Source organism: Pygocentrus nattereri, chromosome 17, assembly GCF_015220715.1.
Source record: "Pygocentrus nattereri isolate fPygNat1 chromosome 17, fPygNat1.pri, whole genome shotgun sequence".
NCBI lineage: Eukaryota > Metazoa > Chordata > Actinopteri > Characiformes > Serrasalmidae > Pygocentrus > Pygocentrus nattereri.
Window position 1 is genome coordinate 8,738,617 of NC_051227.1, and position 72,089 is coordinate 8,810,705.

At 40.0% G+C, this 72,089-nt stretch overlaps 1 protein-coding gene across 5 annotated transcripts; it reads right to left on the minus strand.

The window, feature by feature from the left end:
• Nucleotides 1-1,551: 1,551 nt before the first annotated feature.
• LOC108434373 (uncharacterized G-patch domain protein DDB_G0278987-like) lies at nt 1,552-36,503 on the minus strand. Of its 5 annotated transcripts, none has more exons than XM_037546406.1 (19): nt 36,432-36,503; nt 31,710-31,849; nt 30,683-30,790; nt 29,009-29,062; nt 27,306-27,366; nt 17,732-17,817; nt 16,815-16,901; nt 16,630-16,728; nt 16,420-16,533; nt 16,263-16,334; nt 15,143-15,187; nt 12,976-13,036; nt 12,789-12,877; nt 11,510-11,656; nt 9,486-9,605; nt 8,780-8,899; nt 6,736-6,837; nt 5,622-5,681; nt 1,553-3,466 (listed from the first exon to the last, which is right to left on the minus strand). In XM_037546406.1, the coding sequence occupies exons 1-19, from the start codon at nt 36,451-36,453 to the stop codon at nt 3,215-3,217; spliced, it is 1,839 nt and encodes a 612-aa protein (XP_037402303.1). In that variant the 5' UTR covers nt 36,454-36,503; the 3' UTR covers nt 1,553-3,214. The 5 variants fall into 5 exon arrangements, with proteins under 5 accessions (XP_037402301.1, XP_037402303.1, XP_037402300.1 ...); XM_037546403.1 differs by having other exon boundaries at nt 16,815-16,976; XM_037546405.1 differs by having other exon boundaries at nt 1,554-3,466; nt 16,815-16,904.
• Nucleotides 36,504-72,089: the final 35,586 nt, after the last annotated feature.

A 72,089-nucleotide genomic window follows, 5' to 3' on the forward strand; every position in this document is an offset into this window, starting at 1 on the left:
TGTAGTCCACTAGGAGGCGCTGTAACACTAAGCTAATGTGTCTGCCGGTTTCAAATGCCCACATACAGTCCAAGTGTTCACTAGAGGTGAGGTTTTAGGGAGGAGTCATCATCTGGCAGTCTTTCTGGCCTTATTAGAGTTTCAGTCAACCTGAGAGCTTTAACGTGACGTTCAAGTGCTCCTCAAAAAGACGAGGAGTTTCTGCTTATGTTCACTTTGACCGACTTCCCACAGGTCACATATGCCCGTGCGTGTATGGGATTCATTGCTGTCGTGTAAAAACCTTGCATCTCCGTTTTTGTGTAATTTGAAAGGTCCAGTTACTCTTTATATGGTGTTCAAATGTCATGATGAAAAGACCAACAGTCTCATTAATGTCCAATAAAAGTTAGGAATATTATTTTTTCCTCCTGTTGTTTTTCTTCCACCTGAAAAAAAGCTGTTTATCTGGTCAGAAAAACAATTAAAAAGGGTTAGAAAAAATAAGCAGTGATTTTATATGTGCTTTTTTTTTAATGTAGTTAACCAGCCCAGAATTGCTTCATGTTGTTATGTACACACACACACACACACTATATGGACAGAAGTATTGGGACACCTACACATCACACCTACAGGAGCTTTTATGAACCCCACTCTAAATCCATGCGCCTTAATATGGAGTTGGTCCCCCTTTGCAGCTCGAACAGCTTCCACTCTTCTGCAGAGCTTCCCACAGATTCCGGAGAGTGTCTGTGGGAATTTGCGCCGTTCATCCAGAAGAGCATCTGTGGGGTCAGACACTGATGTTGGTCGAGAGGTCCTGGCTCACCGTCTCCGTTGTAGTTCATCTCAAAGGTGTTTGATGGGGTTGAGGCCAGGGCTCTGTGATGGCCAGTCAAGCTCTTCCACACCAAATTCACCCAGTCAGGCCTTTATGGAGCTGCTTTTGTCACTGGGGCTCAGTCATGCTGGAACAGAAAAGGTTTGTCTTCAAACTGTTCCCACAAAGTTGGAAGTGTATAATTGTCCAGAATGTATTGATCTTCTGAAGCGTTAAGATTCCCTTCACTGGAACAAAGGGTTTTAGACCAACCCCTGAAAAACAGCCCAGAATCATTATCCCTCCTCAGCCAAACTTTACAGCTGGCACAGTGCAGTCAGGCAGGGAACGTTCTCCTGGCATTTGCCAAACTCAGACCTGTCCATCAGACTGACAGATAGAGACGTGTGATTTGTCACTCCACATAATTACTTTCCACTGCTCCAGAGTCCAGTAGTGCTGCTTTGCACTGTATCCAAGGCTTTGCATTGAGCTTGGTGATGTAAGGCTTGCATGCAGCTGCTCGGCCATGGGAACCCACACTGATCTCCCCATAGTCCAGGCCTCAACATCACTTAAAGTGTTCGGGATTGTTTGGATCATGAGAGGCAGGAAATGTAACCAGCTTCTCAGACTGAACTTTGGAGGTGTGGAAAAACAATATCCCTGCAGACGTTTGTGCAGTACTGCATAATGTATGTTATTTATGTATTTTAACATGTTAAACATGAATATATTCATATTTATATTATTTATCGCATGTTAAGCACCCAGCTCATTACACTGCCCAATGCCTTTCACTGCGTCTCTGTTCTAAACCTACTTTGAAAAACTCTGCTGCAAAATTTAGCTGCATGTACAAAAGGCAAACTGAAAAGCTCACAGCCTTGTAATTATAATTGTGACAGATGACGTCTGTATAAACAGCAACACAGATACAGAATCAATCCTGCATGACTCATTTTTATTCAGATGCTGAAATGTGAAATTTGAACTGTTTGAAAGCAAATTGAAGGCTGTCATGCAATCCAGCAAAACAGAAATGAACAAGCTGTGCAAGTTCAAACTGACAGACGCCTACAATGACTGGCATCTCTCCAATGATAAACACTATAACAGTCTTTAGATGCAAAGGTGCCAGTTTGCAATTTCATCAAACCAGTGTGTATTTTCTAGGCTAATGTGTGTACATTCATTACTTTCACTCAAAGTGACAACGTCTCTTCACCCACTGTCAGACCAGTTATGATATTCCACTGAAAAACAAGAAAAATATCATCCCAAAAGGTGTAGTATTACCCCATTTCATTCCATTTACATTATTTCAGGTAATTTCAGATCACGAAAATCACTATAATCGTTGAAATAGTGGTTGAAATTGCTGGCAAAAGCCAAAGAAACATTGCAAAGACGATTTATTTCCATGTTGATTAAGTCATTTCACAAAATTTCGATCACATCTCACAAAATTTAGATCACATGATTGCTAGAATGTTTAAAAGTGAGTCAAAAAAGTGGAAAAAACTAAAACTTTAGGTACAAAATTTCAGTCATACTGTCTTTAACATGCCCTCGTCTGTTTCGCTTCAGAATCGGGGAAGGAGCAGCCAACACCGGCTTTCCAATGGGAACACATGCCTGTAGCTCGCTGATTAGCTTGCTAAAGAAACTTTGTAACTTTTCTTGAAATGTTTGGGTGAAATTTACTAAAACCTTGTGAATAATTACGTTAGCTGGCTTCAGCTCCTGGTTTAGAAAGAGAACCCACCATTTCCATTGATGCTAATTGCTTCGCTTTAAGGTTTCTGAGAAGCTAGCTAGCATATTTTTTGAAGCTGCGTTTTTAGTCATGTATAATAAATGTCTGTTGCTTAGTATGTTCATAGCACTTTGATTGGATGTTAGCTTTGTGACTCTTGTTTATAGGCACTTTCCAGCCTTAATCTAGCATTTAGCATTTAGCATTTGATTGGTTTGACCGAATCCATGATTTTGTAATGTTTTCGTCTTTTCATCTATGAGGGTTCCTCTCACTACAGTACCCAGCATGCATTATGCAAATGCATCACCCAACTAATTGGAATCAAGTAGACTGCTAGCCATTTGTTTAGAGGCTAATACAGCAGTGGTGCTAGCTGGCGTTAGAGATACAATCAAGCAGTCCGACTCCGAGTAAAGACCCCATGTTTTGTTGGTGGTATAGATATTTTGACCCCTGGTTCCTTGCCCACCCAAGGGATCATCTAACAAACTTCTCTTAAGCTAGGAAAGGAATGGAACGACCTTCAGGGATTGCCCCCAAGGGGAAACAGTGAGGGGGCTAGTCGACAAAGGCATGTTAAAAACATTGAAATGAAGAGCTTATATCTCCTGATTGGCCGAGACCATAACACCATTAACGAATCTGGTGGATCACAATTCGTGCTCGTTCAGTATTTGGTATGGAGACTCTTCCCTGGTTCCAGGTGTTGACTCAGCATCCAGATTGGTAGACGGATAAGCTCCATCCCTCCAGGTGAACCCACCGTTGCCTCTAGGCCCAGACCACCCCGCACCTTCTACCAGGCCATCCTGCCCTGGGTCACCTGGGAAGGGCTCATACGGCTCTCCTTTGTTTTCCGATGCCTTGTGCCCTCCATTCTGCTGCTGTTCTCCAGCTGTCTCCTTTACGGTGCAGGAAACAGGGATATTGTTTCATTATATACTGTTTATGTGCTACAAATTAGCCTGAATAAACAAGTGGGGCACTGCTTTATTATCAAGCAGTTAACACCCTACTCTGCTCTGTGACATATAAAAATATTGACAGGTCCTGGTTAACTTTGCATTTGGACCAAGATGGCTAGACGAAAGCATCTAGAGGGTTCATCATTGGCAGGAGCTTCAGTCACAAAGACTGCTCAACTGGCTAGAGCATCAACAGGAACGGTGGCTAAAGTTATATCTGGATTTGGATCTATTTAGGTTGGAAATTGTGGTGAAAAGCAAGTAACGGAAGCGTATTGGTGGGACAACAGTGCTCAAACTTTTAGAGTCACCACAAAAATGCAATTGTCACCTGTTTTTTTCGAGCAGCTCCAAACATATTTCCATGTGTACGATTTACAAAACTGGAAGCTGGATTTTCATCTTCATAGGCAGGAGTTCTTCAACCTGCCCAGGGGCCCTGGGGCGACAGGTGGTCCTGGACCTTTTGGGTGTAGTTACACAGTACCCGAAAAGTCAAAGCCTTTGTTTTAAATGAATGTGCACAGCTTCATTGACTCCCAGTGCTCCCATCGATCATCTTTCCATTAGTGCACGAAGTTAAACAAAGCCAAAGTTCACTTCTTATCCACCAGGTTATTTATCAGATTTTCCATTCCACCTCAAATGGTGCCACAGTTGCACTGTGACACCTGTGACTGTTAAGTTTTATTACGTTTTATTAAGAAGCCGGCAAAACGGAAGCCTCACCAAATTCACACCCGGAACTGAACCACTAGTTGGCCAAAGTTTGAAATTTGCTCTGAACATGAGATGATCTTTAACTTGAGCTTGCATGTGCTGGCTGTTCTCCATTCAATCTGTCACACAATGCTTCTCCAGCAGCTTGTGGTACAGTTTACTCTGTAAAACCTTCAACATCACCAAAACAACCAAGGTGCACGATGAGCTATAGTCTATTGTCTGATTCTAACTGATTCAACTTGGTAGACACAATTTCCAAATGTCTGGACCTGGAGAAGGTTACAAGAGATGAAATCACATGTGATGTGCAAAGATGAGGAAAAACAACGCAGCAAACTTAAAAACCTAAACCTAATCATCATACGTAAGACATATGGTCATGGTGGGCATAAAATGTTGATGGTCCACTCTTGTCCTGTCTTTGATGCACTGTCACATTAAACGCTGGTGTTTGCGATTTCAGAAAGCACTTTCCAGCCATTGCATTAAAACAGCATTGCAAGTGACATTGACAAAGGTAAAAAAACGACACATTCGAGGGGATGGAATCTCATAATTAACTGTCCACAGTTACAACGTTTACCCGAGCTTCAGATTCATACACTGGTGGACTGAAAGCTAACTGAGCTTGAAGTGATGGTGGATAGCGACGGTGGATAGCAGAATGTGGAGGAGAGCGTCATCATTTGATTGGCTATAACACAGTGGCAAATCAAGCTTCATTATCTTAAAAAGTCAGCTTAATAAACTTCTTGCGTTTGACTGGGTAGAAACAAATGAATTGCTTGGGGTGCCTGGGCTTCAGCTCAAGTAAGCAGATGTATTAAATCACCCCGTTTGTAGGCAAGCAAACAAGTCATGATTTGAGAAAGTGCTTTCATCCTGTTTAAGTGTTATTTATTTATTATGTCAGGTGTACAGGATTGTTGGACATGAAGAAAGTGGCGGTTGGTGTCAGTACTGGTGCGGCCGTCTTAGTGGAGAGGTCTGAATAGTTTTTCACAGCAGGGGGTTCTCAGCCCCCCCTTTCATTGCTCATTGCTCACTAGCAGCTCAACAACATTTCACACACAGAGAGCCAACAGTGTCCGAGTTCAGAGAAATCTTTTGTATCTGCTTTCCTGTTGAATTTAGCTAACATGCCGCCCGTCCCCTCACCTAACCCAGTCCCATCCGATTCAACCAATCAGGAACTTCTTCAGAAGTTAGTACTTGGTGTGGTGGACTGTGCTTGGAACTAGACTCCACAGGAAGGCAGATCTCCCTGACCAGGGTTGGTGACCACTGTTGCACAGCTTCAGAAACCAGATAAGCAAGTCTATGGCCTGCGACTCTGATGGCATTTTCCCAGTTGCAATTCAACACGTACCTTCTCTTGCTCTTTGTTCTTATTTTCGTCATTGCCGAAAGGAAAACTGGAGCTAGAATCCTTTCATAAACAGAAAAGAAAGTATTTCATTTTCTGTAAAGAAAGCTGACACATGCATGTTAAAAAACCCATACCCCAAATTTTTGTTTTGTTTTTATTTTTCAATACGCTGTTGTTGGAAGAAAACCTCGTATCTCCATTTTTGACATTTTTCAGTTTTTGACATCATTTGAAAACACTTGTTGCCCTTTACAAGGTCTGTAAATTTCATGATGCATGGACTAAAAGAAATGGCCCAAAATGACTTGGAAAAATCTCTGGTTCCATTGACTCACATTAAAAATAAAGCATGTTTTTTCCTTCTCTTGTAAAGTCGGCATTTTGGAGATACGAGCGATATACTAACAAAAAACTCAGGCCAAAATGACTTCACATGGGACCAAGTACGTTAACTACTTTTATTCACCCTAAATAAATACTGATGAACCATTGCATTAATTAAAGTATTTACTTACGTTGAATAAAATTAGTCCCAGTGCAATTAACCATATTATACATTTACATTCCCGCCCATTTTGGCAGATGCTTTCATCCAGAGTTACCTGGAATTTGATTGTTTTACATAGGTAGGCAAAGGTAGTGTTAGGAGTCTTGCCCAAGGACTCTTTATTCTTTAGATTTAAACATGTTTTTTTGTTTGTTTGTTCCTGTGCAAAGCGTTAATGGGCGTGGCTAAACTGCTGAACACTGAATGGGTGGGTGTATATGCTTTTGTCATGTCACATCAAAGCAGGCTTAGATTTTGTACATGAGGGGTGAATGGGATGTTTTGAAATGTTAGCAATGTTTAGATCCAAAAGAACCAAGAAGAAATTATGATATGGGTCATGTCAATATCTAAGGATTTCCATGTCTGCTAAAATGCCGTCCTTCCTCCTTCTCAGAGGTCTCTATGAGGATGGTCGACATTTACCATGAGAGAAATTAGAACAGAGCTCCTATTCCTTGTGGTAAGGTGGCTGGAAAATGACACTACATACATCATGCAAGTCGATTTTATATGAAGTATTATGTTAAGAATTGTGTTTAGATATTGGTAAAGAACTTTGCTCACTTTCTTCTTCTTAGTCATACGTTTCTTCTTCCTGGCCTTTTTCTTCCTCTTCCTCCTCTCCTTCTCATCCTCACTGTCAGAAGAAGATGAGGAGCTGGAATCCTATCAAACAAACAGAGAAGACTGTTTTCTACTTTGACTCAACATGCATTAAAGAATATTTTTGGAAAGAAAATGCTGACATGTAACAGTGAGAACCAACCCTCTGGCTGGAGATCAATATTCCAGTAGAGCTTATAGGAAAAGACTGTGGTTGGAACAAAATTCAGAGACATTTAATTTCCAGTCAAAACAGCCATTAAGTACAGTATAAGCCCAATAATGTTCACATACACTGTATTTCCAAAAGTATTCGCTCGTCTGGCTTCACATGCATATGAACTTGAGTGATGTCCCATTCTTAATCCATAGGGTTTAATATGATTTTGGCCCACCCTTTGAAGCTATAAGAGTTTCAACTCTTCTGGGAAGGCTTTCTACAAGGGTTAGGAGCGTGTTTATGTGCATTAGTGAGGTGAGACACTGATGCTGGACGAGAAGGCCTGGCTCACAGTCTCCGCTCTAATTCATCCCAAAGGTGTTCTTTGGGGCTGAGGTCAGGACTCTATGCAGGCCAGTCAAGTTCTTCCACACCAAACTTGCTCATCCATGTCTTTATGGACCTGCTTTGTGCACTAGTGCGCAGTCATGTTGGAGCAGGAAGGGGTCATCCCCAAACTGTTCCCACAAAGTTGGGAGCATGAAATTGTCCAAAATCTCTTGGGGAATCATTAAGAGTTCCTTTCACTGGAACTAAGGGGCCGAGCCCAATTCCTGAAAAACAACCCCACACCATAATCCCCCCTCCACCAAACTTTACACTTGGCACAATGCAGTCAGACAAGTACCGTTCTCCTGGCAACCGACAAACCCAGACTCATCCATCAGATTCCCAGACAGAGAAGTGTGATTGGTCAGTCCAGAGAACACGTCTCCACTGCTCTAGAGTCCATTGGCAGCGCTTTACACCACTGCACTCCATGCTTTGCATTGCGCTTGGTGATGTAAGGCTTGGAAACCCATTCCATGAAGCTCTCTACGCTGTTCTTGAGCTGATCTGAAGGCCACATGAAGTTTGGAGATCTGTAGTGATTGACTCTGCAGAAAGTCAGTGACCTCTGTGCACTATGCGCCTCAGCATCTGCTGACCCCGCTCATTTTACATGGCCAAACCACTTTGTGGCTGAGTTGCTGTCATTCCCAATCGCTTCCACTTTGTTTTAATACCACTGACAGTTGACCATGGAATATTTAGTGGAGAGGAAATTTCATGACTGGACTTGTTGCACAGGAGGCGCCCGATCACGGTACCACACTGGAATTCACTGAGCTCCTGAGAGCGACCCATTCATTCACTAATGTCTGTAGAAGCAGTCTGCAGGCCTAGGGGCTTGGCTTTATACACCTGTGGCCATGGAAGTGATTGGAACAGCTCAATTCAATGATTTGGATGGGCGAGTGAAAACCTTTGACAATATAGTGTACGTTAAAAAAATTGAGGTAACTCATTGCCCTAAAAAAAACTTAAGCAATGGTGAACAAACCAGCAAGTCAGTTCACTGTCATTTAGATACTAAACACTGCATGTTAGAAGAACTAAAAGTTTGTGGAACTCCAGTTTTGGAAAGTCTTGTTTCCATTGACATTCTCTGTCCTTGCGCAATTGATTGCATGGATTGTCTTGTATCAAATCTTCTCAGTCATATCTCCTGGAAAATGTATGTCTGCTGTAGCTGGAAATCTAATAAATGAAGGTTGGTCTCTGATTTCACACAGTACTGTGGATCTCCAGGAACAAGGTTTTGACCCCTGTTGTAGAAGAAGCACATTAGATTCCCTAAAGGACTTTGCGAAGGATGGGAAGTTTTTTGTAAATTACATGTGCAAGTGTAAAAAACCTCAATATAAAGGCTTCTTCTGTACATCTGAGCCAAGAACCTTTTAGGAACCTTAGAGTTTAAGTAGAGATGTAAGACAATGGCTGGGCTGTAATGGAGAATCTTACCATTTTCGCCTTCCTCTTCTTCTTCTTTTTCTTCTTCTTCTTCTTCTTCTTTTTCTTCTTCTTCCTCTTGTCATCACCACTGTCTGATGAAGACCAGTCTGATGATGATGAGCTGGAATCCTGTGGACAAATTACCTCTACATTTTAAAATTGTTGAATTTGTTTTAACTTTAATCAAATATTCTTCATTATGTAAAGCACCTGCATCAATTAAAGCAACTCCATTAGATTAAATGGACTATTTTGTGCAGTAATGAATAAATGGCTTAGATAAGATTCGAATCATTCATTTCTAAGGATTAGATTAAAGCATGTTTAATTCATTCTCTTAGTGTCCATGGCTCCAGCCTGAACTGATAATCCTGAACACAATACATGTAAAATGGACCCAAACATGTAAACAAGCTACGACACAAAAATGACATTTTGCAAAGAGAATTATATTTACAGATTAGATAAAATAAAAGTTAACTACTCTGTAAAAAAAACTGCTGTAAAATAGCAGCCAGTTTTCTATGGTATTATCCTGTTTTACACAAAAAACAGCCTTTTACTGTAAAACGAATTGCAGCTGTAAATTTACAGTCACTTTTTATGGCATTATCACAATATCCTTAAAAGCTTTAAACGATAAGTCATCTTTTTATTGCACTAATACAATTTTTATACTACTGCTTTTAAACAAAACGATTCAAGCTGTGTTTACCTTCTTCTTTGCCTTTTTCTTTTTTTTCTTCTTTTTCTTCTTCTTTTTCTTCTTTTTGTCATCATTATCGCTCTCTGAAGAGGACGAGGAGTCCTCTGAAGATGAAGACGAGCTGGAGTCCTGAACATAAAAGATTCAGTATAGGTTCCACGACGTTATCATTAATTCAAATAAAGCTTTCAACTGGTAAAAACTCTGTTAAGCTTCGTTAAGTAAACCCTCTTTGTCCATTTTACCAGCTCCACTGATCATAGGAGCACTTTGTAGTTCTACAATTACAAACTGTAGTCCATAGAGAATGACCAACACAAACTGTGTAGCAGATGAGCTATCATCTATAACATCTACAAGGTGGATTGACAAGGTAGGAGTGTCTAATAGAGTGGACAGTGAGTGGACACAGTGTTTAAATACTCTAGCAGCACTGCTGTGTCTGATCCACTCGTACCAGCGCAACACACACTAACACACCACCACCATGTCAGTGTTACTGCAGTGCTGAGAATGACCCACCACCCAAATAGTACCTGCTCTGTGGGGGTTCTGTGGGGGTCCTCACCATCAAAGTCAAATTTAAGCAAATGGACAAATACAAACACAAAATCTGAGACATTTATCTGTCTGGGTCGCTGGAGCCTATCCCAGCGATCATTGGAGGGGTCGCCAGTCCATCACAGGGCACATACATAGACTTACTCACAACTGGCCCGGCTGCTTATCTTTGGACTGTGGGAGAAAACCCACTCAGACAGGGGAGAACATAAGAACTCCTCACAGAAAGCTGCCTGGCCAGGGAATCGAACCCAGGTCTTTCTTGCACTGAGGCACCAGTGTTACCCACTGTGTGGGCAAACACAACTAACTACAAAACCAGATACCACCAGTATCAGGCAACATGGATGAGTTGTTGACTAGTCACTAGTCCACTCATCAACTTTTCTGTGTGGAGATGAAGCATCAGACTTATTGTCGACTAGTTCCGATCACATGATTATGACATGCATATCACGCTCTACTGATCTGAGGAGTTTGGCGTCATTCTAACATTTAACACTGCTTCCAAATCAGACGTTGACCATCATTATCTCCAGTTTCCCGAAACCTACGACGAAAAGTCATGTGTCGTTGGAGAGGAGACTTAATGCCCTATAATCCTGTAACTGAAGTCAGTTACTCTCTTTTTTGCTGAGTTGTGGTGCTCTAAATTTCTCTGGCTCTCTGAAACTCCACAGTGGGAGAACAACTCGGCAAGGCTGCCTAAGATGCGGCCAAGTCGGATATAACTTTGTGATATTCTGGGGTCCGTATCTCTGGTTCCCAGAGGACTAGTGATGCAATCTAGGACTCTTTGGAAAGCGCACATCAAGCTCTACTGAGGAGTTTGGCGTCATTCTAACATTTAACACTGCTTCAAAATCAGACATTGACCATTGTTATCTCCAGTTTCCCGAAAACTATGACGAAAAGTCATGTATCGTTGGAGAGGAGACTTAATGCCCGATAATCCTGTAAATAGCATGCATGTATGTGGGTGTTTCACTCCACGGATGGGTTAAATGCAGAGGTCTAATTCCACAGTGTGCAAAACACAGTGGCAAATGGTTGTAAAGTCATTCATTCATTTATTCATTCATTCATTTAAAGTTTGAGTTCGATTACTTTCAGTTTCACCAAGTTATGGTGCTCGAAATTTCTCTGGCTCTCTGAAACTCCACAGTGGGCGAGCATCTCGGCAAAGCCGCCTAGGGTGCACCTAAGTCAGCTATGAGTTTGTGAAATTCTGGGGTCCGTATCTCTGGTTCCATGAGGGCCAATGATGCAGTCTAAGACTCATCAAGCTCTACTGACCTGAGGAGTTTGGATACGTCACATATTTTTAAAGTCGAAATTTTTAAAATGACTTGTTGTCAAGCAACTCCTTCCTCAGTGATTGGTCGACATCAACTGGACTTTCATCCTATAAAGTTTAAAAATCTACTGGTTTGCTCCAATATGTTTGGCATAAGCTGAACGGTTCTGATCACCTTCTTCTTTCTCTTCTTCTTCTTCTTCTTCTTCTTCTTCTTCTTCTTCTTCTTCTTCTTCTTTTTCTTCTTCTTCTTTTTTTTGTCATCATCGCTGTCTGAGGATGAACTATCCACAGATGAGGAAGACGATGATGAAGCAGAATCCTAATGACAAAATACATTTCAAAACATGTTAATACTGTTGACGTGTTTCTCTAACCATGTAAAACATGAACATAATTGCGTATAAAGTTTGAAGCAGCTGTTTGAGTGAAAGAAAGCCAGTTTGGTAGCAGATGAACGTTCACCATGACTGTAATGGGCTGGTGCCATTCATCTTCGTGTGGTTCAATAATTAACCGTGAAACTGGGAAGCTGAGCGCACATTTAGATGCTTCCAGAATGATGAATGGAGCTGCGGAAGATTGTGAAAACCATGCAGCCGCCAGAATTAAGTTTACGATAAACCTTCCAGCCACGATTTATTATGGTTTGAAAGTAGACAAATGACTGACAAATGACAAAAAGGAAAATCTAAAAAACAAAATAATAAAATTCATCGTTTTATTTTGTTCTTCACAAAAATGTTGAAAGTACAAAAGAAAATATCTAAACACTCATTGAAGAGTTTAGAGGAAGGAAAGAAATAAGAAGAAGGGCAGGAGGAAAAAAGGACTGGATGAAAGAAAAAAAGAAAAAGAAATGAAATAAGCGAAGGAATGAAAGAAAAAGAAGGAATTAAGAGGGAGAAGGAACTGAATGAAGAAAAAGAAGGAAAGAAGAAAAAGAAACTAGAAGAGATAGAAAGAAATGAATGGGCAAAGAAAAGGAAAGACAGTGAGAAAGAGAGGAAATGAAATAAATGAAAGAATGAAGGAAGGAATAGGAAGGAAGAAAGTGTGAGAAAGAAAAGAAAGAAAGAAAGAAAGAAAGAAAGAAAGAAAGAAAGAAAGAAAGAAAGGAAGGAAAAGGAAAAATACAGATAAAGGAATAAAAAAGAATTAAGGAAGAAAAAGAAAGACAGACAGGCAGAAAGTATACAGGAAAAGAAAGAATGAAAGAAAGAAAGAAAAAGAGGGGGGAAGTGAAGGAAAGAAAATAGGAAAAATTAAAAGAAAGGAATGAAGGAGTGAATTGGAAGAAAGATGAGAGAGAGAAAGAAAGACTGAGAGAGAAAGAAAGGAAAGAAAGTAAGAAAGAAAGAAAGGAAAGAAAAAAGATTTAACAAAGAAAAAAAAGACCAAGTGAAGAAAGAAAGAAATAAAGAAGGAATATAAGTCTAAAAAGTAGTTTCTACCTTTTTCTTCTTTAACTTCTTCTTAGCGCCCTCTCTTCTTTCTCCATCGTCACACCTCCTGCAGTCCTGCTCAGCCTCTGCAGGGAATTCTGGGAAATGTAGTGAAGACTTGACTGTTAGCTGGACGGACGGACGGACGGACGGACGTTGAACGTTTCAGATGTTTGTAAAAGTGAAAATGTCTCACGTGAAGCGCCAGCGAAGCTCTCCTCGCCCGTCGTCCCTTCTCCAAACTCCATCTGTACCTCCTACGACCACAACAGAGAGATGCCATCATTTCATATCAATTTCATATTAGTTACAGCTCTTTGTTTGAAGGATAACTTTACAGCAACTTTATAACACATGCGTAAGCATTGAATAACACTTATTAAGCAGTATTTGAGTGTCTATGAACACTTTATCCCACTAATCACAATGTAATACAGTAAATATACAGTAAATGACAATGTTATACAGTAAATATCATTGTTTTGTAACACTGTACTGTATAAAGTGAGATTTTCTGCATTTATAACACTGTTATGAAGCACTATTACTATAAGTAATGGACCTAGTCCATATGGAATAGTGCTTCATAACAGTGTTATAAATGCAACTAATGTCAAACTATAGCTGAGGGCAATGCAATGTCACTTTATTGAGAAGCAAAGAAAGAAAGGAAAGAAGAAGAAAATAGGAAAGACAAATGAAGAAAAAGAAGAAAGAGAAGGAGCAGAAGGAAAAAAGAAAAGGAAAGGAAAGAAGAAAAGGGAATGAAAGAATTAAGGAAGAATAAAGAGAGAAAGAATGAAAGAAAGAAACAGGGGAAAAAAGGCGATAAAAAAGAACTGAGAAAGAAAGAAATGAAGAAAGAGATAAACAAACAAACAACTCAATAAATAATGTTGCAATATGACATTGTACTGTAACAAGTTCTATTTTTGCATTTATAACACTGTTATAAAGCATTAATTCCAAAATAATGGAACTTAGGAAAAAACAAGGTCTTTAATAAATATTCAATTATTGCATTATAAATATGTTATTCACTACTTATACATGTGTCATGTAGGTAGCGCATTGTAATAGCATAGAATTTGGTCCCACTTTATATTAAGTGTCCCTAATAACTGTGTAGTTATATGTGAACAACTTCTGCAACAACAAGGGAACTACTAATGTTTGAGTCACTGTTACAGACGGATTACAGCAGTACATCTTATGTAATTACACATGTGTAGCAACTTCAGTTGTTATATAGGTACAGTGCATTTACAGAGTGGTAATTATAGATTGGCAAGTAATCTGATGTGATTAGTTACCTTGTTACAGTCATTCTACAGTAATTATGTAAACCAAATGTAATATTTAAAAAACCTTCTGATCTTGTATCAAAAAGATATTCATGTGTAATTACAAGAGGCAAAATATACATGTGTAATTACAGAGGCTGTACTGCTGTAATCCGTCTGTAACACTGACTAAATCATCAGTAGCAGTAGAAGTAGCCCTGCGATGGGCTGGCGACCTGTCCAGGGTGTATCCTGCCTTCCGCCTGAAGACTGCTGGGATAGGCTCCAGCAACCCCCCCACCACCCTGACGGAGAAGCGGCTTAGAAAATGGATGGATGGATGGATGGATAGTTACAGTGTTGTTAAATAGGCTATTGATGTGTAACTACACAGTTATTAGAGACACTTAATATAAAGTGGGACCCAGACTTTTACTGTTTTAACATTCCTTTACATTTTTGCCATTTTTCATCATTTTTTTGACGTCAGAACAAGCAAAAGCTGTCGAACCTGAAGGCGAGTCAAATTTTAAAACAGCGAATTACACAATGCAATTAACGAGGCTATTATGTAAAAAAAGGTAACAGGTAAAACAGTCATCAACTCCCCTTTTCAGCATGTTTAGGGTCTAATTTTGAACCAAGGTAGAACAAGAAAGCAGCAGTCCACCCTCTGGATAACCACATTACCCAAGATGCTCGGCTCCTCGACCTCAATTTCATTCCCCTTATTAAATATTCGAAGATTAAGGTGGACGGTGAGACGAGCTGATTGGGAAGGTCCTTTGAAACCCTTATTCTAATGAAATAACACCGTCAGGCAGAAGCGCAGTGATAAAAGTGATGATGAGACACGTTTAGTGAAGAAATGGGGGCCGACTCGACACCGAGGGGTCTCCGCCCTGCGGGGTAATTGCTGACACATTAGCAGGTGGTGGGAAGAGTGGACAGAAACATCTGGCAGCAGAGCTGACGGTGTGGACGCCCCACTGCAGTAAAATTGCTCTTCTAATAATTCAGTTTAATATAATTTATAGTTCCTGAGGGCTGAATGCTAATCCTGCGTGCTAGTGTTCATACCTTTTTCTCTGCACCACCATCCCGAACCGAGCATTCTCCTTTCTCCTACAAACAGCGCTCCACATTAGCTAGCACATAACTCTGTTACAAAATACAGAAGTAATCTGGTAGAACTTCAGTGGATGTAAGTAGTAGTACTAGTAATATTTCAGTACTAGTAGATACTTCTAAAACTGTAGCAATTCAGTAAACAGATATAACATGTTCAGTAGTAATGTAGTACTGGTAAGTAATAAAGTAGAAGTTTAAGTAATAAAGTAGTACTGGTAAGTGTAGTAAATAGTAATGTTTTAGTATATCAAAAGTAGTAATGTAGTAGTAATTTACCAGTAGTAGTAAGTAGTAATGTTTTAGTATATCAATAACAGTAATGTAGTAGTAATTTACCAGTAGTAATAAGTAGTAATGTTTTAGTATATCAATAACAGTAATGCTGTAGTAATTTACCAGTAGTAATAAGTAGTAATGTTTTAGTATATCAATAGTAGTAATGTTGTAGTAATTTACCAGTAGTAGTAAGTAGTAATGTTTTAGTATATCAAAAGTAGTAATGAAGTAGTAATTTATCAGTAGTAGTAAGTAGTAATGTTTTAGTATATCAATAGTAGTAATGTTGTAGTAATTTACCAGTAGTAGTAAGTAGTAATGTTTTAGTATATCAATAGTAGTAATGTTGTAGTAATTTACCAGTAGTAGTAAGTAGTAATGTTTTAGTATATCAAAAGTAGTAATGAAGTAGTAAGTTACAACTAGTAGTAGGTAGTAATGTTTTAGTATATCAATAGTAGTAATGTGGTAGTAATTTACCACTAGTAGTAGGTAGTAATGTTTTAGTATATCAATAGTAGTAATGTGGTAGTAATTTACCACTAGTAGTAGGTAGTATTGTTTTAGTATATCAATAGTAGTAATGTGGTAGTAATTTACCACTAGTAGTAGGTAGTAATGTTTTAGTATATCAATAGTAGTAATGTGGTAGTAATTTACCACTAGTAGTAGGTAGTAATGTTTTAGTATATCAATAGTAGTAATGTGGTAGTAATTTACCACTAGTAGTAGGTAGTAATGTTTTAGTATATCTAGTTAATCAGTAATTTAGCCACAATTAAAGTCATCTTACTTTCTTAATGCTCTTGATCAGCTGTTCCTCTTCGCTCTCAGATGAGGATGAACTGGAGCTGGAGCTGTAGTACTGAGGCAAGGAACATTGACCTATATGGAATTTTGTAGGAATTTTATATAGTTATATGCGATAAATATGCCTTTCTTTGCCTCACCTTTTTCTTATGTTTCCTCTTCTGCTTCTTCTTGTTTTTCTTCTTCCTCTTTTTTTCCTTCTTTTTCTTCTTCTTCCTCCTTTCATCTTCGCTGGTACTGTCGATTGATGAATCCTGACCATTATCACATAAAAATCCGTGCTTACTAAGACAAACAAACAAAACAGAAGACAAAAATATCAATATATGTATTTTAGGCCAGTTTAATACCTTCTTTTTTTTCTTGGCCTTCTTTTTCTTCTTCTTCTTCTTTTCCTCATCTTCTATATCTGAGGAGGAGCTATCAGATGAGGAAGAGCAGCTGGAATCCTGAGAAGGAGAGAGAGAGTAAGGCACGAGTTTGTGTCGCTGCTTACATCAAACAAGAACATTCATACTCGTTTTACACCGCTTGCCTTCTTCTTCTTTTTCTTCTTCTTCTTATGCTTCTTGTTCTTCTTCTTCTTCTTTTGCTTTTTCTTGTCCTTCTTCTTCATTTTCTTCTTCTGGGCAAGAGATGAAGATGTACAGTCAGGCCCAGAATTATTGGCACCATTGATGAAATAGAGCAAAATATACTGTAGAAGACAAACAACACAGTTACAGAGTCACTGCCGCTTCCAGACTGTGGGGAAGTTTATATCTCAATCAAAGACGTCTGAAGAGCAAACGCTGGAGTTCTCCTTTCATGACTTTATTTATTTATTTGTTTGTTTATTTGTTTATTTATTTATTTATTTTCATTCAGATACATATAGTTCTTATGCGTTACTGTTCACAGAAACACCCACACACACACACACACATACACACACACACACACACACACACACACACACCCCCCCCCCCCACCCAGACCTACCACAACTACCATCCCCTCCCACACACACACACATACACCTTACACACAAGCCCCCCACACAACACACACACACACACACACACACACACACACACATACACACACACACACATACACTTACACACAAGCCCCCCACACAGCACACACACACACACATACACAAACACACATACACCTTACACACAAGCCCCCCACACAACACACACACACACACATACCCCTTACACACAAGCCCCCCCACGCACACACACAGACACACATGCACAGACACACACACATACACACACACAATCCCACCACACACACATAAAACACACTCACACGCACACCTAACACCTCCTCCACACACACATCTAACACATATATGCCCCCACACACCCACACACCCTGACACACACACACACACACACACACACCTAACACCCCCCCCCCCCAGACACACTCTGAGCCTGCAGCAGCAGAGGTGCTCACTCGAGTGCTGTCTTTTCTCGCTTTCTTCCTCTCCAGCTCATCGTTCTGCTCCTTCAGTGGTGTTAACACTATTTCCAGCACCAGACCTGAGGGACACACAGAGGACACACTGCTGAGTCATCAGCCAAACACAGTGCAGGCGGGAAAACAGATCCACGCTCGTACTCAATGATTCCCACAGAGCCTATTTGTCTGCGGTAATAAGCAGAACTAAAGCCTGAAGCACAGTATGGAGGAATAACAACAATAAAAAATGTTTTCTCTACATAACCAATTAAGACACACCTTCTTATATGAGTTAAAACATCTAAAATATAGCAAACTGTAGAAATATAAAAGTCATATTAATCCCATTGTGTAAAACAAACAGAACATACCCAGTTTATTAATTTTGTGATATGAAACAAACTGCAGAAATAACCTCAGATCATTTTAGTCTCATGCTGTAAAAGAAACTGCAGAAATGAATCTTTAGTGAATTAACGATGTGCTAGAAAACAAATGACATAGCTGTTGCCAAAAATGTTGGGACGCTGTGCAAAACATATATAAAATACAACGCAATGATGTTCAAATCATGTAAGGCCTAAATTTAACTGAAAATAGAACAATATCAAATGTTGAAACTCCATCCATCCATCTTCTAAGCCGCTTCTCCATCAGGGTCGCAGGAGCCTATCCCAACAGTCTTCGGGCGGAAGGCAGGATACACCTTGGGCAGGTCGCCAGTCCATCGCAGGGCAGACAGACACAGACAGTCACTCACACCTAGGGGTAATTTAGCACGTCCAATTGGCCTGACTGCATGTCTTTGGACTGTGGGAGGAAACCAACGCAAACATGCAAACTCCACACAGAAAGGACCCTGGTCACCCGGCCGGGGAATTGAACCCAGGCCCTCCTCGCTGTGAGGCGACAGCGCTACCCACCACACCACCGTGCCGCCTAATGTTGAATGTTGAATGTTGAAACTGAGAAATTATATTGTGTTTTTGGAAAAGATGGGCCAATTTTGAATTTGATGTCAGCAACATGTCCGAAAAGTTAATATGGGACAATAAAAGGCTGGTAAAGTGTGTAATTCTAAAACAAAAGACCTGATGGTGGATTAGCAACAGGTCAGTAACATGACTGGGTCTAAAATAGTTTCTCAGAGAATCTGAGTCTTTCAGAAGTAAAGATGAGGAGGGTTCACCACTCTGTAAAAGACTGCACCATCAAATAGAGCAACAATTCAAGAAAAATGTTTCTCAACATAAAACAACAAAGAACGTGGGGATTTAATCATTTACAGTACATAAAAATAAATATTAAAAGACTCCGGACAAATCTCTGTCTATGAGGGACGAGGCTGAAAACCAGTATCTGCTGGCCGTGATCTTTGGGCTCTCAAGCAGCACTGCATTAAAAACAGACCTGATTCTGTAGTGGAAATCACTGCATGGGCTCAGAAACACTTCTGAAAACCACTGTCTGTGAACACAGTTCAACACTGCATCCTCAAATGCTGTAAAACTCTAAAACACGAAGAAGAAACCAAATAGAAACAGGATCCAGAAACGCTGCCACCTTCTCTGGGCCTGAGCTCATTTAGGTTGAGCTGAGGTGAAGTGAAAAAACTGTCCTTTGATCTGATGGATCAAAATTTGAAATCATGGACACTACATCCTCCAGGCTAAAGGACACCCAGCCTTTTGTCAACGGTCAGTTCAAAATCCACATATTTGTCATTTCTAAAACGAATCTTATAATATATTAACCTGGTACCTCAAAATGACCCATGGAAAGAAATAACCCTGATTTTAAGTTGCACACTTATAAATGATGTTTCTTCAAGGGTTCTTTAGGAAAGAAAATGGTTCAAGAACGAACCGTGAACATTCAAAAAAATTCCCTTGCATGATTCTTTGCATTATGAAAGGGTTGGATGGAGACTGTGCTGTAGAGGCTTCTATGTAGAACCTTTAAAAGGGGATCTGTATGCACCAAAAAGGGTTCTTCCGTTGTAACAACCCTGACATTGGAACAATAGAAGAACCCTTTTGGTAAAGGTTATACACCACCATTGGAAATTAAAAATTTTGCTTTCTGAAAAGTTTTAATTAAATTAAGAGACCCTTATTAATCCCACAACGGGGAAATTACACCTCCGCATTTATCCCATCCGTGAAGTGAAACACCACATACACACTAGTGAGCACACACACACACACACACACACACACACACACACACACACTAGGGGGCAGTGAGCACACTTGCCCAGAGCGGTGGGCAGCCCAATCTGCAGTGCCCGGGGAGAAGTTGGGTGCTAGGTGTCTTGCTCAAGGACACCTCCGTCATGGACTGTCAGCTCTGGGGATCAAACCGGTGACCTTCCGGTCATGAGGCTGGTTCCCTAACCTCCAGCCCATGACTGCCCATTTTCTACCACCATTTTCCCAGTCCATGTGTTTTTGTCAGATATATGTGACATATTATTATTACAAATAGGTACTTGTATAATACATAGAGGGTACATAGAACCAGGTTCTTGGACATGGATGAAGCTTGTGGGTGAAATTGCACTTCAACTAAGTGGTAATTTGCCATCTTCATTCTATGTTCAGACCTAATTTGGGTCTGGAAATAGGCCTATTTACATAATACATGGGCATCATGCTCCCGCATCCTGACACTGTGTGAACATAAACCTATGTGAGTATGGGTGTGTGTGTGTGTGTGTGTGTGTGTGTGTGTGTGGTTGGTTGAGGGGAGGGGGTGTGCAGCTCCTGTAATTGAAAGTCTCACTCATCATGTTGTGGCACCTGTGAGTTTCATTTGGGCAGCACTTCCCACTGCAAGTGTGTGTGTGTGTGTGTGCACGCCGTGGCCATAGTTGATGGAGCTATCCATTATATTCACTGGAAAGCAATGACACATTGCTGAATATGAAGGCAATGCGATATGAGCCTCTGCTTGATATGAGACATAATGCAATAGAATAAAACTCATTGTGTTCTGTACTGTGTGACACAGTGCAGCTATAATGTGGGGTCTAAAATTCACCTATACAACAGATTCTGCAATATTCAGCCTTTCCTTGCACTCCTTCATCTAATGTTGCAACGTTGGGCAAGCTTTCCAGAACATTGGCTAGAATCCCTGAGACCTCTGAAGCCACGCGTCATTCAGTAGCAAATGCTGTGGCCTTATTAGTAACTAAGCAGTTTGTCTCTAGACATTTTTCAAAATTCACCTTGTAGTAACCACAAATGTTCCAAACCTGATATAAGTAGCCAAAATATGAATAATTCTATAAAAGTGCTAACAACAAGCTGACAGTAGACTTTCTTTCCTGCAGTGTCAACATTGAGCATAGGTAAATTAAATTGACTTCTAAATGATATTGTAATTAAGAGCATCCAGAGACTATATATATCAGGTTTGGAACATTTTTGGTTACTTTGGCTTTAGCAGCGCTCAGTAACACTGAGATTAATAACCGATCACATTGATTTATCAGTCTACTCAGGCTTTAGCAGAGCTCAGTAACACTGAGATTAATAACTGATCACATTGATTTATCAGTCTACTCAGGCTTTAGCAGAGCTCAGTAACACTGAGATTAATAACTGATCACATTGATTTATCAGTCTACTCAGGCTTTAGCAGAGCTCAGTAACGCTGAGATTAATAACCGATCACATTGATTTATCAGTCTACTCAGGCTTTAGCAGAGCTCAGTAACACTGAGATTAATAACCGATCACATTGATTTATCAGTCTACTCAGACTTTAGCAGAGCTCAGTAACACTGAGATTAATAACTGATCACATTGATTTATCAGTCTACTCAGGCTTTAGCAGAGCTCAGTAACACTGAGATTAATAACTGATCACATTGATTTATCAGTCTACTCAGGCTTTAGCAGAGCTCAGTAACACTGAGATTAATAACTGATCACATTGTTTTATCAGTCCACTCAGGCTTTAGCAGAGCTCAGTAACGCTGAGATTAATAACCGATCACATTGATTTATCAGTCTACTCAGGCTTTAGCAGAGCTCAGTAACACTGAGATTAATAACCGATCACATTGATTTATCAGTCTACTCAGGCTTTAGCAGAGCTCAGTAACACTGAGATTAATAACCGATCACATTGATTTATCAGTCTACTCAGGCTTTAGCAGAGCTCAGTAACACTGAGATTAATAACTGATCGCATTGATTTATCAGTCTACTCAGGCTTTGGCAGAGCTCAGTAACGCTGACATTAATAACTGATCGCATTGATTTATCAGTCTACTCAGGCTTTGGCAGAGCTCAGTAACGCTGAGATTAATAACCGATCACATTGATTTATCAGTCTACTCAGGCTTTAGCAGAGCTCAGTAACACTGAGATTAATAACTGATCATCACATTGATTTATCAGTCTACTCAGGCTTTAGCAGAGCTCAGTAACACTGAGATTAATAACTGATCGCATTGATTTATCAGTCTACTCAGACTTTAGCAGAGCTCAGTAACACTGAGATTAATAACTGATCACATTGATTTATCAGTCTACTCAGGCTTTAGCAGAGCTCAGTAACACTGAGATTAATAAATGATCGCATTGATTTATCAGTCTACTCAGGCTTTAGCAGAGCTTAGTAACACTGAGATTAATAACTGATCATCACATTGATTTATCAGTCTACGCAGGCTTTAGCAGAGCTCAGTAACACTGAGATTAATAACTGATCACATTGATTTATCAGTCTACTTAGGCTTTAGCAGAGCTCAGTAACACTGAGATTAATAACTGATCATCACATTGATTTATCAGTCTACTCAGGCTTTATCAGAGCTCAGTAACACTGAGATTAATAACTGATCACATTGATTTATCAGTCTACTCAGGCTTTAGCAGAGCTCAGTAACACTGAGACTAATAATTGATCACATTGATTTATCAGTCCACTCAGGCTTTAGCAGAGCTCAGTAACACTGAGATTAATAACTGATCACATTGATTTATCAGTCTACTCAGGCTTTAGCAGAGCTCAGTAACACTGAGATTAATAACTGATCACATTGATTTATCAGTCTACTCAGGCTTTAGCAGAGCTCAGTAACACTGAGATTAATAACTGATCATCACATTGATTTATCAGTCTACTCAGGCTTTAGCAGAGCTCAGTAACACTGAGATTAATAACTGATCACATTGATTTATCAGTCTACTCAGACTTTAGCAGAGCTCAGTAACACAGATTAATAACTGATCGCATTGATTTATCAGTCTACTCAGGCTTTAGCAGAGCTCAGTAACACTGAGATTAATAACTGATCGCATTGATTTATCAGTCTACTCAGGCTTTAGCAGAGCTCAGTAACACTGAGATTAATAACTGATCATCACATTGATTTATCAGTCTACGCAGGCTTTAGCAGAGCTCAGTAACACTGAGATTAATAACTGATCACATTGATTTATCAGTCTACTTAGGCTTTAGCAGAGCTCAGTAACACTGAGATTAATAACTGATCATCACATTGATTTATCAGTCTACTCAGGCTTTATCAGAGCTCAGTAACACTGAGATTAATAACCGATCACATTGATTTATCAGTCTACTCAGGCTTTAGCAGAGCTCAGTAACACTGAGATTAATAACTGATCACATTGATTTATCAGTCTACTCAGGCTTTAGCAGAGCTCAGTAACACTGAGATTAATAACTGATCGCATTGATTTATCAGTCTACTCAGACTTTAGCAGAGCTCAGTAACACTGAGATTTTATAACTGATCGCATTGATTTATCAGTCTACTCAGACTTTAGCAGAGCTCAGTAACACTGAGATTAATAACTGATCACATTGATTTATCAGTCTACTCAGGCTTTAGCAGAGCTCAGTAACACTGAGATTAATAACTGATCACATTGATTTATCAGTCTACTCAGACTTTAGCAGAGCTCAGTAACACTGAGATTAATAACTGATCACATTGATTTATCAGTCTACTCAGGCTTTAGCAGAGCTCAGTAACACTGAGATTAATAACTGATCATCACATTGATTTATCAGTCTACTCAGGCTTTAGCAGAGCTCAGTAACACTGAGATTAATAACTGATCACATTGATTTATCAGTCTACTCAGACTTTAGCAGAGCTCAGTAACACTGAGATTAATAACTGATCACATTGATTTATCAGTCTACTCAGGCTTTGGCAGAGCTCAGTAACGCTGAGATTAATAACCGATCACATTGATTTATCAGTCTACTCAGGCTTTAGCAGAGCTCAGTAACACTGAGATTAATAACTGATCATCACATTGATTTATCAGTCTACTCAGGCTTTAGCAGAGCTCAGTAACACTGAGATTAATAACTGATCGCATTGATTTATCAGTCTACTCAGACTTTAGCAGAGCTCAGTAACACTGAGATTAATAACTGATCACATTGATTTATCAGTCTACTCAGGCTTTAGCAGAGCTCAGTAACACTGAGATTAATAAATGATCGCATTGATTTATCAGTCTACTCAGGCTTTAGCAGAGCTTAGTAACACTGAGATTAATAACTGATCATCACATTGATTTATCAGTCTACGCAGGCTTTAGCAGAGCTCAGTAACACTGAGATTAATAACTGATCACATTGATTTATCAGTCTACTTAGGCTTTAGCAGAGCTCAGTAACACTGAGATTAATAACTGATCATCACATTGATTTATCAGTCCACTCAGGCTTTAGCAGAGCTCAGTAACACTGAGATTAATAACTGATCATCACATTGATTTATCAGTCTACTCAGGCTTTATCAGAGCTCAGTAACACTGAGATTAATAACTGATCACATTGATTTATCAGTCTACTCAGGCTTTAGCAGAGCTCAGTAACACTGAGACTAATAATTGATCACATTGATTTATCAGTCCACTCAGGCTTTAGCAGAGCTCAGTAACACTGAGATTAATAACTGATCACATTGATTTATCAGTCTACTCAGGCTTTAGCAGAGCTCAGTAACACTGAGATTAATAACTGATCACATTGATTTATCAGTCTACTCAGGCTTTAGCAGAGCTCAGTAACACTGAGATTAATAACTGATCATCACATTGATTTATCAGTCTACTCAGGCTTTAGCAGAGCTCAGTAACACTGAGATTAATAACTGATCACATTGATTTATCAGTCTACTCAGACTTTAGCAGAGCTCAGTAACACTGAGATTAATAACTGATCGCATTGATTTATCAGTCTACTCAGGCTTTAGCAGAGCTCAGTAACACTGAGATTAATAACTGATCGCATTGATTTATCAGTCTACTCAGGCTTTAGCAGAGCTCAGTAACACTGAGATTAATAACTGATCACATTGATTTATCAGTCTACTTAGGCTTTAGCAGAGCTCAGTAACACTGAGATTAATAACTGATCATCACATTGATTTATCAGTCTACTCAGGCTTTATCAGAGCTCAGTAACACTGAGATTAATAACCGATCACATTGATTTATCAGTCTACTCAGGCTTTAGCAGAGCTCAGTAACACTGAGATTAATAACCGATCACATTGATTTATCAGTCTACTCAGGCTTTAGCAGAGCTCAGTAACACTGAGATTAATAACTGATCACATTGATTTATCAGTCTACTCAGGCTTTAGCAGAGCTCAGTAACACTGAGATTAATAACTGATCGCATTGATTTATCAGTCTACTCAGACTTTAGCAGAGCTCAGTAACACTGAGATTAATAACTGATCGCATTGATTTATCAGTCTACTCAGACTTTAGCAGAGCTCAGTAACACTGAGATTAATAACTGATCACATTGATTTATCAGTCTACTCAGGCTTTAGCAGAGCTCAGTAACACTGAGATTAATAACTGATCACATTGATTTATCAGTCTACTCAGACTTTAGCAGAGCTCAGTAACACTGAGATTAATAACTGATCACATTGATTTATCAGTCTACTCAGGCTTTAGCAGAGCTCAGTAACACTGAGATTAATAACTGATCATCACATTGATTTATCAGTCTACTCAGGCTTTAGCAGAGCTCAGTAACACTGAGATTAATAACTGATCACATTGATTTATCAGTCTACTCAGACTTTAGCAGAGCTCAGTAACACTGAGATTAATAACTGATCACATTGATTTATCAGTCTACTCAGGCTTTAGCAGAGCTCAGTAACACTGAGATTAATAACTGATCACATTGATTTATCAGTCTACTCAGGCTTTAGCAGAGCTCAGTAACACTGAGATTAATAACTGATCACATTGATTTATCAGTCTAATCAGGCTTTAGCAGAGCTCAGTAACACTGAGATTAATAACTGATCACATTGATTTATCAGTCTACTCAGGCTTTAGCAGAGCTCAGTAACACTGAGATTAATAACTGATCACATTGATTTATCAGTCTACTCAGGCTTTAGCAGAGCTCAGTAACACTGAGATTAATAACTGATCACATTGATTTATCAGTCTACTCAGAGCTTTAGCAGAGCTCAGTAACACTGAGATTAATAACTGATCACATTGATTTATCAGTCTACTCAGAGCTTTAGCCTGCTGAAAAGAAAATGTGTTGGGTTCTGTCCCATTCTCTTTTATACAGTACAAAGACAAATTAAATCCCAATGTTTTCCAATGATTTCGAAGAAACGTTATATAACATGAGGCTTTTTGAGAGTTGATACATAACCCAAAGGGTGTGTTGCAGACATTGTGTACACAGGGCTGTTCATTTCACATTGTGAGATAAGAACATTTCTGACTTGGCAGGTGTGGCTGGCAGTAGATTGACGAGATATTAACTCTAAAATGAAAGTGAATGTTGGTTAACACTTGAGGAAACGTTTTCAGAGACGCAGTGTGGTGTGTAAGCTGTTTGTTTGGTCATGGTTCATATATTATGGACGTAAATACAAAACACGTAAAAAACTGACTTTAGTGCTTTAATTTAAAGCTCAATGTTGTAGTAAGTAAAGTAAGTAAAATTGTCCAGTGAATTATGCAATAAAATAATAATTTAGATACATTATACATTGTAATGATAGCATGCATACATGCATTGACGTACACTTTGTATAATATTTATTCACTCAAGAGTGGACAGTACTGTGCAAAGGTCAGTATCCACCCATCATTTATTTAATATTTTATACATTTTTCAGAAGATGTTTCTAAGGTTAGATGCAAGATGATCCAATTGCATAAAGAAAGAGAAACTCAAAAGGAACAGTGACCACCCCGGAGTCCAGACCTCACCATAACTAAATGAGTTTGGGAATTCTTGGATCACGAGGAACAGAAAGTGCCACCAACTGATCTTCGGACATGTGGGAAAAATATCCCTGCAGATTTCTTTGAAAAACTGAAAAGAACGGAAGCTGTAATAAAGAATGGCCACACTAAATACTGGACATGTTGACTGCATTTTGTTATTGAGGCTCCTGCATAATCTTTGTAATGAATAAATCTTTTCTGCTTGTCTTTCTATCCCAATAACCTGGCTTATTGACTATTTTGATTGGAAATGAAAGAATGTGTGAATGTGTTTTTTGCTGTACCTGATTCAGGTATGATGGTCGTCACGCCCTTCTCTTTCCTTTTCCTTCTTTTTCTTTCATCCTGTTAAGAAATGTGCTTTTAGTCCATTGAGAAAGGTGCATCATGGGAGTGGATTGGTGGGTTTGTCAAAAACTGGAGCCAAGTCACTTTTAAGTACAAAAGCTGATGCTGGCTGGTGCCTGTGGTGCTTCATTACTTGCTATAAGGATTAATTAGAATCAAGAAATTCATATAGTCAAATGTCTACTAATTCTACCCCAAATGTAATCAGTGAGATGTTTGGTGTGTGAAGCACTTGAGCTGCCAGGATAGTTTCAAAGAGATTTGTCTATATTTTTCCCAACTGTGTGCAACATTCTGAACACCATTCTTTAAAGATAGGCAATTTCCAAAACTATTCACCCCCCATCCAAATCATTGAATTCAGGTGTTCCAGTCACTTCCATGGCCACAGGTGTATAAAGCCAAGCCCCTAGGCCTGCAGACTGCTTCTACAGACATTAGTGAAAGAATGGGTCACTCTCAGGAGCTCAGTGAATTCCAGCGTGGTACCGTGATCGGACGCCACCTGTGCAGCAAGTCTAGTCGTGAAATTTCCTCACTACTAAATATTCCACAGTCGACTGTCAGTGGGATTATAACAAAGTGGAAGCGATTGGGAACGACAGCAACTGAGCCACGAAAAGGTCGGCCACGTAAAATGACAGAGTGGGGTCAGCGGATGCTGAGGGGCATAGTGCACAGAGGTCACCAACTTTCTGCAGAGTCAATCACTACAGACCTCCAAACTTCATGTGGCCTTCAGATCAGCTCAAGAACAGCATAGAGAGCTTCATGGAATGGGTTTCCATGGAAAAGCAGCTGCATCCAAGCCTTATATCACCAAGCGCAATGCAAAGTGTGGAATGCAGTGGTGTAAAGCGCCGCCACTGGACTCTAGAGCAGTGGAGACGTGTTCTCTGGAGTGACCAATCACACTTCTCCGTCTGGCAATCTGATGGATGAGTCTGGGTTTAGCGGTTGCCAGGAGACGGTACTTGTCTGACTGCGTTGTGCCAAGTGTAAAGTTTGGGGACGGCCCCTTCCTGTTCCAACAGGACTGCGCACCAGTGCACAAAGCAGGTCCATAAAGACATGGATGAGTGAGTTTGGTGTGGAAGAACTTGAATGGCCTGCACAGAGTCCTGACCTCAACCCGATAGAACACCTTTGGGATGAATTAGAGAGGAGACTGTGAGCCAGGCCTTCTCGTCCAACATCAGTGTCTGACCTCACAAATGTGCTTCTGGAAGAACGGTCAGAAATTCCCATAAACACTCCTAACCCTTGTGGAAAGCCTTCCCAGAAGAGCTGAAGCTGTTATAGCTGCAAAGGGTGAGCCGACATCATCTTAAACCCTAAGGATTAAGAATGGGAAGTCAGTCAAGTTCATATGCGTGTGAAGCCAGACGAGCGAATACTTTTGGAAATATGGTATATTTGATGTGGTATAAGCCTCCATTACTTGTAAGCCTGGTTAGCCTCATAGCTTTTGTGTGAAACTAAAAAAAATCAGACTTTTAAAATAAGGAGAAATATAGTAAATTTGAAGGCTTGTTGAGGTTTTCCATTAATAGTTGCTCAAAAGGCTCAGTGCTTTCCCGCAAGTATTCAGTGCTTATCTGTATGCAAGTCTCACCTCTTCTCTGGTTCATTTGCTCACCTCACTGCTGTCGCTGTCTGAGGAGCTGCTGGAAGCAGAGGATGAGTGGGACCTCTGTAGAAAGAGAAAAACAGTTTAATTACTCTGGACATACATAAAACATATTGGATATGCAAATATTACATGTGGGATGTATATAGGAATATGAGGATGCTGTCTAGACATGGATATTTACATATATACGTATGTGACATATTATATAATTTACATAAATTAACACAACATAATTTTCTTAAAGCAAGCAGTAATTTTCTGGATGTGACTGTGTTGATTTAATCACTTTCTAAAATGTTCTCAGGAAGCCCACTATAATTAAGTTGGCTTGGAAAAGCCAGCATACTGTTCTTTGTAATCTTCTTCTTATTATTTTTCTGTGCTCAAATTTTGTAAAGTTTTTGTGGTCCAGAGTTTTGATGTATCATGACCCAATTTTGCAGCCACTGTTCATCAAAATATATATACTCATACATGGACAAAGTGCACTTGTGCTTTATGAATAGATCTTAAATACGGTTATCAGTGAAAAAAAAAACATTCAAATCCAAAATTTTTCCCATTAAGTGTAAATGGCAGAATGTTCGGGACATCAAACTGCCACAAGTGATGTCACAATGCAGATCTCTCACAAAGACCCTCATACTCCATACACACAGACTCACACACAGCTTAATGCACAGCAACAACAGCACAGACAATGGATTTAAGGTGGCAGTTCATTTACGGTAGCACTAAAAAAAACTAAGGTGGCAGTGAATTTAAGGGAACACTGAGTTTAAGGTGGCAGTGAATGTAAGGTGGCACTGAATTTATATCAGTCAATTTAAGGAGGTAGTGAATTTAAAGAGGAGTGTTTCTAATGTATTTAATAGCATGAGAGCCACCTAGCAACCGCTTTGCAACAACTTGGGACACCAACATCTAAGCAACCCTTTTGCAACTTTAAGCAGTCTTCCACCATTTTAACATTTTAAAATAATTAGAGAGCTTTTTCAAACCAACTAAAGTTGGTTCACACACTTTCCCTTTCTAGTTTGTATGCATCAACAAATATTTGGTTTGGCTGGTTAGTGCCTTGTTAAGTTCACTCAAGGGTGCTGCTGATGAAATGTAACAAAATTGTTTGATATCTGAAGGCAGAGTGAAGAAATCTGGAACCAAAATTTGTTCTTCAGATGAGACCGAAAGATTACTCAACATACCTATTGCTCAAATGAATGAGAAAGTGCTTAGGTATGTAAGACTGTATGGGAAAAATGGGCGATATCTATGCACCCACAGCCTGAGCTTATGGAAAAGAAGGCTGTATATATGCCTGTGAAAGCATATTGTCATCTGTACAGTATGTCCCTATGTGCTTTTCATTGTAAATGAGCTGAATACATTGGGCTGGTAGGAGTAATAACAGAAAGCACCAGTTTTGACAGCCAATGACGTGAAACATGCGCTCTCCAGTCAACCCTGCCTCTGACAGCAGTGGAACAAAAATCCGAGGCAAATGTTTTACATATTCACGAAACCATCCCGAATCAAGAATACCCCGACTCTGCTGCTCTTCTGTGGATTTGCAGAAGCATCGGCCTGCAGCACTGAGAATTCCACTGATTTATGGAGAAGAAAATGCAGTACAGTACTGTGCAGAAGATGAATAAAACATGCTCCAATGTGTCTAATCACCTTGCTCTTCTTCTTTTTCAGCTTCTTCTTCTTCTTCCTTCTGGCTTTACCGTCCTCATCCTCACTCTCTGAGGAAGAAGCAGAGCTGTCGCATGACCACTGGTCACCCTGAGGATCAGATGAGTATGGACAGGCTGGTATGCTTAGAAATACAAAGGTGTTAAGTTAAGTGATACTTTATTAATCCCACAAACGGAGAAACTCTACCTCTGCATTTAACCCATCCGTGAAGTGAAACGCCACATACACACTAGTGAACACACACACTAGGGGGCAGTGAGCACACTTGCCCGGAGCGGTGGGCAGCCCTATCCACGGCGCCCGGGGTGCAGTTTGGGGTTAGGTGTCTTGCTCAAGGACACCTCAGTCATGGACTGTCAGCTCTGGGGATTGAACCGGCAACCTTCCGGTCGCAGGGCCAGTTCCCTAACCTCCAGCCCACCACTGCCCCTAAAAGAAGAAATGTATTATATTCGCAGCTAATTTATCAAGACATAAAATAATGAAATAATACTCAAAGCAAGCAAGATTACCTGCCTATAACATACGACAACTGCACTAGAAATTAACGTGAAATTGCTTTTTAAAAAAAAATAGAATGATCTTTCAATATTTTCAAAATGAGAAATACAGGCTGATTTATTTCACTTGTAAATCATGACAGATCAATGCAGTGAACTGTAAACAGCTTAAATGAGCATAAAGTTTATTATTTAATTCTACAAGGTCTCAGTCTGAACCTCCTCCAGCTGTACGGACGACATCAACACCACAGTCAAACTCATCCCAGACTGGATTGAGCGTGTCGGGCGTCGCTGCACTCACGGCTCTTTCAGTGCGATTTCAGAGACCATCCAGTGTTGTGGAACCAGAAACTCTATGACCCCCTCTTACAACTGGATTGTGATTGGTTCCTAGGCTTGTAAAAATATTGTGCTTTCAAATCAGATGAATCTTCCTGACCACACTGCACTGATATATTGATTGATAGAATGCGATAAACCACACATTATTATGAATATCCCACCTTTTCATGCTTGGTAATGGAAACTAGAGGACCATCTCCCACTTCCTCACTTGCTCCCACTCTTCCCGGTGATGCGGGTGGGGTGTAAGACACCACTGCCCCTTCCTCTTCTGCACCGCCACTGTTTAGTGACCAAGCAGCTGCAAATTAAAGAGGAAAATTACAGAGGAAAATAAAGGCCATAGTAAAGAACTATGATTAAACTCCACAGAAAAATCACCGACCAGGCCTGGGGATGGGCCTAATATTCTAATGATGAATTGACATTTTCCTAGCTTAGTTTAATGCTTCCTAGTTTAGCTTTTGCTTGGTTGTTAGCTTGTGTACAGTTAATTTATCTGGCTCCAAACATCCATCTTCTATTCCACTTGTCCTTCTGGGCCATGGAATGTGTTGGAGACTATTCCAGTTTCATTGGGCGGAAGGCAAGAAACACTCTGGACAGGTATCTCATCCATTGAAGGGCAAACATATAAATTCATACTTGGGGGCAATTTAGCATCTCCAATTGGCCTGACTTTGGCAAGAAACCTACATAAGCAAAGGGAATACATACAAACTCCATACAGAATGGACCCTGGTCAGCTGGCCAGGGAATTGAACCCCGGCCCTGTTTTCTTTGAGGCAACAGCACTACCCACCGTGCCTGGCTCCAAAAACAGACACCATAATTGGTCAAGATAAATGTTACCCAAGATAAAAGATGAGGACCATACCTGTTTACATCGAAAGCAATTTAGGCAAAAAAAATTCATGATTTATTAGAAACTGGGATGTTGTCCTTTGGGTATACTTTGTACATGTATAGTATGCACCTAGAACCTAACTAGAAAGGAAACACAGTTGGAGGTTCACTGACTCTTCAGGAATTCTTAAAGTTTCTCTCAAGATCCCACTTTCCCAATTCATGTCGGCCTTTATTCCTCAAAGCCATGTAGAATCAACCACAGACTTAAGTGCATGGAATGACGTTCAAACGGTTATTGTCCATAAACATGACCATCTCAAATTCCTCCCTACTTTCTACATTCATTACTGCTAATAAATGTATGTAGGCTATTAAATTATGGGTTTCAAATGGTCTGGGGTGAGTGTGGAGGCCTAGACAACTGGGCCTGTCTCCTCCACACTCCCTTGTGGGCATAAAGGCAGATTACCAAGTGCATTTGATTGAACCTGCTATGATCTCAATGCCTGAGCTAATTACATGGTGAACTGCAGATTACTGGTTTGTTTGCACTCTGTCTGATAGCAGCTCATTTTCAGCCTGATTACACATGGAGTTTTATCAACGTGAAAAAGATCCAAAACAGACAGATCAGCACTGCACCACTGCCCACTCATTGTGTTAAACTGAAGCAGGAAAAGGTCTGGACATGGACGCATGGAAAAAATGCTTAGATTTGCTTAAATTCCAATAAAAATGCTTAAACCTCCCCAAAATCCAAGAGGACCAGATTTGTTCATAGACTTTTATAGTTTAACTGTAGTTTTACTCTATTTCTATCCTATGTTCATGGGGCAGATGTATGGGAACATCTGGGGCCGGCCATAAGAAATTTCAGGCTAAATGTTGGTGGATACCTAGATTATTAGGCTGAGAACAACTTGAAAGTGTGAAACCTCTAAATCAATCCAGTCCCTCCTGGAGGTGGAGTTCAAAGTTGTGCTCATCAACATTGTTCAATGGCCAACAAATTCGCTGTTAGCCCAAGGAAAAGTCCCTGAAAACCTTCAGTTAAGCACAACCTGTAGTAAAATAAACTACTTAGAACTCTTGGAAGGGAAAAAGTTCTTTTCAACCAGACTACATGATAACTTCAGAGGAATTTACACACTTGAGTTACTCTCTTCACAACACAGTAGTTTCATGGAATCGATTTTGTGCATCTTTGACAAAACTAAATCAAACAGGATTCCTGAAACAGCCAGTTTGGAGGCTGAATGTTAGCTAATGATGGTATTTTGCTAGCTAGCTTGTCAAATCCAAAATTTGAACAAGTTGTCCCAAAAAAGAGATCACATCTGTCCATCTGTTGTGAAGTTGGACAGTCTTTATACAATGTTGGCAGAAAATAATTCACTCTAATAAAATGTAGGTTGAAAATTGGATTCTCTAAGTGGCTTTCTTGTCTAGATTGCTGTGGTCTATGTTATTATAGCTAATACATCCTAACATTAACTCAATTACAACTTAAGTGTGGCCTTTCACATGATCACATGTTCATAAAATCACTTGAAATTATTAACAAAATCTAAATGTATGAGTTTTGTAGAAGAGTAGCTGTGAAAATCAGCAGAGAACGGCTTTCTTGCCACCAGCAAATCATTCCATCAGGCTTTTTTTTTCTCCATGGTGTCTATGGTACATGAAGCCAATCAAGGCATCCCATTGCTTAGGACGTCAGGCACCCGAACTGGAGGCCATACATGTTGGCAGTGACAGAAGAATCAACCAGCCACATTCCAGTTTTGATCATCTGGAAGTTCCAGATATGTTCCTTGCTGTGAATATGAGCCAAAGCCTAACCAAGTTTCAGTGAGTTGTCAGAAATGTAAACAGCAGTGGCAGCAGCTCTTTGCCAGCACTTTACTGAAAGAAACTTCAGTGTCCTCAGTAAAACATATGCCAACATATCTGTTGCAAATTCCTTTAATCTTGAAAGGCCAAAAATGTTCATGTGAATTGTTAATAGCTTAGTCCTAACATACTACTAGAACCCCATAGGTGTGCTAACCACATTAGAGTTTTTTTTTCTTGTTTTTTAATGAGTATTGGCCTTTTTTTTTGGTCCAAGCTCAAGGTTTAGCCCACAGTCCACTCCTAGAAATAATTCATTTGTAGGGCACTGGTATGCCAATTGTTTTAGAATTAATTGATTTGTCATTGTACTACTTGTTAGAAGTCCTATATGGGCAATCACTAAAGAGGAACATCTGGCTTCTGTGAAATGTAACCAGTACTTTAACTTGAATCATGTTGCTGAGTCGTTGCTGGAGTCATGTGGCTCAGTCTTGTTGAGCTTTGAAAACACTGTCCTACCACAGTTTAGCCCTGAACCAGCAGAGCAGGCGTTAAAACCAGACCACATTAAAACAAACCTCTGTGATTTAGATCTCCGATTTGGGCTTCCAAAATGAAGTGCATCTGCTATCAGCTTCAAAGATAAACACATCGATATTTGCAGAAGGTGTTAACTAATGATGGGAAGGGCTGTGGTTGATTATTTTGGCAACGGTGGAAGCGAGATTTGATAACATTCTCTGTTTAAGGCATATCAAATATGACTGGCTATTCCATTCAGGTCAAAAAATAAAGTCTTTTTTGAGGCTATATCGATATACCTAGGCATATTATAACATATTGGAAAAACAACAGCGTTGAAGAACAAATTCTGTCTGCATTGCTATATGATTAATGACAAAAGAGGCATTGTATTGATTTAAGGACCCTTAAGTGCAATGAATAGTTTTTGAATGCCTACAACTAAAATAATACAGGAAAGTATGTATAAAAAGAACTTTAGGACATCTTTCATGTGACTGTACACAATGTTCTTAACTTGGCATGTTCCTTAAAGGTGTCACTACTGGGTAATAATGCCTTATAACAGTTTTATAAACGAAACAGATGTGCATCACTTAATTTTAAGGCACTTTATGTCAACATCAATATCATTTACTTAAAACATCTTATTTCATTATATGAATCCTGGCATAAACTGTTCACGAGTGCGAGTTAATGCTTATGCAAGCTTATTCAATGCTCATTCATGTGTAATGAAGTCCCTATGTAGGTAGCCTCCAAATAAAGTAGCAGCACATGTTTTTAAATTAACTTTTAACAGTAAAAGAATCACTTGAATAAGAATGACTGAAAACTGGTAGATTACTAGGTGCCACTTTATGTTAAGTGGGTAATTACTATGTAATTACACTTTATAAATTCATGCAGCACTAGTATAAATATTAGTAATGCATTCACTGTTACAGCGATACAGTTTAAGTAAATACTATGTATCAACTCATGCAATTATGCAAGTGTATCTAATATGTAATTACATGTTTAACAGGTTGAACTATTATTCCAACTTTTTAAAATATTTGCACATAAAATTATTGTTTAATTACAATTATGGGAGAACAAACCAATTTTTTTTACCTTTTGCTAGCTGTAATAGTGTGTATTTTGACATAGTAACATAGTCACATTCTTGCTTATTAAGTGTTAATAACAACTTTATAACTCATTAACAATGCATGCAACAACATTACCAGTTGTCACAATGTCTTCATTGATAGAGATAGATTATAGTGTATGGATTATAGTGTAAAGCATATGGAAATACACCTATGCATCAACTTTAGTTTATACTCATGTAATTACACAAGTGTATCTAAACAAAGTTCTTGCTTTAAACAATTCCTATGATCAGACGTGTTTCTGGTAAAACAGTGTTATAACGTTCTAGATACATTTGTGTAGCTAGGTAATTAAAAACTGATATTGCATGGTTATAACAGTGAACAGTGACATTGCATGGTTATCGCACATCCCTCATTATTGCAATGTTGTTGCATGCATTGTTAATATGTAACTATGTATTTATTAGTGACACAATCCATTTAGAGTGAATAAAGCTTTGTATACGCTACTAGATTTACAAGGATGGACACATGACCTGAAGAAATGGTGTCCAGAACATGACCACCTGAGTTTACCTGGAAGCTGCCTGGACTCCATTTGGTCTGAAGTTCTCCCTCACCCTCAGGGCAGACTGGCCGAATGGAAGACACTGCTCTCTGCCCTGGCAGAAGGGTGGGGCTTCAACAGGTGAGGCCAGTTCTGCCTTTCCCACAGTGGTCATTTGACTTCATGATGTCATGCATTAGAAGGCAGAAGTCAGCAAATCTATAACTTGTTTTTGAGAGCAGTGCTATTTACTGCTAGTCATTAATAAGTTGAAAGTTCTTGTGTTGTCAGGAACGTTTCCATGAATCGAGACACATGACACTGCTGTTAGGTGTAGAACACACATCTAACCTCCACACCTCTGTGTTCTAGCTCATGAAAAAACCTCATTTAACTCATGAGCTAGTTAGCAAGGCCTTTTCTGGGGTGAAGAGTGAAAGCACTCGGGCTGTTTTCTGCTATACATGGTGTAAGCAGCTGCTTTGGACCCCCAAGCTTCAAGAACCTAAGAGTAGGTGTTCATTTATTTTATTTCATCAGTCATTATCATGGTAGAAAAAGATTTAACCCTCTATTGCATGGTGTTGCCATGGCAACAGTTGCTTTATCTCAATTTGACTAGAAAGCAGTGACATAAAACCTGTGTTTACCTATTTAAATGTGGAAAAGGTGTCTTTTGCTTTGACAGGACACATAAGGTTTCACATGATCAGGAATTTTTATTATGACGTTGATATTACCATATATTCCAAATACCAGTTGAAATTGGAAATTTACAATATTTGTCAATTTTGAGTCATATGTTTCACTAAGTATACGTTGGATTTGTTTGGCCTTGTTTTCAAGAAAAGGATGTTTTTAGACAAATTTTTTATTTAAAAAAAATAAAAAAATGTTTTTAATAGATTTTGGGATGCTATGGTACAATTGGACGCTGTTGCCATATGGCAACAATTTACCAAATACCCTACCTTAAAACAAAACAAAACAAAAAAATGCAAGGTTATTCATATATGATTCTATTAAATAAGCAATTTTAAATAACAAAAACACATTAAAAGATATCACATCTAAGTGATAATTTATGCAATAGAGGGTTAATAAAAAATATAATCTACAGATATTCAGAATGCATTATATATAAATTCTATGCAGCACCAAAAACAGTTTGTTATTAGAGGCTTGACTTTATCACAACAGAATAATGCCTTTTGATGCCATTTTCAAAAGGGTTCTACATGGAAACATCAACGACACAATTTCCATCTATCTAAAGAACGCTTCCACCATGCAAAGGACCTTTTAGGCATTAAATGGTGCTTTATAAATCGCATGGTTTCAAATAGAGCTATTCCTTTTACTAATGAAGCCTTAAAGAACCTTTTTTTTAAGAGCACACTGTCATTTTTTGGTAAATCTTTTATTCACGGAGACAATTTTTATTCAAAGATTCTGTTTACCTTGCTTAATGTTAATTATCGTTTTGTCACATCTTTCTAAGCTTTTTTTTTGTAAAAAAATGATTTCTGTGTATCCTTTTCTACTTAAGACATGTGTGGTATCCAAATTTTGCTTTAGTAAGAATGCAGTCAAGACTGGAAGTCAATAGTCACCAAAACTAATTGATTAAATATGTGTCAAAATCTTCATATATAAAAATCTTTTCTTGACCATGTCAGATCTTAACCTAGCAGCAAGTTCCTGTAATATGACCCCTGAAGCACAAGGTCATGTTGTGAAATATCATTAGCACAGTAATACCTCCTTGGACATGCTTACTGTAAAGAAGTCGCCTATCAAATAATTAATTCTTTAAAATATTAAATACATTTTTATCATAAGCTTTATCTTTTATCATAAGTTAATATCTGGCAGGTCAAGATCAGATTTTCCACAATATAAGCAAATCTGAATTTAGGAATGTTCTTAACCACATGGATAACGTGGATGAGGACCTGAATGTGGTGTAAATGTTTGCATTTGGAATAAGTAGAAAATCATGATTATTTTAATTTTTTTTAAGCCAAATTCAAGAATTAATTCATTTTTGCTCCTTTTCACAAAATATTATGATTGGAGTTACCTTTGTAGGTAACAATACAACTCCCAGATGTTTAGAAAAGACACTGATATTTACTTGTTATTAAAAATAAAATGTATATTATTTCAACAGTAATCATGAAACAAGAGACCAAATTAAATCTCTCTCCAAATTGAATCTCTCACCTTTTTGGCTCCCATTAAAAGACAATTGATCACCAACTGATAATCTCAAATAACTTAATAAACCAATGAATGAAGTATCGACACAGCAGTGAAGGTGTTATTTGAGAATTGTACCACCAGGGGTCAGTATTAACAATTCAAGACAGAAGGAGAAATGTTTTAATTAACAGTCCCGTGTTAGTGGAGTGACACATTTCAGTTTTTCTTTCTTACCTCTCTGTCCGTAAGTACAATCTATGGCCATTTAAAGGTACATCTGTGAGTCCTTGTTTAAATAAATTACATTTACTGTTAATAATTCAAAATCAATTAATTTTAATAGTTTACTGCAGTAACAATTGAAATTATGGTAACACTTTCTATGAATGTCACCTTTGTAAGCATCTATAAACACACTCATAACATATTATAATGCATTGATGAGGCATTATAAGCATGGCTATACATACTTAGAAAAATGCATTACAAGTTACAGCCATGCTTAGTATGCATTATGAATTGTTAACATAATTACTGTTCATAACAAATTATAAGAGCTCATAAGCTGTATTAGTCCGCTCTAAGTAAAGTGAAGCGTACTGGACTAAAGCCTCCTCCAGGGTTCAGAGTGAGGCATCAAGTTGAAGTGTTTACTGAAGGATTTACTGAAACACTAAAACACAATAAAGCTCATTACAGGCTTCAAATGTCAGAGTTTAAACTAGAGCTGCCCTCAGTGTTTCACCCAATGTGGGAAAGTCAATGTTCACTACTGTTAATGTGCACCACCGTTAGCCTGGCACTGACTTAACACTGCAGATCCAATAGAACGCCAGCAGAAACCAGCATCACTGTACTGTAGTGTAGTGTAGTGTTACAGAGTGAAGGGTTCTAGTGTTTAATGTTAGAACCAGCGAGGGAACAAATTACAATGACAGCGCTTAACTATCTCGCCCCTCCTTCTCCAGGCCTTCACTCCACAGTGACTTCACACTCAGTGTGATGTCAGAGGGGTTCGGGGGAGGGGCTGATGGGTACTTGGTTTGCTGTGATGTAATGTAGTGCAGCATTTAAAGTGAGGCGCTGGGTAAGAAAAGCTCACTGTAGCAGTGATTCTAGGTTGGACGGCCTGTTTGGAGCCTCTGAACATTCAGGACTGAAGCCCTGAAGATGCAGCTCTAACAGCACCAGCACTGAGAAATAAAACACTGGAAATCTCACTGGAAATTTTTTGGCACTGACAGTATAACATGTCATTAACACTATTTATAATGTATTATATTAACAATTCATAATGTATAATAAATGTGGCTATAAAGTGTACTTCTGTAATGCTGCACACCACAAGAAGACACTCTCGGATCTTAAAAATGGAAGTCTGTTTAATTGAGTGAATTGTTAGTACGAAAATCCAAGTGAAACACAGTCTCCGGCCAAATCCAATATCATAATCCAAAAACCAAGCAGGAGTCAAAAACCAGAGAGAGCAAGAGAGCAAAATCCCAAAAAATGGGTAAAAAGGTTCATGGCACAAGCAGAGAAAACAAACAGTGCTCAGCAGTCCAGATAAATGGCAATACCTCGCAAGTAGGAGAACAAACCGAGGACCATTTAAGTTGATTGTGGTTGGAGGAATTGATGACGTCATCGGGCCTGGGATTATGGGAACTGGAGTCCTGGAGCGTGCTAGGCAAGGGAGGAGAACCCGGAGGTGTGACAAATTCAGTGTAATTAATTTTTAAAAATATTTAAAATCATGTTTATAATGCCATATGAATGCATTATTATGGTGTTATAAATGTGTTCATAGATGCTTCCAAACATAACATTCATAGAAAGTGTTACCAAAATTGACCCTTATTAGTCCCACAAAGAGGAAATTTCACCTCCACATTTAACCCATCTGTGCATTGAAACACCACATCTTCTCTAGTGAACACACACACACACACACACACACACACACACACACACACACACACACACACACACTAGGGGGCAGTGAGCACACTTGCCCGGAGCAGTGGGCAGCCCTATCCACAGCACCCAGGGAGCAGTTGGGAGTTAGGTGTCTTGCTCAAGGAGACCTCAGTTATGTATTGTCGCCTCTGGGGATCAAACTGGCGACTGGCTGGTTCCCTAACCCCCATCTCACGACCGCCCCCCTTTGTGTAACCAGGCATACATTTGTGATTGTATTCTTAAGAGTCCTGTTAAAGTATCGGGTGTAAGTTACTGAAACCACATGACTCCATTTCACTGAAATTGAATACCATTGTGCCTTTAATGTGTGGAAGCTCACTAAATGTCTCTGATATGTATTTCACTGCAGGCAATAATAGCTTTATGATTATAATGCAACAGTGTTAATATAATACTATTACATTTCCACAGTGGAACTGTAAACCTGTTAGAAACTGCGGACTCAACTAATCACACGATCCTGCAATTGTGTGTGCGTGTTTCAAGTGAGCAGCTGGTATGTACAGTCAGGAGTGTGTGTGTGTGTGTGTGTGTGTGTGTGCGCGGATGATTCAATAAGAGGGTCAGTCTCTCGGGCCCCCGGCCGCTCAGATCAGTGCCACAGGAACAGATGTCCACAACAACCACAGGAACAGCTGGACTAAACAAACCACACACTGAGTCAAGCAGAGGTGCACAGTGTTGAGTGTGCATTTGTGTTGCAGAGAGCTTCTGCAGGACGTTGGCCTTTTTGATAAACGTTGCATAAAAAAAGAGCCCAGATTTGACCACCTTTAAATGACGTGTGAACTAAATCAGCTTCAGTGCGTGAAATCAAGCGCCAGCTGACCAACAACATCTCATTAACCCCTTAAAACGCCAGTATTTTGGTACAACTGGTTGCGCTATATTTAAGTTATAGAATTTGTAATAAAGGCCTTTTAAGGCGTTGAATATCATTGACACAAAGAATGCATTAATTCGTGCAGATGTTTGGCTGGAGAGCCAATACAATGACAGCTTTCAGTGGCTCATGGGACAACAGCTGTTCTAACTGGCAGAGTTTGAGGGTGAGCAGTGAGTGCACAGCACCCCCTACTGACCAAACCTTATAAATGATAAAATTATAACTACTTGAAATGTGATTATGGAATGGAACATGTTTAAATCCTATGTTTTCCCAGTGTATGAGATGCTTTTGCACCGGCTGTGGTTTGTATTATTTATTTTGTGGGTGAGGTCAGTAGCATAGCACAGTATAATATGCCTTTAAATGGAACATGTGATAGTAGCAGCGTTTGTTTATACCAATGTGCATGTAAATCACTTCTGTACTGGACAGCTACATGCGGAAATTGTCAGTATTTTCTATTTTTTGTTCTTATTGGTGAAAAAATTGGCTATTTTCCTCAGGTTTTTAAATGATTGCTTTCAAATTTCCATACATTTTTACATTGTCAGAATTAAAAAGGTACCATGCGGGTACGTGATTTGTTCATCAAGGTACAAACCATGTGAAAGTTCCCTCAAAAGGTGGTGGCAAGTCCAATTGCGTACCTTAAATATGTTTTTCCCAGTGGAGAAGCAGATGTGTATCTTGTTATAAACTAATATTTTAAAACAGGACCATTTAATAAAAAGCCTGGAGGCTAGATGGTGTGTGGAATCAATGCAACTTAGAAAATGCAGTTTTAATGGATTCTGGTTCAGTTTTGTTCCCTGACTAAAAGGTACTGAGATGTACCCCTGAGGGTACCACCACAGTGACAAGAAGGGTACTGCCCCGGTGACAGTGCCGTACCTTTTATTCTGAGAGTATACCAGATATATATTTGATCAGATATGCCAAAAAAATAAATAAGAATTTACCTGTGAAATGTATACATGATATGATTATACCACATACAACTTTGATGAATAAGGATCATTAGGTTTGCATTCGCTGTATGTTTGTATACATGTCTTGCTGGAAAAACAGCAGTTCACCTTGTTATGCATATGTAATTTCATAAGAGAAATCTGTTATTACAACTTTCAAGATGCACTTGTGTAATTACATGAGTAAAAGCTTAAGTTGAGGCACATATGAATTTACATAAGATTTAAACCTTAACCCATACGTAAAAGTAAATATATCACCAGTAATTACATTGCCATTGCATGCATTATTAAGGCTATTAAATACTGTGTTACTAGACTGTTATTACATAATATAATATAAAACCGGACCTGCTTTGTTCTAGTTTGGCCACTTATAATGTTTGTCAAGTTATATAATGACTATAATGAGCTCTGTTCTGATTGGCTGCCCTGTTCCCAAAGCACGCTAGGCTGAAACTCTCTGTATAACTTCAGTGTTAATGGGTGGGGCTGAACTGCTATAGGCTGAATAGGCAGATGTACCCAAGATGTATCTTTCGTTGCTTTTTTGGCTATTTTCCCAGCTTAGTTTTCATTTAAGTACTGCATAGATTGTTGGCTAAACATTTTTCAAACCTTCCATAATAACGCAAATTGATTTTCTTCTTGAAAAAGTGTGGAAATTGTTTAAATTTTGTCACATTTGTGGCATATATTCTATACATATGCTTCCTCTAACTACAGGCATACTGACAAACAGCATCCACATATGGAGGAGTGGGGGGGGGACCATTTGGCGAGGTGACTCGGAGGTTGAGTGTAGGACTGTGAGAATTCTGCTACAGAAGTTTTCTTCTCCTGAGAGTTTCATCTTATCCTCTGGTGTTTACAGTGATGTCTTCATTTCTAAGAACTGACAGGCTGCTGCTACTGCGTCGATTCATGGCTTGGAAAAACAAGCAGATTCCCTGATCTATTTAGATGAACCCATGCCTCTTCTTGGACATATTTGAAAGTAAGTGGACAGTTGGTTCTCAAAGTGGACATGTTGGATGTGGGAGAAGTGAAGACATGAGCAACTGACAAGGGTTAAGTCATTCGAGCATCTGAGCAACAGCGAGGCTTGTTGGGTGGTCAGCAGCGGTGAACACAATGACAGAGGTCAGAGAAGGGATAAATCTTGGACTGGCAACAGGGTGTTGGGCACCTATAGTGACCTCATAGATAGATAGATAGATAGATAGATAGATAGATAGATAGATAGATAGATAGATAGATAGATACTTTATTGATCCTGAAGGAAATTTATCAATTTCATCTGGTCTGAACCAACAGAAGAGCTACTGTGGCACAATTCACATATTTAATAATGGTTATGGGAGGAATGTGACACAGTGCAGTGCAAACAGACTGGTCAGAGTGCCCATGCTAACCCCTGTCTGCCATTGATGCAGTGGCCTTCAATGGGCATGCAAGCTTGATGACTGTCCTTGCTCTAGGCAATGTTCTCCTGGGAAACTGTGGGTCCAGGCATTCTGGTGGACATTAATTTGACAGGTACCATAATGGCAACTGGTGGTCTCCAATAACAGTGGCCTTATTTAGCTGTATAATGCATCCTGCTACATTGCACACATTGAATGGTTTGAGGATCATCATGAAACATTTGTGATGCTGCCCTGGTTTCCAAGTTCTCCAGATCATAATCCAAGTATGCATCTGTGATCCACAGCTGGTCCATCACCTTAAAGAACTTAGACTTGATGGCAGATAACACAGAGCAGGGGCCTTGTAGAGTCCATACCTCTGGAGGTCGGAGCTCTTTTGGTGGACCAACAGCATAGTAGGCTGGTAATTTTGGCTGATTGGTGTTCATTTTCTTGCCAAGCCTGTTTCAAAAACATGGCAAAAATGTAAAGCATAGTTTATTTCCATAACACTAAATGGGAATATGTTTTGAGCAAATTTAAAGAATACTGAAATATATCTACAAATGTGACAGGAATTGGAACTGAAAGTTTCCACACAATTTTGCGGATATGCATCAAAATTCACTGTAAAAACTGAGGCAAGGTTTAATCTTAATGATCACAGAATGGATTGTGGTAAATCTCTCAGGTCAGATGTGTTGCCGGTCTTTGCTTGAATACATTTTACACTTGTGGTCCATGTAGGAGATAATCACTCACAAGCAGTGACCACCAATACTGTTGGTGCCTTGTTTGCTATTGGCTCAGTCTTAATGGTTATTAGGTCTCTTTTGGCTGTTGCATGAGGAATTTTTCAGCAAAATTCAGAGAACTATAGAGTCTAGTTGTTGAGATATGATGTCCGATACAAACAGACCAGAATTTCACTGAGGGAGCTGGTTACATGTTGGGTGGCCAGCTAGATTTATCACTGCAATGAAGAACCTTGCATCGTTCTTACTAGGCCATCAAGAAATTACCCAACAATTACCACAACCAGAGATATGGCAGAGCGTTATCAGCTAGTGGCTTCATATGGATTATTGCAGGCATCATGTTGGACACCGAAAATGTTGTGCGCATGATTATGACACATAAAATTGCTATCAAAAGGTTCATTTAGACAAGTTAGTGATTACCAGGCACTGGCCTTATACACCCTAATAGTAGCACTGCAAGAGCATTTTGATATCCCTGTGTACTGAAGTGTTGCTTTTATTTGTTTGGCTCTTTGGCTTTGTTTTGTAATCTGTGGCTCCAAACTGCATCCCTTAGGAAGACCACCCTGGGTTTCACAGTGGCTGCCCCAATTCCCTCCTCCATTTTATGAGGACCATCACTTGAGAGTGATTCCCACTGATATTGAACTCAACAGCAGCTTCAGCAGCCTGAAAAAGTTTGGATTTATGGGCTAGAAAGAGCATGTCCTGGAGGCATATCTGTTTAACTACTGCTGTTTTTCTCCCAGGGATTAGAGTTTCATTATTCTTCCAGACTTGCACAGCTTTTTATCCAAAGGTTTTAAAAAAATGATCAGAGAGAGGGAGAGATAAAGAAGGAAAAAACAAAAGAATATTCAAATTTAACGACCCATATTTTGCTACTCGTAGACAAACAGAAATGATCGTCACTTTCAATCCAGTTTAATCACTTCGGCAGTGTCACAGCTGCATAGCTTGCTCATTTCAATAAATGATGACCTACATTTGGTGCCCAAGGGAGAAGCTACTGATCTGTAAATCTTCCATTATCCAGCAGCGTATGGACAGAAAGTCCACCTTGTGGCAAACCATGCGACTACTGTATATTCAGAAAGACATTTGCCTTTCGCTTCATTTGTTTAGCAAATGTTCTGCAGCATATTGTTGCCAAATATAAATGGACAGACAGTCCACTAAAAATGAATCAATTTTATTAGGTGTATGGAAGCGAACCTATGAGCGCTCAGTTTCTATCAGCCATCAAAATTACTTCCAAATTCCTCTATAATTTAAATCACAGATGAAATTGGAGAAAAAACCTTGGATTTCTTTACAACGGTGGTGATGGGAAACAGGGGTTGTGACATCTACAGCACAAATAACCATTTTTATTTACTTCACAAAACCCACCAGTGAATCTAAATATCTTCTGAATCAGTAAAAGTGTTAAATCTCAAAACAATTTCAAGACTTGCTTTCTTTGGGGATTGTTTTGCCTTACAATGCACTGTCGGAATCCCAACACCACAGGAAAAGTTTAAGCAGCTTAAGGGACTAACACCATCAACTACTAACCCTCTCAGGTCAACAATGTTGTATGCAGCTTCAAAGAATGTCATACGTAAAAGAATAAACATGGGAACACTGCATGCTCCAGACTTACTTTCATTCTTTCCTGGAAAGCTGGGGTTTTGCCATTTCAAAAAAAAAAAAAGCTCTTGTGATTGAATCCCTTTCAGAAGCTTTTGATCCAGTCTCAAACTGCACTGTTTTTTGGAGGCTTTATAAAGTACATCCACAATGACAATCTTAGAATATCCTTTTTTGATTTTTTAATGTAGGCAACTGGATAAATAGAGATATTTGTGCCCATCAGTGCTGGTAGATGTCCACTAATGCCTTAGATCAATGTTTCTGTGTTTCATTCTCTCCCAGTCATTCCCTTCACAGGTGTACCAGCTTAGCCCTCAGTCAGGCAAGGAAGACCTCTAACCAATCAGAGGCTGTGTTCCTTACTTGTCAACTAATCAGAGGCTGCGTTCCTTACTTGTTGATGAATTGGAGGCTGTGTTCCTAACTCATTGACCAATCAAAGAATGCATTCCTCACTCATCAACTAATCAGAGCCTGTTTTCCTGACTTGTCCACCAATCAGAGGCTGTGTTCCTTACTTGTTGATGAATTAGAGGCTGTGTTCCTGACTCATTGACCAATCAAAGAATGCATTCCTCACTCATCAACTAATCAGAGCCTGTTTTCCTGACTTGTCCACCAATCAGAGGCTGTGTTCCTTACTTGTTGATGAATTAGAGGCTGTGTGCCTGACTGGTCGACCAATCAGAGGCTGTGTTCCTGACTCATCACTGGAACAATGCTACTCTTCTGGACAAAAAAAAAAATGTACCATGCAGCATTCTGAAAATATATTTTTTTAATCTACAAAGTCTTTTGATGTTGCATATGGCATCAACAACCTGAGAGGGTTAAACAGTACATTTTACAGAAATGTAGAAAAATCTAAGTATTTCGTGGCTTGGACACATGGTTTTGATTGGCATAGAATTTTTACATTATGTTGAATTTGTGCGAAACCCCTAAAAGATTTTTTCATACTTGCACATCTCAAAAAGTGATTAAGAAATCCTTGAAAGTTTTAAAAGGGAACAAAAAAAATCTGGAAAGAAAAAAAGAGACTCATCACAAAAGCTGTTACCAACTAAAGCTAAAATGAAGCAGCTCTCTGTGACACTAACAAAAAATAAAAAGATAAAATATATACAGAGCGAATTTGATAAAGGAAGTTATTTTTAGCAAACAGGTAACTGAACAGATTTTATAGTGCATTATGGAACCTGACTCAATGAAGCTATATTGTTTTGCTTTACAAATTCTTATAATGTAATTGTGTAATTAATACTATAAGATCAATTATACACGTTTATGCCAGGTATTGTCTGCAAATACTGACAAATTCTAGTGGTGTGAGGGGCATGAAACCATGATAACAGCATGAATGATCAGGATGATAAATGCTACAAATGTAACAGTGTACAAACACTAACAAAGAAGCAGTGCACCAAATAGTAAGCATATTTATATATTCTCATTTTCAACAAAGATACTCATATTCTACATTTTACATACAGTGTTTGTTACTACTCCTTTAGGACTTTGTGTAAATGACCTCTGTTCTGATTGGCTACTCTTTATTGTCCCTCATTCTGAAAACTGAAAAGGGCTGATTCTGGCTATTTAAGGGGTTAAAAAGCAAGGCAAACTTGATTTTCCAAAATATGGGCCCTTGATCAAAATGACTAGTCAGTAAAGAAAAAAAATGGGTAAAAAAATAGTTCACAATGGTGAGTTACATGAGAACCATAGAGCTTGGTGACCTTGAAGGTTCAGGTCAAACAAACTGACATCATGGAGAAAGAGGAGGATGGCATTGTTTAATGAGGTAATTAAGAGATTCAGTGCCTTTTATTTCATGTCCAGAGGCTGTCAAAAGTTTGTGCCTTTGGTTATAAAGCCCGAAGACAAATAATAAAGGACACAAAGGGCATCCCTGTCATAACCCGCAATGTGCTGCCCACTGACAAAGACCTAAATCTTAAGGCTGGGTCATAAACTCCGTGTTACTGACAATAAAGAATAAGGCTACTATGAAGCTAAGCTACATCCTATTGTGTCTATGTGGATTGTTTGCAAAGCCTCTAGACTTTGGCCTGTTCTCTGCTTCTACACTGCCTAGCCACTTTATTAGAGACCATTACCTTGTAGCTCCACCTTATTAGATACTGTAGTCCTGTTGATGCACAGTTTGTGTTAGCCATCCTTTAGCCCTTCATCGGTGGTCAGTTTCTGACCACAGAGCTGCTCTTGGCTGGCTAGTCTTACCTCATCACTTATAGTGACATGTATAAAAGCCACAGCAATCATGTCACAGTCCCTGTCATGCTGAGAATGATCCACAAGCCAAATAATATGTGGTCAACAGCAGACCTGTGGTACAAAACTAACCAATGATAAGGATGGGTATAGTGTCCAGTGTGTCCACCTGTAGTGTGTAAACAAGTATTTTGGGTTTATTTGTGATTTACTGTTTCATTCTCTCGCAGTCATTCCCTTCATAGGTGTACCGGCTTAGCCCTCAGTCAGGCGAGGTCCCCTAACCAGTCAGAGGCCTGGCAGATGTAACTAGGGGGTTGAGCTTAAGCCTTAAAAGACAGCCTTTAATAGTGCTGAAGAGAAAGAGAACTGTTACCACAGGTAGCACAATACCTTTTGTTTTAGTTTTGTATGTTACCTGCATGCTTTTGACTTTGTTTTGTTGATTACTGATTAATTATTTGTACCACCTTGAGTTTTAAACAGGAAAGGGGGGGGGGGGGGCAATACATTCGCACAGTGTAGAACTACTGAACTGCTTGACTAGTACTAGTCATTTTCTTTGGTGCTGTCCACAATTTGATCCTTCCAGGGTACTACTAGGCATCATAGCACACCATTCTATCGTGGTTGGTTTTAATAAAACGGCTTCAGAACCTTTATTGGTCTGTTTCGCATGCTTTTACACCACCATCACCAGTTCAGTGATTCAGTGCCTCGTGTTGCTGGTGCTAATGTGCCTTGGACAAAATGTGAGGTTGCGACACCGTCCTTTGACTTTGTTACAGCTTCCATTCTTTTCAGGAGACTTGCTTTCAGTTTTAAAGGGATATTCTTCGAGACCTCCGAAGTTCTGTCTTAGAAACTGGCTGCTTTTTCTACTATTCTATCCGAGTAATCCCAAACACATTCACTGATGGTTGGGCCCAGACTCTGGGGTGGACAATCCATTGTTCCAAGAGCGTCAGCACCTTCTTTGTTTGATTTGCAAATTTGTATAGTTCCTTTTATCCTTAAGGTTTCTTGATAGCTACACATTCTTTCAGACCCAATTGCTGTTTGTCTGATATAGACAGTTCTGGAGGTTTCCCGGGTGTTTCAGGTGGTTGTTAGGAGTTCCATTTTCTCTGTATCTTTTAATCAATTTTGGAACTGTTTCAGAAAGTCCTGTCTCTTCACATCTTTTCATTTGACTTTCCCCCTTTATGTAAGTGGATAGTTATCCGTCTAATCTCCTGAGAAATATCTCCAGAAAAATGTACAAATGTATACTTAAAGGCTAATGTGACTGGAAATTAACCATCTGGGTTTGACAAACAAGATGTTTCTCTGTGTTTCTATTAGCACTGTTGTGATAATACTGTGAAGAAATGTGGTTCAAACTGTTTCTGAATCTATAGAGTCACCCTCTCTTTTTTATCCTTTCACCAGATTGTATGTGACACAAATCTGGAGTTATAAGCCAATAAAGACAAGCTGCCTAACTCTGTGTAAAATTGGTGGATGTGTGTCCATCAACTGTGTCTTGCCTGTAATTGGTAGATTTGTGCGTCTTCTATATTTTGCATGAAGCTGACCAAAGGACACTATGGAAATCACAAAAACTGACCCATCACTTCAGAAACCTCTCAGTCAGTCACTTTGGACATGTGAAATGATGTGTAAAAGGTTCGCAGTAAGGGGAATACTTATCTACTAATTTATTCATACATTTCACTGTATGTGTAACAACTGGGAGTGATGTGGCGGATGCATATGCTGAGATAAGTGACTTTTACTGAGCGCAAATCCAGGGTCGTAGTCGTAACAATCCAGGTTCATACAGCCAGCACGGAGAGATCGGGGGGCAGACATGATAAACAAGAATCAAAAACAACCCGAGAATACATACAGCCAACAGACAAAAACAAACAAACACCAGCAAAGACAAGGGGCAAACAGGGCTTAAATACAACAGGGATGAAACAATCAGGGGCGGAGTCACGAAACAAGAGGGCAGGACTGAAAACCGAAACAAAAGCACATGGACAGGACTGGAAAGTAAATACAACAGGAGCACATGGAGGAGTGGGAGGAGCCAAGCATGGCAGTATGAATAAAGGAAGACTTTGGTAAACCCATTACACGGACCAAAACAATTTGTCTACATAAAGCTGGTAAAGCTATGTTTATGCAAGAAATATCAAAAGTTTCTAAAACTAGACGTGAATTTTTCAGGTTTAAGCTTGAATTTTCTCTTTACATGGTGCTCCAGGTCAAATGGGCCTCATTATAGAGAGTCCTGGGATTGTTCTGCACATTTTACTATATAATATGTGGGTATTATGTCACATATAGATGCCTTCAAAAGGCACATTTAAGAATATATTCAAAAGATCAAAAAAATGCCCAGACGCCAGAGGGCTAAATAAAGGAAGAGTGATTTGACTTCTGCATAGTACTGCAAATAAAGCATTTATACCAGGTATTCTAGTATTCTACCAGGCATTTGAATACTATGAAGTTGTTTTTATTACTGAAAACATTATTTCCAAACTTTTGGTAGTGGTTAATAACTATGTATCCCAATCTAAACTGAAGCAGTAGAACCAGACTGATTCTCCATGTCTTAGCAATTACTTCCTTTGTGTCTGCCATCCCTGTGGTTCAATCCATCACTTGTCAGAGAGGTGGGAACGGACATGAAATTTTCATAACATGTTCTTTGGAGAGATTTGAGAGGTTCTTTTTTCACAGCGGACCCAAATCACCTCTAGAGGACCCGGCTTTGACAATTTAGTTCAGTAACCTGGAAGGAGAGAGCCTAGCCAAGACTAGCTAAGCTGTGAAGTGCATACTGATCCAAGACATGTCATAACTGCTCTTATTATTCATTAAAAATTGACAAAAAAGAAAATTATATACAGACATAAAACAAAAATGTTCCATTATTCAAACATAAATAAAAATGTTATTACATGGGCAGTCGTGGGCTGGAGGTTAGGGAACCAGCCTCGTGACCAGAAGGTCGCCGGTTCGATCCCCAGAGCTGACAGCATATGACTGAGGTGTACTTGAGCAGGACACCTAACCCCAAATTGCTCCCCGGGCGCTGTGGATTGGGCTGCTCACTGCTCCGGGCAAGTGTGCTCACCGCCCCCTTGTGTGTGTGTGTACTCACTAGAGTGTATGTAGTGTTTCACCTCACAGATGGGATAAATGCAGAGGTGAAATTTCCCCGTTGTGGGACTAATAAGGGTCACTTAATCTTAATATGTCACAATTACACCTATATTCAATGTACATCCTGTATTAATAGGTTCAAGTCTTAATTTCTGACAGTTTTCTGTTTGTTTGGGGTTCAATCAATTATAAACATGGCAAAAAATGTATGTATATTTATTTCCAGAAAAGAAGCCAACAATACAAAACACACACACACACACACACACACACACACACACACACACACACCTTGTAAGCCACGTCTCCTTTTGGGTCACAGGGGGTGCTGGAGCCTATCCCAGTGGTCACTGGGCAGAAGGCAGGATACACCCAGCACAGGTTGGCAGTCCATCGCAGGGCAGACAGACACATTCACTCAGTCCTAGGGGTAATTTACCATGTCCAGTTGGCTTGACTGCATGTCTTTGGACTGTGGGGGGGGTGGGGGGGTGGGGGGGGGCTGGGGCCCAGAGGAAACCCACAAAGACACGGGGAGAACATGCAGGCTCCACACAGAGAGGATGACCCTTCTTGCTGTGAGGCAAGAGCACTTCCCACCAACAGAATGCATAGTGCCAAGAGTAAAGTTTGGTGGAGGAGGGATAATGGGCTGGGGCTTGGGCTCATTAGCTCTAATGAAGGGTGATGTGTATGCTACAGCATACAAAGACATTATTCCAACATTGTGGCAGCAACTTGGGGAAAACCCTTTTTATGGGGACAAACCGAAGTCTATAAAGTCTAGTTTGGCTGTGAAGGAACTCCACCAGTCACTTGACAGAAGGACTACAAGCTTCCACCCACACTCCAACACCTTCTGGAAAGCCTTCCCAGAAACTGGAGGCTGATCATTCAGCAAATCCCATTTTAATGCCTATGGGTTTAGAATATGGTGTCCACAGTGTCCATTTACAATAGCATATGTACTAATACAGGTCATAATGAATAAAGAAACCATTTAGAAGTGCCTCATATAAAAGGACTGAAAAGAAATATGCATGACATTCCACAAAAACCAGTGGGTATTGCCCACATTTCCCAGCTTTGTTCACTCAATGCGAAATTGCTCTGTTGGCGTTTTTGACTTTTGACTTAAATAAGACTCAACCAACCCTCTGGGGAAAAAAAAAAAAACCCCAACAACAAAATACCCACAAATTTGTGAGCTATCACTTTCCAGTTGGATAACATTACGCTCATCTCAATGGCACTGTATCCCGTGGGTCATAATGCAGCTTTGCCGTCTCTTATCTCTAACAAGCAGATATGTGTTAATCATGGTGGGTGTCACTCTTCCTTTCATGCGGATACATTTCCCACTGAAACAACATTGCGTGACTCATTCAGAAGACTGAAACACAAAGAAGGCCTATTTTGAGACGCGGCGAGGGCTAAAACTAGAGCCGTGATGCGGTGTTTGTGGCGGTGGAGGGACTGCAGCATGCCCAGTAGTATTTTATGACAGGATGTTTTGATCACACGTCTGTTTTAGACTTTGCACCATGACGGAAGCGTGAATCAGCAACTGATTCAACCTCCAAATCTCCAGTACTGGGACATCGAAGTCACAGTCATGCACACTTTGGAGACATGTAACCATGTGAATATGAGCCCTTTAAGACATTCAAATGTTCATATCCTATAATTCTTAGGTTTTCTTATATTTTAGGGTTTTTATTGGAGCCAGAAACATCATAATTCATTTTATGCCTTTAAGCCATAACAATGAAACCACCTCCTTGTTTCTACCCTCACTATCCACTTAATCAGCTCCACTTACTGTATAGCTGCACTCTGTAGTTCTACAGTTACAGACTGTAGTCCATCTGTTTCTCTGATACAGGACCCCCATGGACCCTCACAGGGCAGGTACTATTTGGGTGGTGGATCATTCTCAGCACTGCAGTAACACTTACGTAGTGGCGGTGGTGTGTTAATGTGTGTTGCGCTGGTCCAAGAGGATCAGGCAGAGTTTCGACTCACTGGAACTCAGTGTCCACTCACTGTCCACTCTATTAGACACTCCTGATAAAACAAGATTTTGCTATGGTATGTAAGTATTGTTAAAGTTTTAAAACATCCCATTCTCTACAGCCCATCTTTGGAAATTGAAGTCCATTTTGGATTTGTTTTTTTTTTTGTATGTTGTTCAGCCTATATCAGTTTAGCTCCACCCATTCATATTATTATTTTTTTTGCCTCATATGGAAGTTTTCTCCCTGCGATGGACTGGCGACCTGTCCAAGGTGTATCCTGCCTTCCGTCCGATGACCGCTGGGATAAGCTCCAGCACCCCCCCCGCGACCCTGACGGTGAAGCGGCTTAGAAAATGGATGGATGGAAGTTTTCACTTTCAGAATGAAAGTGCCTTTGGTGGGGGGTTTGGGGACTGTCACGATTGGCCCCTCCCAGTCCTGTCCATGTGTTCGTGTTTTGTTTTGGTCTAGTCCACATGCTTTTTGTTTTGATCCCAGTCCGGCCCCTTGTTTGGTTATTCTGCCCCTGATTGTTCCCACCTGTGTTTCCACCTGCGTCTTGTGAGCCCTTGTTAGCCCTCGTGTATTTAAGCCCTGTGTTTGCCCTGGTCTGTGTTGGTGTTTGTGCTGTTTGATATGTTTGTTTGATTGTTCTGTTGGAAGTGTTTGGTTTCGTGGTTGTATTTCATCATGTCTGTCCCCCATTCAATCTGTGTTGGCTATATGAACCTGGATCGTTTTGACCATGACCCTGGATTTGCCCATAATAAAAGTCGCTTTTCTCAGCATGTGTGACCGCCTCATCGCTCCCTGGCATTACGGTATGTCTTAAAAGCACAGTAACAAACTGTTTAATGCTAATGGATAAAGGGAGGTTGTAAAATGGTCACATGCAAATGAATTATGGCTGGTTTTGGTAAGTAAAACAAAGTTTTATACCAAGCTAGACACATTAATGAACACGAAGCTGAAGCTAGATAAATTCAAAGGATTAGCATATAGCTTATAAGTCATGGTACTGCAACCAACATCTATAATGTTTTTATAGCAAAACCTCATTTAATTGTTTCACTTTGTTAAAAAATATATACGCAAAGCAAAGGGTCCTTTGAAGACACTTCAAGTTAAAGGTCCATTTAACCAACCCAGCCCGTATCCAGTCCAGAATATCATACATTTGGAATGTGAAGACAGCCAACCGGCTTCACTTTCTAGATTACCACAAACTTTTTTTTTTAATTATGTAAACTCAATGTAAATCAATATTATACAATGGTTTGGGTCCACCATAATTTACCATATTAATGTAAGCCATTCATTTTGAGCTAGCCAGGTGGTTAAATATAAACTTTTGCAAGGTAAAAGTAACATGATGCTGGACGTTTTGACAGTATAGATCACATCATCAAGGCAAAATGTAAGCATTCATATTTACATTTACACTACTGCTGTTAAAATAGGGGTTGTTATGACAAGCATGTGAGATTTTGCTGACTTTTTGTAGCCTCTGCCTTGATGAAAATCTTGATTGGACTTGCATGTGGTTGCTGGTTAATGATAGGTTTAATAAAAGTGCTGTTAACTTTAAGACAATCTTTTATGGTGCTGTTAGTTTCATTTTTGTAAAATGTTCACACTTCTTAGTTTCTGAACCAATTCACTGACATTTAAATTTCAAAGAGCCAGATTTTCCATTTTACTGACTGCTCTTACAATTTATAGAACTTGTATTACCTGTATTAAGGAAAATGAAATAAGTTGCATGTAAAAATGTTTTGTGTTATGGGACGACGGGGAGGTGGACCCAAGTGCAGAACTGTAACCCAGCAAAAAGAAGAGTAAGGAGATATATGGGGGCAACGGAGTGTGTGTTTCACGTTGCTAGTGAGGTGACCCGGACCCAGGTTTGAACCATCGCTGTAATGACCAGCAGTCTGCAGTGCTACCGCTGCGCCACTGGGGTGCACAGGCAGCTACGGGCAAAGCACCTCAAGGAAGGCGGAATCAAGGAGGCGGGGAAACACCAAACGCAACGCGTTCAAACAAAGGCAGAGTTAGAGAAAGGTGAAATAAGAGATACCATACCGGTCACCCCTCTACAAAGGTGTGACAAACACTGCCTTTTGCCACAGCCTTAAGTAGGGAAGGCCACAGGTGTATCAGGTTAGCCTGATTAGTCTGTGGCTCCTTGCCTCCATCGCCCTCTGCTGGCAACAGGCAGTGCAGGCTGGGCACCTTGCTGCTGTCGCCCTCTGCTGGCAACAAGAGGTGCAGGCTGGCTACCATGCTGCCATTGCCCTGTGCTGGCAGCAGGTGGGGCCGGCTGGATCCTTACATTATGTACATTTATTTTATTGTTTTTTGGTTGGATTCCTGCACTGTGAAAAATAATGTGCAGGAAAAAAATGTTAAGTTGAAACAAATCTCCATTATTTGACCCAACTTAGCATCACACTGGTGTAATTTAAAACCTCTTGTCAAATGAAATTAATACAGCACATAAACTGTAAGGCTAATTATTTGACAAATTATACTTTGTTTGACTACAGAGCCAAATTCAGGAAACAATAGATGTGAATTTTAAGCCCATTTATTTAAAAGTTCTACAATATTTAATTCAATCTTTGTAAGAAACAAGGCCACAAAGCCTTAGAGGTTACACCGATGGCATTTGGGTATGAGGACTGAGCTGATATCAGCAGAAAGAACACAGAAAAAAATGAATCTAATTAAATCTTGAAACCCATTTATCCTGAAATAGCCCTCACTCTCACTGTGCGGATGTCATGCTGGTAGCTATATGTTTCATCCTGTGGGGCAGTAAAGTGGCAGAATACACACTTCACCTCAAAATGGTTCTTTTATGGTTCTGGGTCTGCTGGGGCCCATGGCTTCTATAAAGAACTATTTCATGATTATATGGTTCTTTGAATGAGTGCTAACAATAGCAGAACCCTTTTTAGCTTTATGTAAATCCATTTGCAAAAAGGTCCCATATAGAACAACATACAACACATTCTACACCAACCTGAAGAACCATTTCACCATGAAAGAGTTCAATATATAAATCATGGTTCTAAACAGAACCACTGCATGTTCAAAAGAACCCTTAATGAGCCATTTTTTAAGTGTGTAGTTTCAGCACTTAAGTTTACATTATCTTAACCGAAGATGATTATAAATGACAGTGAATGTAGTTATGGATTTGCATATTCATATTTATAAATGCTGTATATCGCTGCTGTCAGAGCAAAACCGTGTATCTCCATTTTTGTCGTTTTTCAGTTTTTGACATAATTTGAAAATGCTTGTTGTCCTTTAAATTTCATGGTGAATGACAGATCATGTCACAAGCAGCAGAGGTGAGCCTCAGTGTGCACTAGCAACACTCATGCCAGTGTTGCTGGTACTGTGAGTGGGGGGAGAAAGGGAATGGCAGTTGGTAGAGTGGTGCCATCACCCCCAGTTGCACAGAAATAGAGTTCTGCCAAGTGTGGAACATGCTCAGCCCTGGGCAAGGACTAGGGGGTGCTTTCCACCAAGGAGCGAGAACACTGCGGTTGTTGCTCTGGCTGGGACTTGTCTCAAGCTGGTGGGTCGACAGAATGGTCAACCTTAAAAGGGGGGGTTATGTGGCATCCTGCTACTGGCCATGCATTGCTGTGAGAGGCTCAGACAGTGTGCCCAGGAACTTGTCTTAAGCTGGTGGGTTGACAGGATGGTTGACCTTAAAAGGGGGGGTTATGTGGCGTCCTGCTACTGGCCATGCATTGCTGTGAGAGGCTCAGACAGTGTGCCCAGGGACTTGTCTTAAGCTGGTGGGTTGACAGGATGGTCGACCTTAAAAGGGGGGGTTATGTGGCGTTCTGCTACTGGTCATGCATTGCTGTGAGAGGCTCAGACAGTGTGCCCAGGGACTTGTATTAAGCTGGTGGGTTGACAGGATCGTCAATCTTAAAAGGGGGGGGTTATGTAGCGTCCTGTTACTGGCCAGTCCCTGGGCTCAGACAGTGTGCCCAGGGACTTGTCTTAAGCTGGTGGGTTGACAGGATGGTCGACCTTAAAAGGGGGGGTTATGTAGCGTCCTGCTACTGGCCATGCATTGCTGTGAGAGGCTCAGACAGTGTGTCCAGGGACTTGTCTTAAGCTGGTGGGTTGACAGGATGGTCGACCTTAAAAGGGGGGCTATGTAACGTCCTGCTACTGGCCATGCATTGCTGTGAGAGGCTCAGACAGTGTGCCCAGGGACTTGTCTTAAGCTGGTGGGTTGACAGGATGGTCGACCTTAAAAGGGGGGGTTATGTAGCATCCTGCTACTGGCCATGTATTGCTGTGAGAGGCTCAGACAGTGTGCCCAGGGACTTGTCTTAAGCTGGTGGGTTGACAGGATGGTTGACCTTAAAAGGGGGGGTTATGTACTGTCCTGCTACTGGCCAGTCCCTGGGCTCAGACAGTGTGCCCAGGGACTTGTCTTAAGCTGGTGGGTTGACAGGATGGTCAACCTTAAAAGGGGGGGGTTATGTAGCGTCCTGCTACAGTCCATGCATTGCTGTGAGAGGCTCAGACAGTGTGCCCAGGGACTTGTCTTAAGCTGGTGGGTTGACAGGATGGTCAACCTTAAAAGGGGGGGTTATGTAGTGTCCTGCTACTGGCCATGCATTGCCATGTGGAGGGTCATGCTAGGAGGCTCATGGAAGGTGCACATTCCCCATAAAAAAGGGACATTCATTTTATCTATGTCGATCATCAGTTTAAGGTAACTGAATTATAAAGTTTTGGCCTAGGTTTCAAGATCACTATCAGAAAAGAAATAGCTATATCATACCATGTCTAGTCAACAGCAAGTGCAACACAATGTGGAACCTTTTTATATTCTGTAATCCTCCATGCACAGCAATAACATAAAGCAGCACTACATTTGAATACTACTGACATAAGAACACCATAACACATTTACATAGCAATACTCGGGTATTCATTAATAATTTATGCCTGGAATCGACATCATAAATTAATGACTTTGTTTTTCATCTATGACATTTTTTCATGTAGAACTACATAGAATTGATATAAACATCTAAACTGGGCCTAGTTCTAGATCTATAGAATTAGTTGTATTACTCAGAAAAGATGCTTTATAACACTGTTAAAAGTCATCACGAACACTTTAGTTTAAGATTTCTTATGTCAAGGCAATGTCAATTACTTCATTGAACATTTTAGGTCACCTTGTGGTTCCTAGCATAAACTAGTCATAAAAACTCAAATATTGCTTCATAATTATGTTATTCAGTGCTTATGCATATGTAATGTAGTATCTACGTAGGCGCACATAGTTCTTAATATGTGTTCTTAATGTTTCCTCAGGGAAAAACGCATTTTTAACCATGCAATAGCCGAGGTTTGTCTTGAGCACATAGCAGTACTACCTGCCCTAACATGACACAATTTGTTCCATTTCAAATAAAATGTCTAAAACTGGCCAACTGTCCCTCATATGAGTCCAGTGGTAGAAAAGGTTTGCTTTCTAAAACCTGCACTGCAAGTGTTCATAAATCCAGTCCACAATCCATGAACACCACCGTTTTTTTTAATCAAAGCATCAACAATTATTAACAATGCAATAAAAGCATTGATGATTTTTAGGTCTGTAATGAAAACGCCAGGCTGGATAGAGGTGTCGGTTCATGTGCAACAGACTAAAGGTCATGTTGGTTGCTTGCAGGACATGAAAGTGTTGTTCAATTGTTAGAAAAAAGTGTCATAAAATTTAAGGTAATGTTATGCTGTCCCATTTTATAGTCAGTATCATTAATAACTGTGTAGTTACATATGAATAACATATGCATCAACACTGTAGCCACTAATGATTTAGTCAATGTTACAGATGGATGACAGGACAGCCAATGTAATTACAGATGTGCGTCTTTTTCTTACACTACAGGTCATTACACTTATATTTTGCATATATACAACTGTGTTGTAAGAAGGTAATCTAATCACATCACATTGATTAATATTTCTCTCTACTTATATATCAACTTTCCTGTAGTTTAGCGTTAGTTACATTTTATAATAAGTGGACAGTTGCTGTGTAGTTGTTATGTAGGTACTGTGTAATAATGCAGTGGTAATATAGACGCTGCTTTGGGGAAATGAAACAGATTTAATGAATGTTATAACAGTTCCATGTTAATATAAGGGGGTGTCTGCTGATCTGTCACATTACAGACTAGTACAGACAAGCTGAAACTGCTTACAGTGTCACAGCAGTAGCAACATAAACACTGGCTAAATGTTAGGAAAGCTGGCAGATACAGTGTAAACAATGTCTTAATATACATTATTCCATACTTTCCTTTTACTGCTGGAAATTAACTGTTGTTCCAGTCTGATTACAAATGTAATTACATTCATGTCATTACCCTTGTGTAATTACATGAGAGAGAACAGGCTGTTCCAACTATTAAGAAATACTTGTGTAATTACATAGGCTTTACTTCTGTTATCCATCTGTAACAGTGACTAAATCATTAGTAGTTACATTGTCGTTCACATGTAACTACACAGTTATTACTATAACGTGGGACCGATTATGTTTCTAAGGAAACCCAAGCTGTTAGTTCTTGGTTCATTATGAATATCTATGCACAAAGTGATCATTTCCAAGGGGAAAATGCAGCAGAAATAAGCATTTTCAGGCTAAAATAAACTAAAAATAGGGTTCTCCCAATGAAACCGGGCCATTTCCAGGCCTACGGTAAAAGCATCATTCACATTTCAAATTCTGGTCAGATTCTTGTGGATTCAGGCTGGAATTACTGCGTTCGTCCAGTGGTGGGCGCTGTTGCTGCGTGGCCGAGGCTGGAGGAGCGGCGCGTGGGAGACGGAGGCCACGTGTCTGCTTCAGATGACCTTGATAAAGCCGAGTGTGAAAGAGAAGGAGGCTGCAGGGGCCGGAGCGCACGGCTTGGCAGACAATGCGGCAGCCGTCGGAGCTATTGATTCAGTGAAAGACTGCCTGAGCGAGAGAGGTAGAGAGAGAGAGCGAGAGAGAGAGAGAGAGAGAGAGATATTCCGAGCCCTATGTTCTTCTCAGTGCAGGCATGATTTTCTATCTCAGCATACCACACCCTAAACTGACGGATTGCTTGCGGGCTCCTGGGGTGGTCCCAAATACAAATCCATTATTCAAAGAGGGACAAATAATGGACTTGATGCATTTGTCCACCCGTAATACCTCCAGTACTATTTGTATTCATAGCTTTTTTTTATGTATTCACATTTATTTTGGACAACAAGTCTTCTTGTGTTCTTGCTGCAGCACATTGATGCATGAAGCTATTTCAGGTATATTAATTAATAGATTAGAAGTTCGTTCTTTTGGTCGTAGATAATGTTTATGACCAAGATTAATAAAATCTTGGTAAAATTTGGTAGGTTACCTCTTTAGCTCATGAAGTAACATTACAACTGTTTCCTTACAATTCATACTAATTTTTTACCTTATAAGCTCTTCAGTTCTTTGGTTTTGTCCCATTATCCCAAAATGTAATGCCACACCTCTGAAAGGTGTTTTGGTGTTTGAGTACATCACTATGCACAAGCATGCAGGGAAACATCAAATTAATGAATGATGTCATTGGACTTCGACAGTAAAACATTCGGCATCCATGGCTACCAAACACGCCAACATATGGTTTATACCATTGTATATGTCAAACACTGGGATACTTAAACTCTTGCCCCTTGTTTCAATACTGGCCTTACAAGTTATCGTCCACTTGGCCTCAGTGGGGTCCCCAGTTTTATCTTAAGGGCCATTCCATTTACTAGCTGAAGCGAAGGGTGGTAGATGAACCCTTGGAGGGCTTAGGGATCAAGCAAGCACCAGCATCAGCTTCAAAAGCAGAACTTGCCTAGAAATCATTGCAACCTGATCATCGCAACATTTTCTTATTCAAAGTCAGAAATAATGGTGGACTGTAGCAATAAACTACTTCAAAATACTTCTCCTGAGTGGGGCAACCATCTAACTGTTGGCTCTGTCTTCAGCAGATTGTGGGTTCCATGGTTGGCAATCCAAGAGAAGACAATGGCCTTGCTCTCTGGGCGCACATGATGGCCCTCCTTCCCCATCACTCAATGTGATTCCAGCCAGCATAGGTGCCTGTTAGCTGACCTAACAGACCTTGCAATTAGTGTTCTCCTCCAAGTGTGTTCAGCTGTCCAGTGATGTTGCATTAGCAGCAGTTCAAAAAGATGAGGTGGCACCTCACGGGTCTCAGAAGAAGCATATCACCCTCCTAAGGCTGGTGTTTCATGTGACTGGTGGAGTCCTAACTAGTGGGTGCAATTGGACATGTCTAAACTTGGGAGAACCTTGAGAAAAACAAACAAAAAAGTAAATAATTTATTATTTACAAAAAGTAAATAAAAAATAAACAAACATTTCAAATTTGATTTGCTGGGTTTTAAGGTACAAGCTACTCCATCTATTATACATGGATGCTGATGTAATTTCATCACTATCCCCATCCTTACCAAGTGGACACTAGAGTGTAACACAGGTGTGATGCCATTTCCGCTAGTGGTGGGACTTTTCATCAACGCTCCATCGAAAAACAACAGAATATCGGGTTAAATACCCTCCGCCAACAAGGAAGTGAAAGTTAAGGTGTCTTCACATTAAGAGTTGTAGACTGTGCCATAAGTTTACTTCACAGACCATACCCATAATCCATTATTACTCACTGCCAGCACCTCAAACCCAGGTCCAGTTAACTCATGCCCACCTCTGGATTACATACAAATGCAAATATGGTCAAATAATATCAGGTTCTCTGAAAAGCTCTTATACTCTCATCTCACACTCTATGCATACTCTCGTAATGTGGACACAGCACTATGCTAGTAAAATATTAATCTACTAAAGCCAGTGTGGAGCTGTGGAAGGCTGTTTGCTGGCCTGTCAGGGTCAGGTTTCTGGATACAGATTAAGCCCAGGCCTGCACTGCATTACGCAATCAATAGCAAATATCATACGGTCACAATATGTGATGAATTACATCAACATTCAATTTACAGTCTTCATTTTCTAGTCTGGAAAGCAAGTCTGTGCACATTGCAATAACGTGCTTTTGTTTTTGCCATTGCTCTAATGTCTAAAGGTTAATTTGTGCCTCTCTACATTCATTCATTCAAAAAAAATCCATTATTGAAAAGGAGGTTAAACGAATCGCAATGAGTTGACTAATTAAATGCAAATGGCCTCAGTGACAACCATCCCCAGTGGATGCTTGTCATTGCATAATCATTGTCAGTCAAATCTTCAGAAACCAACAAACAAACAAAGCAATATTGTCTCTGGGTTTGGAATTAGGCCGTGATAAAGATGCATTTTGTCAAATAAAAGAGGCAATTAAGCCATAATAATGATGTATAAGACCCAGACTGTCCATCCTCATAGTTGGAGTGGCTGGATCTTTAAGCAGCTGCCATTGATTATCCGAACTGGACCCTTGACAACCCGCAATGGCTGACCACTGCCGAGTTTGACTCGGTAATAAGAGGTTTTCAGGATTCAGATCATTGATTACCCGGGATGTAATGATTGACACTCTGATACCGGTTTAATCAGCTCACTGTCCAAAACCTGGCAGCTAGCCTCCATGGCTGGGTGGATTTTTTTCTTTTCTGAGGGAATTCAAGGAGACTTCCTGCTCAATTCCGCATTCTCATGTGCCTGAACTTTGGCTCCACTCAGTCCCTAGAGACAGAGGATCTCAGTGACTCACTGGCAGCTCTAGAGATTGAGGAATTGTGCCAGCATTTCCAGCCAATTAAGCTGAGTTTTGGATAGAGAGCTTCTTCTTGCTGTATGGGTTCGCTAGCGATGTTGTTTGACTGGCAAGTTGCAAGGACGGAAAAATAAAATTGTTCTGGAAAACGACATCTTACATCTCATCATTTGTTGTATGCCAGACGCCCTGTGGCTACAACAGATTTGTGCTAGAGTCAGCACCTCAAAACGTTTGCTATGCATGCTGCTGGTGCATTCAGGCCTTCAATCTTTTGAACAATCTTTTGTTTAATGAGCTCCAAAATGCAAGATCGCTATGTTTTATTGGCAACTCGCTAATAATTTGCTACTTTTTCTGGAACTTTCATGACCCTGAACTGATTTTTGGGATTTGACATTTCCATGACAATACAAACCTATGGAACTTATGTTGGTTGTCAACAGTGCTATTGAACACACTGGTGGAGATGAGCTTTTCAGCACCTGCCAGCACTGTTAGCCACATCTAGCCAGCTTTCATGCAACACCAAAGAACCAAAATTGTCAGTTACTTAGTTGATTGACCAGGCAGGAGAAAAGGTCTTCTGTTGGTCAAGGATTCCATGAAGTATTAGCACTTTAGCATATTCCTAGAGTTTGACATCCTGGCGGAACGTCACAAGACAAAGCTGAAGACAAGACCTTAAGCTTCTGCCGCTTTTGTCTCTTCAGTTTCTGAGTCTCGGCGGAATGACAGAGGAACAGAAGAGGAAGCAGAGAGTCAATCAGTCAATCTCACACAGCTGTCAAGCCCCACTCTACGACATAATAGCTAATTAACTCTCAAGACACCAAGCCAACTCAGCCTCGTTAAATTATACGGCTTGGTCGGAATAAATAAATTAATAAATAAATCATCTTTAGGCTGATGAAATGGTTTTTCATTTTGAGAAAGCATGTGTAAGGCATGCATTATTCAGACTGGCTCCAGAGCTGGAGATTAGGATTCATTGTAGCGATTCGCTTAGTTACAAAACTTCAAAAGCTTTGATATAATTTGCAATAATGGACCCAACTTCAAAAATCAATGTTCTACTGTTGTACATGAATTTGCAAAGTTGGGATTAGCATCTTTTTTCACACTGGGTTTTTTAATTTTCACATTTTGGCACAATACAGTGGTTAACCAAGGCATTCAGAGTGATTTGATCTGAAATGCGCCACCCTAGATAAACCAAGTCAGTTATTTGCAATGGTAGTGATAGCAAGCAGACATCTGAAGCATTTAATGCCTCTAAAAGCATTTTATAAAATGTTAAGTCATAAAACAGTTGCATGTATGTTGCTTGATGCCTCAGACATTGTTTTTGCAATAAGCCTTTGCACTAAAATCTCATGTAAAGATGGGCTACATTAATGGCAATGAGGTACAAGTGTCCAAAAGTCCAATGCCGCTAGTGAAAAGGCTTTGATTTTGCATTCTTTTCAAATTTTATACACTTTTTTTTTCATTAAAAATAAATATTCAGTTTAAAAATTTCAGTGCAAAGTAGAATTGTGAAATATTAATATGAATTTCTGGATTTCAGTGTTTGGCTCTGTATGTAATGTCAGCATGCATTTGAGTTGGCATGGACTCTTCAAGTTGTCCTCAGATGAGTAGATCAAATACATGTTGTTCAGTAGGAGAAATAAGACTAAAACAACTTTGTACAACTTAACATGATCAACAATGCAAACTAGCATAAATTTGTGTGGAAACTGTTCTCGGAAGGATCAGCTTGGAACGGTACATTTCTGCATGTACTCTGCCTTTTTCATTGCTGTTGCACGATTATCATTGCCTCCTGCTGGGCTAGAGTGTGGGTTGCATTAATGAGTCAAGACCGTTGACTAGAAGCTTGGGATTTTTTAAATGGCTCCATGTTACTACCTTCTTTTGCAAATCGCTGCAAAACCTTGTATCTTCCTTGTTGGCATTTTTCAATTTTTGACATAATTAGAAAATACCTGTTGCCTTTTATATAGTACAGAGGTATAAAGTTGATGAGCCACACCATGAAGGTGTGGGAAAGAGTTGTTGAAGCAAGGCTAAGGCGAGAGGTCCAGATCAGTGAGCAGCAGTTTGGTTTCATGCCCAGAAAGAGTACCACTGATGCAATCTTTGCGTTGAGAGTGTTGGTAGAGAAGTACAGAGAAGGTCAGGAGAGCTACATTGTGTCTTTGTGGATCTAGAGAAGGCATATGATAGGGTGCCAAGACAGGAACTGTGGTACTGTATGAGGAAGTCAGGTGTAGCTGAAAAGTATGTTAGGGTGGTGCAGGACATGTATGAGGATAGTGAGACAGTGGTGAGGTGTGCAGTTGGAGTGACAAATGGTTTCAAGGTGAAGGTAGAGTTACATCAGGGATCAGCTTTGAGCCCCTTCTTCTTTGCAATGGTGATGGACAGGTTGACAGATGAGGTCAGGCAGGAGGCTCCATGGACCATGATGTTTGCAGATGACATTGTAATCTGTGGTGAGAGTAGAGAGCTGGTGGAAGAGAATCTGGAGAGGTGGAGGTTTGCACTGGAGAGGAGAGGAATGAAGGTCAGTAGAGATAAGATTGAATACATGTGTGTGAATGAGAGGGAGGCAGGTGGAAAGGTGAAGATGCAAGGAGTAGAGGTTCTAAAGGTGGATGACTTCAAATATCTTGGGTCAACCATCCAGAGCAATGGACAGTGTAGAAAAGAGGTGAAGAAGAGGGTGCAGGAAGGATGGAGTGGTGGAGACGGATGTCAGGGCTGATGTGTGACAGAAGGATAGCAGCAAGAGTGAAAGGGAAGGTTTACAAGACAGTAGTGTGTCCTGCCATGATGTATGGTTTGGAGACTGTGGCTCTGTCTAATAGACAAGAGGCTGAGCTGGAGGTGGCGGAGATGAAGATGCTGAGGTTTTTGTTGGCAGTGACAAGGATGGACAAGATTAGAAATGAGCAGATCAGAGGGACAGTGAAGGTGGAGCAGTTTGGAGATAAAGCCAGAGACTTGCATTAAAAGTAAAGTAAGTTTTTTTCTTCTCTTGTAAAAGTAACCATTTTGGAGATACAGGGTTTCGTTCCAACTGCAGAGAAATGAGGAATTTGTATTTGGGAGCGGAGGTAGCCACTCCTGAGTGGTGCAACCGTCTAAGCATTGGCCTTCTCCTCAGGAGGTTGTGAGTTTGAGCCCGGGTGATTCCACAGCTGTCCATGGCTGGGAGTCCAAGAGAGTACAATTGGCCTTGTAATCTGGGTAGGTAGGGTGGCCCTCTTCCCCTCCGCATCACTCATCACGATGCCAGTCAGCGAAGGCGTCTGTTGGCTGACATTACAGACCTGGCGGTCAGCGCTTTCCTCTAAGTGTGTTCGGCTGGCCAATGAAGTTGCGTAAGCAACAGTTTGAAAAGAACTGGTGGCGCTTCACAGATCTCAGAGGAAGCCTGTTTAAGCCTTCACCATCCTAGTGTTGATATATATTACTTCATTGATATCTGTGAAAAACAGTGTTTATCAGACTAGATCCAGTGGCTGGATCACATGCCAGGTACCGAGGGTTTTTACTGAACTGGGAAAATCTGCTTTTAGTTACAGGACCAGCAAACTGGACCCTCACTACAGGACACACTACAGCTCAGCTCGCTGGGTCAGTCGGTCATTTTAAACTTAAGTTAGGTGATACTTTATTAATCCCACAACAGGGAAATCCACCTCCACATTTAACCCATCCGTGAAGTGAAACACCACATACACACTAGTGAATACACACACACTAGGGGGCAGTGAACACACTTGCCCAGAGCGGTGGGCAGCCCTATCCACGGCACCTGGGGAGCAGTTGGGGGTTAGGTGTCTTGCTCAAGGACACCTCAGTCACGGACTGTCGGCACTGGGGATCAAACTGGCAACCTTCTGATCACAGGGTCAGTTCCCTAACCTCCAGCCCCCTTCTACTCTCTAACCACCTCCACTCTGCCTGACGCTGTTTTACTTGATCTTTTTTGCATTTTTGTTATCTTCATCATTTTACTATTTATTTGTTATTTTATCCATTATTATTCATATTCTTATTTTAATTATTATTGTTTTATTAATATCCATCCATCCATCCATCCATCCATCCATCCATCCATCCATCCATCCATTTTCCAAACCGCTTCTCCGTCAGGGTCGCGGGGGGGTGCTGGAGCCTATCCCAGCAGTCTTCGGGCGAAAGGCAGGATACACCCTGGACAGGTCTGTTTTATTATTATTTTTATAATATTTATAATTTTAATGCATTTGTTTATTAGTAATTTTAGCTTATTTTCCTCTTGTTTTATTTTGATTTTATTAATCTTTACATTTTCTATATGTTTTCATTTCTGTGTTATTATTATTTTTATTATATTTTTATGTATTTTTCTTCTTCATTTATTACATTTACTTTTATCATTTGATATGTTCTTACACTTTATCAGTCTGTATTAACTCTGCAACATTGTGAATGTTCTCCGAGACTAAATACAGGTTGATTGATTGATTGATTGATTGATAGCAGCATGTGATTGGGGGAGTCCTAACAAGCAGGTGGTATCGGAGACGAGTGAACTCGGGAGAAAATTAGGTAAAAAAAGAGGAGATGTCCGTGTTTGAGTCCATGTCCATGTTTCACACACTAAACTCTCCTTATCAACAAACCATTTCACCACCAGAAATTTACAGAAATAAAAAATTCCCCTTTAATAATTTAGACGTTGGGATTAGATTCTCATCTCCAAAAACCACAATCACATCTCTTCTCTGACCTTATGCCTAGAAGCGCTAATCCAAAGTAAATTTAATAATGGATCCTTTGTGATACACAGATGGAGCTACAATTAAAGCCGAGCCTCGCTCCCCTCCTCAGTTCTCGAACGCAGAACCCCAAAAGGCTCCATTCATATTCTTCTGCCGGAAGAGCTTTCTAATTAAATCACATCTGAAAATATAACCTTTCACTAACCCTTCTTCCGGCTTCCTCTTCGCTCTGACCTCGGGACGTCTAATGCCAAGATGAAACATAGTTTAATTTTAATATTAAGGTGCTCCAATAAGGCGGATAAATCAGAAGGTTTCTGACACTGCATTCAATATGTACTGCAGTCTTCTATTGGCCTTATTTCATTGCTCATATCGACGTTTCCAGCTGCTATAAAACTCATAAATGCGTTTCGCTCAGTAATGACCATAGCCACAAATGTCAATAATACTATTTGTTGCAGATTCATTCGGTAAATAGGGTGAGCGTATCTGTGCTTGGACCCCTTTACCTGCTAGCATAATCCCCCACTACTTTCTGTACCTCGAAAATAGAGACTTGACGCTTTGCTCTGTTGAGTTGCAATGCATTAAAAAAATCTATAAGCTGGCTTCAAAGCTTAGTTGACTGAAAAAAAAACTGCAGCTATATTAAAAAGTCTGTGGGGAACTTTGGATTTAAAGCTAAGTTGATTGTAAGAAAGAAGGGAAGAAAAGTGTGTAGACTGCCAAGGACATCTCCAAAAGCAAGGCAGCATTTGTTTTTTACTTCATATATTAAAAAGCACGGAGGACGGCGAAATCTACTAAGCACAATTTCCTTGGCTTTCGTCAACGTTTCATAAACCTGTTTCTTTGTTTCGCGCCGACATTATATTGGAGGAGGAGAATAACATATCGATTGTCTTCCTCCTTGTGAAAGATCAATCCCTCTTCTTCTGCTCCATCTATCAATGTGAAACACAAAGGTATGAAGGAGCAAAGCGATTTCTACGGCTTTTTCCCCATCCACTACTTTTGCGTCAAGATCAATGGTGCTGTGACGGTTCCGAAATCATTATCCCAATATTGGCCTTGGCAAGTCTGATATCATATGTAAATGAGACCCTGACCGCTCAGCAGCTGTTGTATTGTGGGATGTGAGCACGACGACCAAACCCTGGGTGATCCAGATGGGTTTCGGTGATGAATCAAAGACTCCAACAAGCATAATAGTGCTGCGGGAAGAAAATCTCATATCTCCATTTTTTTGTTGTTTTTCAGTTTTTGACATCATTTGAAAACAACTGTTGTTCTTTACATTGTGTGTAAATTTCATGATGAATGGACCACAAGAAATGGCCCAAAATTGCTTGTAAAGACGTCTGGTTCCATTGACTCACATTGAAAGTAAAGTAAGTTTTTTCCATCTCCTGTAAAGTTACCATTTTGGAGATACGAGGTTGTATTCCGACCACAGTGATAAATTTCTTTGTGACTTACTTACTGGGGTTTACATTCCTGAAAACTAAGCGAAACCTGGTGGTGGCAGCTCATATTCACAGTCAATGATGTATTGACGAACTAGAGTGATATTTCCTCGATTTTAAATTGGTTTCAGCCATGGCAAACTGTGATTGGTTGATTCCTCTGTTGGCTCCTAATTGTGCTGGTGGTTAAAATGCCATGTTAGGCCTTCTGTTCAGTTCCTGAAGATCTAACCAATAACCAGTGGGACAGCTTGGACAACTGGACAAATGTTCAAAGTGACTATTTCAAGGTTTTAATTCATTTTTGTCCAACTAAAATATAAAAATGACGATCGTGTCAAATAAAAAATGAACCAAAATTACAGACTAGGCTTTATCTGAAGCCTCACTAGGCCCCTGAGGGGTCCACACTGATTTCAAAGTATATAAAAACTGCTAAATAATTTGCGTCTTTTGATCTTAGAGGCTTAGTCCAAAAAGAGGCTTAGTTTATCAGTCCACTCTTGACGATTATGTGGAGGTCTAGGCAGCAGTGTCCACCTGACACCCTAATTATGCTGTGGTTTTAGATTTTCTTCAGTCTAGCGACTGGTTTATGCTAATGAAACCGTACAGCCTCACCAGTGATTGAATAATGATGTATCACCATTGTGCTGTGACTTCCACGAACTGGCCACTTTATTAGAAACCCCTATCTTGTGTTTCCACTAACTGGCCACTTTATTAGAAACACCTACCCTGTGTTTCCGCTAACTGGCCACTTTATTAGAAACACCTACCTTGTGCTACCCCTAACTGGCCACTTTATTAGAAACACCTACCTTTTGCTACCCCTAACTGGCCATATACTGCAGTGACTAAATTGGCTAGTTAGCTATGATATAGCTTACATCACTGTTCTTCCTGCATGTTTTCCCAAAACTGTCTACAATTCCACAGAATCATTTGTAAAATTATGCAATTTAACTGTCTGTTATAAACATTTGCTTTCTGGTTAGCATGAATGTTGGTGCCAATATCTTCCAAACTAGCTCATGTCACTCGGTGCAAAGAAGCAATTCTAAGAAACATTCAGTTGAAACATCAACACACCACTGTAGTTCACACTGTGGGTCGTTCTTAAGCGACATCAAACCCCATAAAACTACCACCTCCAGAACTGGACTAACAGCCAGTAGAAGACGCACCGTTCTGTTTTGCTGGAGCTAAAGGTTCTGGTGCCTCATGCAGTGGGCAGTACACCATCAAGGTGGAGCTCCAAGCAGTTCTAATGTTCTCAAAGTGTATAGCAACACATTTTCAGGAACGTTGGCGTGGAAGTGCAGCTGTTTCCGTGAAGGTTACCGCAGCTTAGCGTACTTACTTTCTCCAGTCCATACATGTGCGGCAGTGATAACGTTCTCCTCGGAGCACAACATCTCCATTTCAATGGTTTCTCGACACTTGGATCCGGGCAGGATTTGGCCATATTTTGAAATAATGGGCAGCTGAAGTGCTCTGGGCAGGAGCTGAGTGGGGCTAGCGCTAGCATTACTGAGAGTGGTGCTTTAACTGTGACTGCAAAGCTCTCCGGGCAAAGAAAAGCCTCCACATTTCAGAAAGAGGATGCAGAGTGAGCCGGTCAGCGTGGGATTTAATTCAACTGCCAGCAAAGGTCAGTACAGGGACTCGTACGAATAAACGAAAGCGCTTTCGCAGCAGTTCACTGAGCGCCAAGTTGCTAGCTTGGGCATCGGTTCGTCTCCAGTTTATCCGTTAATTCTTTCAACCCAGAGAAGAACAAGCAGGACTACTTAATCCTTCAGCTCTAGTCGGCTGTGAGCTTCCGTACAGACGGTCAGTTTCAGAGCCAAAGTAAACTGACCAGTATAGTTCCTAGCATTCCTCTGTCTACCCTTCATCTCTCTCTCCTCTTTCTCTTTTCTGTCTTTCTTCTCTCCGTCTCTCGCTCGTTCTGTCCCCCTGTCTCCCTTTCTTAACTGGCCACTTTATTAGAAACACCTACCTTGTGCTTCCACTCACTGGCCACTTTATTAGAAACACCTACTCTCTTCTTTCTCTCTTTCAACTTGCTGGTCCCGTTTTCTCTTTTTCTACTCTCTATTGCTTTCCTCCTTTCTCTCTAAGCTGTGTGTTCTCTCCTCTTTTCTCTTTTCATCTCTTTCTGTTCTCTCCTTTCCTCTCTCTATACAATCTCTTCACCTTCTCTGTCTCCTCTGCTGCTCTTTCTCTTTCTTTTTGCTCATTCTTTTCTCTACTCACTCTCTGCTCCTCTTTTTCTACGGTCTATCTCTGTCTTTGTCTCTCTCATCCTCTCTTTTACTATCTAGTCTGTACTCTCTCTCTCTTCTTCCCTTTATTCTTCTCTCTCT

Coding starts and splice junctions, on each gene's coding strand:
- LOC108434373 (XM_037546403.1), bottom strand. CDS start 36,453: ATGGAGTCCAGGCAGCTTCCAG. Junction 16,534..16,629: donor AGGCCAAGAAAAAAAAGAAG/GTATTAAACTGG, acceptor GATAATGGTCAG/GATTCATCAATCGACAGTAC. Junction 11,657..12,788: donor AGAAGTTAAAGAAGAAAAAG/GTAGAAACTACT, acceptor TTTTGTCATTAG/GATTCTGCTTCATCATCGTC.